At 38.6% G+C, this 72,089-nt stretch overlaps 1 pseudogene across 1 annotated transcript; it reads left to right on the top strand.

Annotated features, from left to right (window-relative positions):
* The first annotated feature begins 41,457 nt into the window (after positions 1-41,457).
* On the top strand, positions 41,458-58,622 carry LOC308532964 (large ribosomal subunit protein eL30-like; annotated as a pseudogene). Its single transcript has 2 exons — positions 41,458-41,539; positions 58,281-58,622. The product of its transcript is annotated as a large ribosomal subunit protein eL30-like (transcript).
* Positions 58,623-72,089: the final 13,467 nt, after the last annotated feature.

Below are 72,089 nucleotides of genomic sequence, written 5' to 3'. Positions count from 1 at the left end.
AGCTCATGGTACTTCCAGCCAATTTCTGTGGGTGCTATGGAGATCTCCCCTCATTCCTTTTCAGAGCCTTTATACCACCAACTATTCCTTTGCTCTGTTTTGCAAACTCTTTCTCTCCGGGAGTCCTTCCATTTGGCCTTAAACATGTTAAGTTTTCTTCCTTGGACCTCAGTACCTCCTTTAGTGACAATCCTCCATCTCTCCTTTCACTCACAAATTGTTTTAAACAGTTGTTAAATATTTGTTAGAAGTGTGTTGTCCATTTGCTATCATCCTGACTGTGTACATATATTCTTTGCCAGTGTTCCATAGTCATATTCATCATATGTCTTACTTAGAGAGGTTTTAGTATTTTTTTAGAATATTCTCTTTAATCTTCTTTCTGCTATTATCAGTCCCTCACCTCCATGGCTATGTTTGAAAACTGGTAATGTTTTCTACTCTTCACTTGGGTGACCCCCAGTATCAGTCTCCACTGCTGAATCCTCTTTTCTTTGTGAAACAGCCTTCTCTTTGCACAGATGACGTGACACTCTCCAGCTTTCTTCCCGTCTCTAGAGCCAGTCCTTCTCAGGAAACTTTATGCTTCCCCCCTTCTACTGGACTCTTCATTTTAGGAATCTCTGAAGGTTGTTCAAAGATACTCTTCTTTACTCACAATACGTTGTCTTATAAGGCCACTTTATTTATAACTGGGCTTTCCATTATGGCAGTGATTCTCAACCTTCCTAATGCCGCGACCCTTTAATACAGTTCCTCATATTGTGGTGACCCCCAACCATAAAATTATTTTTGTTGCTACGCCATAACTGTAATATTGCTACTGTTATGAATCGTAATGTAACTATATGATATGCAGGATGTATTTTCATTGTTACGAATTGAACATAATTAAAGCATAGTGATTAATCAAAAAACAATATGTAATTATATATGTGTTTTCTGATAGTCTTAGGCGACCCCTGTGAAAGGGTTGCTCGACCCCCAAAAGGGGTCACGACCCACACGTTGAGAACCGCTGCATTATGGCTTCTGTTCAGATGGTCTCAAGTTTACCTGAGAGGTGGACTATACTTTTTTTGCAATGATTTCAAATTTGAAAAATTGAAAAGAGAGTTATTTCATAATATTTTGACAAAATTTTATTAAAATATATTTTTTATAGATTTCAGAGAGGAAGAGAGATAGAAACATCAGTAATGAGAGAGAATCATCCATCGGCAGTCTCCCGCACATCCCCACACTAGGGGTTGAGACTCCAACTCCAGCATGTGCCCTGACCCAGAATTGAACTGTGACCTCCTGGTTCAAAGGTCAACATTCAACCACTGAGCACACCAGCTGGGCTTGATAAATTTTTAAGGGCTCAAAAACAGGATGCTGTTTTCAATAATAGACTGTGCTGCAATGGTGGTACACTCCAAAATGATACATTAATAAGGAATGAATGAAGAGGTGCATATTTTTAAAAATGAGCACAAAAAGCAGTGGAATCATGGAAAAGTGTTTGTTCTAAAAGAGATTCAAAGATTATAAATGTGGATGCTTACTAATTGCACAATAAAGCAATGGTATATGCACTAGCTTAGTCAACTCACTTAACTTTTTAAAATATTTATCATTTTCTTTCCATTTTATTTTCACTAAAAACACAAAGCAGCCCAACTGGCATGGCTCAGTGGTTGAGTGTTGACCTATGAACTGGGAGGTCACAGTTCCATTCTCAGTCAAGGCACATGTCAGAGTTGCAGGCTTGACCTCTCATGTGGGGGAGGCATGCAGGAGCTCCTGTGGCTGATCAATGATTCTCTTTCATCAGAGATGTTTCCATCTCTCTTTCCCCCTCTATTCCTCTATGAAATCAATAAAAATATATATTTAAAAAAACACAAAGCAGAATCACCAACAATAAAGACAAAAGTCATGGATATTTACTGAACAAGCTTTGGCCTAGTGTTATGAAATGAGTGTTAGTGGGAAAGGCAAAAGACACACTGTGATGTTAGCCGAAGACCAGGTTCAGTCAGATCAGTAAAAGTTAGAGAACTTATTTTCATCATATAGTGCGTTCTATAGTGCACAGTGTATTATATAAACTCAGCATTTTTGTGAAAAAGTGGCATTTAAATATTATACAAGTAGCTATAATTTCCATTTGTGTATAGGATTATTTTGTTTATGAGACTCTTCATATGTTTGAAAAAAAAGAGCCACTTAATCATAATAATTTTTTATCTATAAAGAATATTCTTCCATTTGCAGTTGCCTCCATTTGCAGCAGATTGGAACTGAGCTGCTGTTCCTCACTTCATAGCTTCTCTGCTGCTTATATCTAAAAGGATCTGACTGTTTCTTATTCCTGTGTCCTGGCTACATTTGGCCTGCAACCGAAACCTTCAACTAATGTCTTTCAAAAAACCTGTGACTAGTTTAATTGGCTAACTAAAAAGAAACTCCTGCTGTTTTCCTCCCTGTTTATACAACCAGCCCAACTCTGCTAGCCTGCTATTCGATTCACACTCGCTGCTTAAAGATAACTTCCAAAAACACTGCTCTTTTCATTGCCCCATTGCTCTGTTTAATCTTTCCAGTGTCACTTAGCGATCACTACTCTGAGAAAACTCCCTGGAACTTCTAGAATTGGTTAGGATTCCCCTCTCTCCTCTCTCTCTTTATTTCTCTCTCTCTAATTCACATATAATATATCAGTTTTAGGTATACAGCATAATGATTTGATATCTGTATACATTATGAAATGATTGCCACAATAAGTCTAGTTAACATCCTAACATGTATCACCTTACATAGTTGTAAACTTTTTTTTTCTTGTGATGAATACTTTTAAGATCCATTCTCTTAGCAACTTTTATTTTTAAAAATATATTTTATTGATTTCAAAGAGGAAGGGAGGAGAGATAGTAACATCAGTGATGAGAGAGAATTATTGATTGGCTGACTCCTGCACTCCCCCTACTGGGGATTGAGCCCATAACCTGAATATGTGCCTCTGAGCAGGAACAAAACCTTGACCTCCTGGTTCATAGGTCGATGCTCAACCACTGAACCACACTGTCCAGGCTCTCAGAAACTTATAAATATTCAACACAGTATAATAAACTATAGCCACTATACTGTACATTTAATTCTGTCTTTTATGCATGTTCTCTCTCTCTCTCTCTCTCTCTCTCTCTCTCTCTCTCTCATCTGTCTACACACACACACACACACACACACACACCTGTGTACACACTAATATACCACTGAGCCCCATCAGGCCTGAGCCAGTTAGTCACCACCTCTGGGTTGGGTTATGGGTTCCAATGGCACCCCTTCACTTTTCTGCTACCATAGTAAATCACATTAGCATTTGAAGGTTAACTGGCCATCACCCCACTACAAGTGCAAGTTCCATGAACTCAAAGCTCCGCTGAGTTCCTTACATTTGAATCATGATGTCCACTAATTTTCTCAATTTATATATTTATTTGTGTGCGTATTTTAATCTCAGGGAGGAAAAAGGTTCAAGTTAAAAATAAATAAAGGTAAGAGAGAAATAATTTTCTTTAAAAAAATAGCCAAAATTTAAATTGGTTGGTAGAAATGACCCTTTTATTTTTCCAGTACAGTTTTACTAATTAATATTAGAGCTAATAATACTCACAAATGCAATAAGCATAATGTAAATATTAGACTAAAACTCCACAGATCTAGAACCTGGACTACTGTGTAGTTTTAAAAATAATTAGTTGATTGTTGACCTAACTGCTTCCCTTTAATTTCTCTGGTCTTGAATTTTTCCAATTGAAAATTGAGTAGGGTTGGACTAAAGTAGTCATTATTACTGGTGCTGTACTTGTTACCTAAGGGTAGTTTTGAAGGGAGCCCCGTTAATAAGACTTCTAATATATTAGAAATATTATTTGAAATTAATATTTACTTCATATTATCACTTTTTAAATTTTTTATCTTTATCGTTGAAAGTATTATAGATGTCCCCATTAACACCTTCTAGCTGGCATGCATCCTCCGCCCCAGGCGTCACCCCACTATTGTCTGTTTCCATGGGTTTATAAGTTCTTTGGTTAATCTCTTCTCACCCAACTATAACTCTCCCTCTGATATTCAACAGTCTGTTCCATGCTTCTATGTCTCTGGATCTTTTGTTCATCAGTTTATTTTGTTCATTAGATTCCACATATGAGTGAGATCATGTGATACCTGTCTGTCTCTTACTGGCTTACTTCTCTTAGCATAATACTCTCCAGGTCCCTCCATGCTGTCTCAAAGGGTAAGAGATTCTTCTTTTTTTATTGCTGCATAGTATTCCATAGTGTAAATGTACCACAGCTTCTTTATCCACTCATCTACTGATGGGCATTTGGGCTGTTTCCAGATCTTAGCAATTGTAAATAACACTGCTATGAACATAGGGGTGCATATATTCTTTTGAATTGGTATTTTGGGTTTCTTAGGATATAATCCTAGAAGTGGAATCACTGGGTCAAATGGAAGTTCCATACTTAATTTTTTGAGGAAACTCCATCCTGTTTTCCATAGTGGCTACACCAGTCTGCATTCCCACCATCAGTGTACTAGGGTTCCCTTTTCTCCACATCCTCGCCAGTACTAATCATTTGTTGATAGTAGCCATTCTGACAGGTGTGAGATAATACTTCATTATCATTTTAATTTTCATCTCTCTGGTGATTGGTGACTTTGAACATATTTTTCATAATCTCTTGTCCATCTTTATGTCTTTGGAGTAGTGTCTATTTAGGTCCTTTGCCCATTTTTGAAATTGGATTGTTTGTCTTCCTTTTGTTAAGTTGTGTGAGTTCCTTATATATTTTGGATATTAACCCTTTTTCTGATTTATCATTGGCAATTCTGTTCTCCCATACCGTGTGCTCCCTTTTCATTTTGTTGATGGTTTCTTTTGTTGTGCAGAAGTTTTTTATTTTGATGTAGTCCCATTTGTTTATTTTATTCTTAGTTTCTTTGCCCTGGGAGTTGTATGAGCAAACATTGCTGTGAGAGATGTCAGCGATTTTGCTGTCTATGGTTTCTTCTAGGGTTTTTATGGTTTCCTGACTTACATTTAAGTCTTTTATCCATTTTGAGTTTGCTGTAACTCTGTCACCTTCTGTCTGGTGGTATTACCCTACTTCCCCCCTGAAAATGTCACCATTATATACTTACGTTTAAATTAATAGTTTAGATGTGTAGTATATTTCACAATGTGTGTGATATTTCTCCATTAATAGTTTGCCTTAACATGGTTAATCTTAATACTTATTGTGACAAATATTAATATTTAACAAGAACAACAACAAAGTGTATGCTATGTTCTAAGGAAAACTATATGAACTTACAGGATCCGAATGACACATAAATTCAAATTTCAGATACTGAGAAAGGGTATTCTTGTAACTACCCTTAATAAATGGTACATGGAAAAAAATCTGTTCTTGGTTAAATGTTTTACATATTATACAAACAAATATATTGAACAAGCTTTTATCAGTAAAACCTAATTTATTTTAAAACATCTGCCTTTATGCAGATTATTAAATAAAAATTACTTAAAAGTGATGTGGCAGTTTTAAAACATAGGTGCACATTCTTTGATACTTCTCTCATTGAGAAGTAGGATCCATGTTCTTTTCCCATGAATCTGGGTGGGATCCTGAGCAATACAGAGAAAGAGAAATAACACCATGTGATTTCTGAGGCTGGGCCAGAGCTCCCCAGAAGCTCTCTTTGAGGACACTTCCTCTCAGAACCTGGCCACTGTGCTGAGAGCCACAGAAAAGGACATCTGCAGGTGCTCCCATTAACACATCCATCTATCCCAGGTTTTAAGTCATCCATGCCAGCCATGTGATTGAACAAACCATTGTATAATTCTAGCCCTTTTGATCAATTCTAGGTATTAAATCTCCCCTAGTGAGGCCTCAGATGCAGGTGAGCAGAAAGAAATCAGATTTGCAATGTCCTATATACATTTTTTATTTTAAGAATCCATGAGTATAGCCCAGCCGACATGGTTCAGTGGTTGAACATCAACCTATGGACCAGGAGGTCTATGGACCAGGAGGTCATGGTTTGATTCCTGGTCAAGGCACATGTCCAGGTTGCAGGTTCGATCCCCAGTGTGGGGCATGCAGGAAGTAGCCAATAAATGATTCTCACTCATCAGTGATGTTTCTATCTCTCTCTCTCCCTCTCCTTTCCTCTCTGAAATCAATTTTACATGTATATATTTAAAGAATCCATTAGTATATTACTAAGTATAATACATAGTTTTTGTTTTCAATACTAAGTTGTATTAGGGTTCTCCAGAGAAACAGAACCAATCAGATATAGATATTTATTATAAGGAATTGGATCACGTAATTATGGAGGCTGCAAGACAGTTGTGTAATTCAGTCAGAGTCGGAAGGACTGAAAATCAGGGTAGCCAATGGTGTAGATTCCAGTCTAGATCTGACGGCCTGAGAATTAGGAGCACAGAGAGAAGGTGAAGATCAATGTCCCACCTTAAGCAGCCAGGACAGGCAGGGGTGAATTCTTTCTTCCTCCTACTTTTTTTCTACTTAGACTTTCAACAGATTGGGTGATGCTCACTCAAACTGGGTTCACTAACTCAAATATCACCCTGTGATCCAGTCACGCTAACACACAAAATCAACCATCATATAAATTTAGGATTGTTTCTTATGCATCTGTATGCTACCAAAACAGATACTAAAAGCAAGAACAATAGCAAACATTTCTCTTGTGCTCACTATTTAGTAGAGATTGTTCTAATTATGTTGGTTAAAATTTGTATTTAATCCTTACAATATATCCATGAAGTACATAAATTCTCATTCTCATTTTAAAGTTGAAAATACTAAAAACACAAGGCGATTTTGTAATTTAACCATTGTTACTAAGACAATACAATTAAAATATTTTTTGTTTTCCAAAACAAGACAAATTAAATGTTTCATAATCTTATCTTTTAATTTATATTGAGCTTATTATTTGAGAATTCTAGACGTAATATTTTCTTTGCACTGGTAAGCAAATTATAATACCACTAGAGGCCCAGTGCACGACATTCTTGCACTGAGGGCAGGGGCCCTCAACCCCAGCCTACACCCTCTTGCAGTCCTGGACCCCTCAGGGGATGTCCGACTGATGGCTTAGGCCTGCTCGCAGTCAGATATCCCCTAGGGGTCCTTAGTGCTGCTGCAGAGGCGGGAGAGGTTCCTGCCACTGCCGCTGTGCTTGCCAACCGTGAACCCAGCTTTTGGCTGAGCAGAACTCCCCCTGTGGGAGCATACTGACCACCAGGGGCAGTTCTTGCTTTGAGTGTCTGCCCCTGGTGGTCAGTGTGTCTTATAGTGACTGGTTGTTCTCCCGTTCGGTTGACTTGCACATTAGGGTTTTATTATATAGGATATGCTGTAGGCATTTTTTTTCTTCATAATCAAGCTACCCTTAGGTTTCTGTTTACTTTAAGGAACTGATAGTACATGACTGTTACATCATTGCTTAAATTGCTAAAATAATAATTTGTGTTTTTAACCTTTACTTTTTAGTACCTCAGAATAAGAGCTCTTTTGATATGTTAATATCATCCAATAAAGCTAGTTAAGTAGCAAGTTATTTGACTTCACATTTCAAATATGTTTCTGGCTAGGTAAATTGCAGACTTTCCCAAAACTAACATTTAAGAAAACTGCGTAAAACCTTTTCACATATTTAAACCTGATATTGGAGTAAAAAAAAAAAATCACAAGGTACAGGAAATGTAAGAAAAATTGAAAACAAAAGCAAGGGCTTTTTATGCCACTTTGGCAACAATTAAGTGGGGGTGAAAGGGTAGAGTTGGCCACTACATTAACCCATTCGTTTGATCATGTGCTGTGAGGAGGCAAGGTCTTAACATGTGAAGTTCAAGGAGTTGGAACTGAGAAACCTGAACATAGTTTGGAGAAATGTAAAGATCTATTAAACCATTAAATGTATAAACTGAGAAAAGATCATCTGTACAATTATACAAATAAGCAAAAAAGAAAACATGTCTGTCTCTCATAGGACCAGTTGGAATAAAGAAAGTCTGTTAGAATTCATCACTGTGCCCTGCACCTTGCAAACTTCCTGTTTGAACAGAACATTAGTTCTAAGTCCTCCAAACGAGGAAGGAATATAAAACTTGGTCCCGCACTAAAAACTATTTCTATGTGTTTGATTTTATCAAACATGAAATGCTCGGGCAACAGGATAGGATAACTACTGATGAAGCCCACTGAGGTAGAGCTTCAGAGTAGAAGTTAATGAGGGAGACCAACACCGGGAGAGTCAGAAGGTTTAGTAATCCTCAAACATTTGCAAAATAAAAAAACCTGTTAAAAAAGCAAAAGAAGTGTGTTTAAAGATTAAAGACATAACAATGAGTTAATATTACTGTAAGAAAAATAAGAAAATATAAAAAATATGTCATATGTTTTTTGCAAACTACCAAAATTTTTAGAAGCAAAGGATATAATCATTGAAATAAAATATACACAATAAACTAAGTAAATTATTAAGCAAATAAAGAAACTGCAGGATGAAATAAGGAAGGTCGTCAATGGGGGTTAAAGGAACATCTGTAATACTTTTAGCAATAAAAATAATTTTCTTAAAAAAACACCAAAGTATGTGCATAAAAGCACAATGAAGTAAAAATACAAACAAACAAACAAACAAAAAATACCACACACACTAAAGATAAAACACAGGACATTACCTGAAATGCACAGGTATAAAGTTCAAAGTTAGGATAAAGGAATTCAGAAGTACTATAAATAAAATAAGAAGCTTAAAAAATATGAACTCCTATAGAAATTCCAGAAGGAGATGCCATTGGAAATTGGTAATATTTAAAGAAATATTGGCTGCACAATTTCCAGAATTCCTTGTGGCATGAGTCTTTGTGTCTCTGTTGGGAATGGGGAGAGATGTATTCAGAAAAGAGAAACACAATCATAGCACAAGAAAGATGAACTTAAATTCTTTGTTTTTGCCTGCTGGGATAAAAAAATGGCAATAAAACGCACAAAGAAGCTGTGCACGATGGCCCTCAGGCAGATAGTGGCGGAAGTGCAGGAAGAGTGGGCTGCCAGCGTAGGAGGACTTCCAGGGCTCCTGCTGCACTCCCGCCGATGGAAGCAGTACAGCCACATGGAGGCTGGTTGCACTGAGCTTTCTGACTTCTTCAATGGCTGGATGGCAGCAGCAAAGGTCGCTATTACCCAGATCAAATAAAGACAAAAACTCCTTTGATGATAAAGTAGGAAAAAATGAAAAAAAGTGTCTCAAAACAGACCAATCCAGACATGTGATCATTATACAGGCTGGGACGAAAGTGGGTTTACAGTTGCTCATATGGAAAATAACATAATAATTAATAAATAATAATACAAGAATAAACTCTGTGTTCTGCATACTCACAACTGCAAACCTACTTTTGCCCCACCCTGTATATAATAAAGTAATGCAAATAAATGAGAAAAGTGGCTAACTATGCATAAAAAGAAAAATAATTGAGATCCCTATGTCACATGGTATGCTCAAATAAATTTCTGATGAAATCCTATTTAATAAAAGCCTAATATGCAAATTGACTGAACGGTGGAATGACCAGTCGAGGGAGGTGGGGCCGGCCAGCCAAGGCAGGTGCCAGTGGGCAGAGGGAGAAGACAGCCATTGAGAGGTGGTGGCAACTGGTGGTGGTGGAGAGGCAATTGGGGGCAGGGCTGGCTGCTCACTGGTTAGCACCATCCCTCATCAGCCCGCAGGTCACCTCCCACAGAGCCATTAGTCAGACATCCCCTGAGGGCTCCTGGTCTGCAAAAGGGCACAGGTCGGTCTGAGGGAACCCCCGAGTACATGAATTTTTGTGCACTGGGCCTCTAGTAAAGATATAAATGTGCAAAGGGAATAATAGGATTCAAACGTCTAAAATAATAATAGGATTCATAAGCTTTTACTGATTATTTAAAATGCACAAATCCATTGTGGATCAAAAAGAAAAATAAATTCTTAAAAAATTCTAAAATCAAATTATATGTTGCTTCACTAGATTTAAGCAAAATAGCAAAAGATATTTGTGTTTAAACAGTCATGATTAAATTATTTTATAGCCACCCCCTCTCCCCCAAAAAAGGAGAGAGAGTTATTGAAAGAGAGAGAGAGAAAGAGAGAGATTAACTTTATTACATCAGTGTAGGGAAATATCTTTTAGACAGGGTACAAATAGGACAAATAAATTAGAGGAATACTCTAGCAAATCAGTAAGAAAGGAGAGACGCAAGAATGGAAAACTGTCAAAGTATCTGAACAGAATTACTTTTACCAGAAATGGGGAAAATTCAAGGTAGAATATTTATATATCATTTTATATTCATCATATTGACTAAAGTTGACATCTGATGATAGTTTTATTTGGTGATAGAATGAGAAAATGAGACTTTGTAGCCACAAACAATTTTGAAATTAATTTGGCAATATAAAAAAGTTGATTATACACATATCCTTTGACCCAGTAAATAAACTTTTGTATATTTTCCTGTGAACAAGTAGGCAAAAAGAATGCTAATTATTGCAATCTATTTTAAATCAAGAACTAAAAATAACTCTTCCTTGGTACAAAAAGTAGATAAAAATGGATAAAAGTGTGACAAAAAATAAATAGTGCAAATGAATCTGATACATTAATTGGGTCAAAGGAATAAAAATGCATGCAGTAAGAAACTATATAATGTTTCAAAATATACATTTTAAATTCTTAATATTATAATGACATATAAATATCTAAATCCTAATATATAAATGTAAATGGAATATGTCAACCTTGGGATTCTTCTTACCTTTGTGAAAGGAAAAGTTGAGAGAGGTGACTTAGGAGATTTAGTTACATTTGTATCATTTTAGCTCTATTTTAATTAGATTCTTAGAAACAGATATGGTATTTTTATAAACTCGGTGGTGGGTACACGTGTGCCCATTTTCTTGTTCACTTTTATATGTGTGATATTCTTCATTTCTTTAAATAAAATAATATTTTAGGGGAATATGTTCAAACATTTGGTTAGAAGAAAAACTGCAAGAATAGTTTGCAATTGTAACTGTAATATAGTATGAATTACTAGTAGATAAGGCCTATATTATCATAAAATTAGTCATTTTCCTAGGCAAGGGTCAATAATGTTTCAACTTAAGACAACATAGGATATTACTGGAATCTTTAAATTGCTAAGTGCTAGGGAGGTGTTATATGAGGTAATTTCTACTTTGCATAGAGAAACAGACACACAAACATAACATACGCCAGCACAGCCGTGTGCTGTTTCATGAAGGGGATGCATTCTGAGAAGTACATCCTTAGACAATTGGTTATTGTGTGAACATCAGAGAGTTCCCTTCCACAGCATAGATGGCATAGCTTACTACATACCCCGGCTCTGTATGATAGCCTATTGCTCCTAGGCAACAAGCCTGTACAGAATGTTACTGTACAGAACAACACAAGATTAAATCAGGCACAAGAGAAACTGATGCAATCAGGAGGTACAGTAAACATTAGAGGAATGAGGTTGTCGTCTGCATAACACGGCACACTTTACAGCAAACGTTTTTCTTATAAATAGAAAGAATACCCTCTAAAACAATGATAAAAAGGATAGAGAGTAAGTACATAAACAAGTAACATATTTGCTTATTATTATTACTAGTGGCCTTGTGGATGGATTATGCACATTGAAAGGAAATTAATTAGAAGATTCATGCGGTAATTATGCTACTGCAAAAAATTACATGTCAAAATAGTATATATATAATATAGCATTATAAAATTAAAATACAAAATATTTTAATATTGCTATTCGCCCTTTCTCTATAATAGAAATATCAGAGGTGAAAGAATATTAGTAAAATGTATATGAAAATAAATATAAACTGATTAATAAATAAACAATAACAACATGATATAACAACAATAAAGACATGATATAAAAATAACAAAAACATGATATAAAAACATTGATAAAAACAATGACTGATAAATTGATTAAACTTATTCTAATATCTCCCTGTATGCCACATAAGAGTAAAATCACTTTCAGAATGCTTGACTAATTTCCCTTGTAATGAAGTATTTACAACTTTAACTTTAACAACACACACTCTTCAAACTTGAGAGAAAGCAACATATAACTAATCATGTCCGAAAATGGGTTCAGGTAGGAATATGCCTACTCTGTCTAGAGTTTGTCCTTGTGATTTATTAATAGTCATCGCTAATGCTGGCATCACAGGAAACTGTCTTTGAGTTAATTTAAATGGGAGGCCAGTGTCAGATGAGGACAAATCAATTCTTAGAATCAGAACAACCTCTCCTTCCTCAGATCCTGTTAACACTTCAGCTTTTATTATGTTAGGTTGCAATCTTTTGTGCCAATAGCTGGTCTTCAGACATATTCTGTTGACAACGCCACTTTCTTTCAGCTTCAGAGGTATTCTGTGCCAATAGTTGGTCTTCAGATACATTCTGGCATCTAGTGCAATTGGTATCAGGGAGAGCTTTATATGTATCATGCATATATGAGTCAATGTTTATTTTTAAATTAGAGGCTTGGTGCACGACATTCTGGTACTGGGGGGTGGGGGGTCCCTAAGCCCAGCCTGTGCTCTCTCGGGGTTGTCCTAAGGAGCAGGGAGTGGGCCTAAGCTGGCAGGAAGACATCCCCCAAGGGATCCTTAGTGCTGCCATGGAGGCGGGAGAGGCTCCTGCCACTGCCACTGCACTCACCAGCAGTGAGCCCACTGGTGAGCCTGGCTTCTGGCTGAGTGGCACTCCCCTTGTGGGAGCACACTGACCACCAAGGGACAGTTCCTGTGTTGAGTGTCTGTCCCCTGGTTGTCATTCCATGTCATAGTGACCAGTCGTTCCGCCATTCGGTTGATTTGCATATTAGCATTTTATTATATAGGATTGCCAGTGCATATCATATGTACCAGCTGGTCGGTTGGCCTGTTCATCAGACAGTTGGACAGTCACTTAGCCTTTTCTATACATAGATATAGATATAAGTATAGATATAGATGTAGATGTAGATGTAGATGTAGATGTAGATATAGATATAGATATAGATATAGATATAGATATAGATGTGGATATAGATGTAGATAGATTAATTATTGTTAACGTAAGAAAAAAATTCAAACCTGTAAAGAATTTTTGTGAGTTTATTTGAGCCATTCTGCCAACAATTGCTGGGAAGCAGAACCTCTACTAATTGAGATAATGCTCCAGAGAATGGCAGCTTTTCCTCTATTTTTATACACTGCAATCAGAGGAGGAACGTAGGTGTATTACATGAAATCAATTGGTGATAGACTACAGAAGTGGGATAAAGCAAAGTGGGGAAACCTCTGGGATTGGATAAAAAGTAAAATGATATGCACAGTACTTAGGTGGGTACAGGAACAATTAACATGATAACAATGAAGGAATTTGTGGTATCTGTCCTGCCAACCAGACACATTAGGTTGTGCCCCAATGGGTCTGGAAAAAGGGAAGTTACAAGTTACCCAGACATTTCAAGGATCTGTTATTATAGATTTAAAAAGACAGATAGGCTCAGTTAAGGTAAAGATTGACCTTGTTAGTGAAGATACCGTCCGAGGACATAACTACCCACCATAAATGCTTTTAGTTAAAATTTCATTTCAGACCATCCTTTGTGGTTACTTTAGGCCTCTGAGTTTGCAGGACTGCCATGCAGGCCTTCGCTGAGCTTGTCAGGTTAGCATGTGGCCCCTTTCATCCACAGTATTGTAATCAAGTATTTTGTACTATATATAACTATGTGCTATATTTTTATATGACTGGCAGTGCAGTAGGTTTGTTTACACCAGCATCACCACAAATATGTGATAATTTCATTGCCATTGTGCTATGCCATTTGCACAGCTATGATATCACTAGGCAACAGGAATTTTTCAGCTCCATTATAATCATATGGGACCACTGTCATGTATGAGATCCATCATTGTCTGAAAGTTTTAGGTAGCACATGACTGTATAAGGATTATTTTATAAGATGATACAATACAGGGTGTACCAAAATATGTATACACACTTTACAAGCTGACAGCTCAATTGATGATTCTTTTCAATCAGACTAAGCTTTGAGCAAAGGAAATTCATCTTAAAATGCTACTGGAAGTTTGAAAATGCAGTTGCTGTAAAAACCCTGCCTTTATAATTATTCAAAGTGTGTGTACATTTTGGGGACAAGATGTCCACCTCAAAAAAGGATACACACTATAACAGCTGATAACACACTTAATTTTCACTCCTTTTCAGGTTTAACTGATTTGAAATAATGGATGAAGCCAGACTAAGCTTTGGACAAAGAAAATTTATCTAGACGTTTTTATGGGAATACATAAAAGATAAAGTTCATGATACAAAACCAGCAACAGTTGACAAATTGAAACCACACAATTACCGAAAGAATTATTCTTGATTTTGTGATTCCATTGCTTCTTGTTATCAGCAGTGTCTGGACCAGACTGGTCAACAGTTTGAAAACATGCTTTAGCCAAAGAAAAAATTATTCATTTATTTAGATTTTTTTAAATTTTGAAAATGAACTGGATGTTAATAAATAGTGACTTTATAATCATTCAAAGTGTGCATACATTATTTGGGAGGGACACCAATATTTAGTAGAAAGTGTTACATTTGCAAAAAGTACCAAAGTAATTGTAACCTATCCTATCTAATAATAGACAAACATGGTAATTAACCATAACTTCTCTACTCTTCCCATTGGCTAATCAGGGCAATATGCAAATTAACTGCCAACAAAGATGGCGGTTAATTTGTGTACATAGGCACAATGATGGGAGGCCATAGGGGAAGGACGGTGATTGGAAACACAGGCGGCAGGCAAGAGCCGGGAGGCACTGCCCCGGCCTTGGATCAGAGAACCAGCCGCCTTTGCCCGCCCCCTGCCGGTGATCAGAGAAGCAAAGGGGGGCCGCCCCTGCCAGGGATGAGCAACCGGAGATCCCACAGCAGGAAAGGGTGGCCTGCAGCCAGCCCCTGTGTGCGCCTGCCCCTGGGTCGCTGCTGCGAACCTGGAGCAGGAAAGAGCGGCCTCTAGTCAGTCTCAGTGTGCGCCTGCACCTGGGTCACCGCGGTGATCATGGAGCAGGAAAAGGTGGCCTCTAGCCCGTCCTATGTGCGCCTGCCCCTGGGTCACCACCGCAATCCCACAGCAGGAAAGGGGTCCTGCAGCCAGCCCCCATGTGCACCTGCCTGCCCATGGGATCGCCGATGTGATCCCACAGCAGGATAGGGTGGCCTGCAGCCAGCCCCCCTGTGCGTCTGTCTCTGGGTCACCCTGGTGATCCCACAGCAGGAAAGGGCACCTCACCCTGGCCACAGCTCAAGGGAGAGTACAACATGCAGTGGAAGCCAGGAGCTTGAGAGATCAATGGAGAGGGGCACCTGCTCCAAGCCTCCGGGGTGTGGCTGGGGGCAGGCCCCCAGCAGACACACACACACACACACACACACACACACACACACACACACGGGACACCTGCACTGAGCTTCTGCTGCCAGACTGTGGCCATCAGTAGGACATCCACTGAGGGATCCCGGACTGAGGGGCAGGCTGGGCTGAGGGAACCCCACTTCCCAGTGTACAAATTTCTTGCATCGGGCCTCTAGTCTATATATAAAAAGCCAATGACCAGAACACTGTAATGACCCGAACATCCAGAGGCCAGAACACCATGGCCCCTCACCCAAGCTGGCCCCGCCCCCCAGGGAGCGGTTAGGGGCACTCCTAAGCAACAAGACAGGTTGCGAGTTTGGTGGGGGAAAGTATAAGAAATAGTGGGGAAGGTCTTAAGGGTCTGAGGGGTTGGGTGGTTGGCCCGGAGTAGGTTTATAGTCTGCTGGGGAAGGAAGAGGAAGATCCGATTGGAAACGGCTCAGCACAGTACCTTTCTCATTGTGAACCAGGACGGTACCAGCGTGGACTGAATGAGCGGTAGTTTCATGAGTACACTTGGGACCGGCATGTTCATGGCAGTGGCAGTACTCCCAAAACTTCACTGATTCCAAAGAGTAAACAGCTATCAACGTCAAAGAACAGAAAAATCCTCTCCAACTAGAGGCCCTGGATATTGCAAAGCGAGGGAAGGAAACACCACTTCAGGAGGAGCTAGAAAAACCGAAAGTATGTGACCAGAGGATTTTGGAATTGCAGAGAACACCTGGGCACCTACTGCTAGAACATGAGCCTGTTATTGTGCATGTACATAGTCAGACCTACAGTCCTCAGTCTTGCAGTATTTGGATGTGACTTCTGGCAGGAAATTATTTCAATTGAGGTTTGTTGTTCCCTTGCGGTGAGGAAGATGAGAATTAAAGATTTTGTTTGTTACCTTGGTTTGAAGTAGAGGAAAATGGGACAGTGACGAATAAGAAACTTTGGATATAGTGAAGGGCAGTTTGTCCAGACTGTTGAGAGCTAAGAATTAGAGTTTAATTGGGATAGAAATCCTGCTAATAGCACTTGATGCCTGAAATCTGAGCACTCTACTTTTAGGTTTTCCAGTTCAAGTTTTTGGAGACTGCCTGTTAAAAGATTCCTGGTTGGAAAGTGTTTGTATAGGAGCCCATAATTATTAAGTATTTGTTGTGTTTACCATGCTTAGCTCTCTGTAAGGAATATAAAATAATGTTAAACACCTCATGTTCTCAAGAAGCTTGACTTTTAAAATAAAAAATAAAGAAGAAATATAAATATTAAAAATAAAAAAAGAAGAAGCTTGAGTTTTAAGGGATGAAATCAGGCAGGCAGGTGAGTGGTTAGGGGTGGTCAGGCAGGCAGGCAGCGTGGTTAGGGGCAATCAGGCAGGCAGACAAGCGCTTAGGAGCCAGCGGTCCCGGATTGCGAGAGGGATATCCGACTGCCGGTTTAGGTCTGATCCCGCAGGGATCCCTGAGGATAGGGCCTAAACCAGCAGTTGGACATCCCCCAAAAGGTCCCAGATTGCGAGAGGGTGCAGGCCTGGCTGAGGGACTCTTCCGGCGCAAGAATTTCATGCACCAGGCCTCTAGTATACAAATAAGATGAAAGTGGCTGATTGTTTCAAGTGGCTTTAATGCATATCTATTTTTCCTCCAGAGCAGCCAGGGAATGTGACGAGGTCTGTGGACCCCGTTAGGTGACGCTTACACTCAGCTGGCTTCACTCAGTGATATCTAGAAGAGGTGAAGCATGAGTGAAGGAAGGCTGTACCAAGGGGCCAAAGTCCCCTCTCATCTCTAGCACCAAAGCTATTGGGAGTAAATACATCATCTCCTTCCCCATTCGGACTCTGCCTTTTGTTTTATCTGGTCAGAATGCAGGGCCACTTCCTGCTGCCACATTTCACCAGTAGATACACTGATCATGGCCTAAAGGCTGAAGTTCAGTTACCTCCCATCTCCCCTTTAGCCCCCAACCCCCACCCCACCACTGCCTTTATATTGTCTCCTGTGGAGCACAACTAGGTAAGGTTAGATTAGTTGACTTTTTATCAATGTTAGGTTAGTCAGGGAATATCTTCTCTTTACTCACAGGCAGGCTTGATTTGCTGGTGACAAGTTTGAGAATCAAGGAAGAAGTATGAGACTGCACTAGAGCTCAAGTCCATGCCAGGCAGTCCAGTTTAGCTTCTGCTGATGGGTCCTGCATTGCTGCTGATTGGGTGGGCCCAAATAATCACAAAGCCTACTTTGATTCCCATTCAGCGATGTGCAGGACTCCCTTCGGGACCCCTCGAGGGATAAGAGATGATTGACACAGAAATATATCTCTGGCTGTGATATATTTTAACAACATTAAAATACTGCCAATATTTTCTGCAGACCACATATGAGTAACCACCCAGCCCCTATGCAGGAAAATGTGCATACTACAGATTTTAATCTAGGCACCAAAAAGCTTCAAATGAAAATTCCCTGGAAAAAAAGAGTCTCTATAAAACCTTACATAGAAACAACAAATTTACACATACTGAATTATCTTTAATAATTGGCAAAACAGTTTTCTGATCTGTTTATGTTTTTAGTTTACTGTTTTTATTTCCCCCCAGGAATAGGAATTATTTTCAAATGGAAATGTTTATTATTCATATAGTTATTCTTTTAAAAAATAAAATTAGACTAACATGATCTGTAGCTAAAGTCCTTTGGAAAACAAGGCTTACATTATTAGGAGATATATTTTACACAAATGGTTTTATCATCTCAACCACTTAGAAAAATATTAAGTTTTTAAAAACTCATCAGTAGAACTGGGAAGTATTAGTTTTTCTATACATGCAAATTCACTGGAAAATTTATGAAATGGTAAGCAGCTTTGTGTTTCTTTCTCTATTTTCCATATGGCATGTAGCAAATTCAAAATACTGAATACTTAAAGAGATTTTTCTTATACATATAAAGTAAATATTTTCTGTCTGATCCTGGAGCAGGAAAAGAGTTGGCAGGTCAACTATGACAGGGCAGAGCAGGCTGGGTGGGCAGATTGTGTTGTCTGCCCCAGGGTGGGCACCCACAGGATACAGACACTGCAGCAGGTGCCAGCAGGAAGCCAAGCCATGAGGGTAAAACATAGTACAGGAGGCCTAGGTCACAGAGAGTCATACAATCCCATATGGAATTTGACATCAGAGGGCTGTAGAATGGTACATAGCATTTTTTTTCTAATAGGGAAGTAGAGAAATAGCAATAAGGAATCCAGAAATAAATAATATTTAGAGAATCAGACCAGTAATCAGGAAATCAACATCGGGGAAGTCTTCAGGCAGGCAGACAGGAAACTGATCTATACAGGGTGTCTGAGGCACCAGAGTGGAAGTTATAAACATTGATCCATTTAGTGCTCAATAATCTGAAAGAGCTTTCAATTTATGAAAAAGGAAACTGTGGACCAGACAGGTTAATTATAGCTGGTACCTGGTATTCGAACCTGGTCTGACTCCAATTCTTAACCCACTGAAAATGAAAATCATGTTAGATTTAATTAGCATATGAATCAATATATCACCCCTTGGGCTGGGCAGTTTGGGATGAATAAATATGAATTGTTTCAAATAACATGAGTTTTAAAATGTTCAGAGGTCTCACTGTTTTTCTGTTCTTATTAATTATTATTTTTATAACTACAGAAGTGATATTAAACATTTGTCATAAGGCCATTGGGGGAAATGAGGCATTACAAAGTATCTAGACAGTGTCTGAAGTTTATACAGTGCTTTTTTGGTATTTAGGAAAACTTTATCCTATGTGATTAAAGTTCCAGTTAAAGTTGTTGATAGGTGTTAATTAGCAAAAATAAGGTTTTTTGGTAAGGTGGAGACAGTGCTATAATTTAACCAAAACTTTCATATTCAACCTTCTTGTACATATGGAAAACTACACATAAAGTATGCAGAATTTATCAAATTTATGTAAACAGAGAACCATCTGTTTGTGCTGAATCAGCTTGACAAATTCGTTTCCCCAAAATATATTTCGGTAAACAATGCTCTTTTGGGAATGTGGGGATGATGGGGAGATTAGTGGAGGAAGGTTTGTCTGAGGCAGAACCTAGCAAAGAGAGAGAGGGGGTTCTGGAATAACTAGGATCCTAGTTAATGAGCTAAAACATAGCCACTAAAGACAGAAACAAAGTTGAATTTTCCAACAGAAAAAAAATAGATTTGAAATAGACAAGTAGCAAGAGGATTTTAATGGTTCCAGAGTGTTAGGTTAGAGTTGCTTAAATATCTCCTGCCTAAAATTGGGGATGTGGTGAAGATTAAAAATAATAATGGTAATAATAATGACAGTTAATTGCATAAAAATGATAGCCTGATAGATTTGGCTGATAAATTAGATTCTTTAAAAGCAGAAAGCATATCTGCTGTGGAAGCAAAACAGTCTTGTGAGGGATGTTGTGCAACAATAAATAAAACAATCAGTCTGCTAATTGTGTGTGTTCCTTTGGGTAGCAAATTTGGAAACAATTGGTCATTTTCTGTCAAGAAGCATTCTCAAATCCAGTCTCTAGATAATCCTCACAGAGTTGGACCAAGGACAAAAGATCATGTGGAATAAAATTAGAAGGCTCGAAGTAGAGTTTAGGCTATTGCTTCACTTTTTAATTCCTAAATCCAGTAACTGTGACATAATTTCTATTCTCAAAATTGCAAGGTCATTCTTCACACTCGGACATTCACTGAAGCAATAAATCAGTGACTAGTTCTACTTCAGGTTCTCTGTGTTCAGTGTGATTTGTGATGATTTACATTATTTAGAATGATAAAAGCGAGATTAAACCATTGCCAAAACCAATTATATTAAAGGGCGTAGAAGGACATAATGGCATTTTAATGAAAAGGGTAGCTCCTGCTTGGAGGCACTACCACTGCCCCATGACTCTCCGAGGTGTTCTAATGTTTTACCCTTTAGGGTCAGAGCAATTATTGAAATTCTCCGTGGAACCAATATTTTGCCATGTTTTATCACCTCAATACAGATGCATTTAAAGTGGTGCAATGGCATCATCATTGCCATAACGAAAGGTAAGCCTTCAGGTAAAACTTAACATTATCCACAAGATAAATTTTTATACATTTTCAGTTTGAAATGTTTCATGTGTACTTCTCAATGTCACTGTAAGTTTCTGAAAGGCAGCACATATTTAAACATTAAAAAATAACAGCTCCCTCCATTTCCACCAAGAGATATGATTCAAGCTAATTTGATTGATTGATAAGAACATAATTACCCTGAAATAGGATGATATGCTTTCCATGTCTTATGTACCTGTCATCACAGTATATGAAGTGATTCCTATTTCTTACCTCTAACCTTTATATTGCTTTAGATAAAGCCATATCTCAAAAACTTCAGTTCTAGAATTTAGCAATCTATAAATTGCTGCCTAAGGGAGAAAAGATAATAAAGGTAGGTAGTTAGAAGAAGCGTTTATATTATATGGAGTTTCTCAGAATTCATGTATAGAATCTCTAATTGATGGAAATCAAAAGACATTAAAAAATATTATCCTGGCTTGAAAGGCAATCTTGTGACCTTATATCAAGTATTACAACAACAGACACAACAGTCTTATAGGCTTAAAGAGAATCCCTTATAAACTCCAGCTCTCTCCATCCTCGGTCCCCATCATGAAGCTGGTTGTCTGAAGAGTGATAAAAAATCTGGGGGAAAATCTCACTCTAGGGGGAACCATTTCAAAATGCACTTGCTTCACAGGCAATGTACTAGTATAGGTGTCAGATTTTGAATTGCCTTAACCCTTCTGCTCTTCCCTTCAAAATAATCTCTAAATTTAGAGCAGGGTCTACCATAAATCCAAGTCCAACAGGAGAAGTAGTGTGCACCTGGCAGAACTTCTTTGAATAAATGTAACGGAGGATAGCTCAGTGAGGCGGGGAGAGGGTGCAGGTTGATTTGTCCTTGATGAATCTATCAGACCACGTTGGAGCATGAACCAGACACAGCACCTGAATAAAAATTAGAACTTTATCAGCACCCCAGAATCTCCTCATGCCCCTTCCACTCAGTATCCACCTCTACACAGCAAAAGTAACCAGTATTCTAACTTCTAACATATGGCTGTCCATCTTTACGACCCTACCTTTGTTCTAGGTTAAAAATGCCAGATCCATAACTGTTTAAAAGAGACCAGGCAACTTTCAAAGGAAAAGTTTAGAAATGTCTGCCATATTGCCTTTCCATTTTCCCACTCAGAATAGATAATTCAATTTTCATCTTTCAAAACTGAAGTCTGGAAAAATAATTTGAATACCTGACAGCAAATCAGAAGAAGAAAGTATGAGAAATTCTTAGTAATTTATCTTTGAAATTACCTCTACATGAGCAATCTATAGATTCAAAGGTGATTGATAGAACCAAGAAAGGCATGTAAATAGAATAATAAATAAAAATAGGGAGGAAAGGAAAGGGAAATATAAGGATGAAAGAGAAATAATTTTAGCCTCATATTTTAAGTTTCTTACTTTTTTATTTTTTTCATTCAACTTATATTAAACTGTTTTAAATAAGCATAAAGTTTAACACTCTTTTGGGAATAAAAAAAAATCCCACCAAAATATTTTTTTAAATTTTATTTTACAACTTCTTATTTGAATCTTCAGCCTTTATATTATTCTGAAAAATAATCTTCTCATAAGTTTAAAAACAAGGAATAAAGTCACTAGTAAGTATCATGATAAGCACAATATAAAATCTACAATGGGAATGCTTTGTGTCCTTATAAAACTTTAAAATTAATATTTTAGAAAGTATACCATGAAAAGACTTTGTAGTCTCATTATACAGGAACAACCAAAATGACAAAAGTCATCAGATTAGAATTACCTTATTTTCTCACCAACAAATCTAATAACCCACTCTTATGTGTTTCCATAAAATCTGCCTTCCCTCCTATCACAATATGTTGTGCAATGAATTGCATTTCTTTAGCCTCAAGAGTATTTTACTATTGAAATTATTTTTTTCTCATCTGTATATACACATTTTTATGCTACTGAATTGTTTTCCTTTAGTTCACAGGCATATATTAAAATATTTCTCAACTTCAAACCCAAACAACAAACCCTCTACAGCCTCCCTGGTCCCCACCTTGTCTATGACAGCTCCATTCATCTACTTACCTTTTTTCTCTATATTAAATTTATTTATTTTATTCACTTATTTCTTATTTTTTTTCTTTTTTCATATACCATTTAACAGGATTACTCTTAAAGCATCATGCTTTACCGAAAAGAATAGGTGTTTGATGTGATTTTCTTTTTTTAATTAAATTTTTTGGGGTGACATTGGTTAATAAAACTAAGTTTCAAGTGTTGAACTCCATAATACATCATCTGGATATTGGATTGTGTGTTCACCACCCAAAGACAAATACCCTTCAGTCACCATATATTTGAGCCAATTTCTCTTTATTACCTCCCCTACAACCCTTTTCCATTCTGGTAACCACAGTACTGTTGTCTATGTCTGTGAGTTTTTATTTGCTTATATATCTTGTTTGTTCATTTCTTGCTTTCAGTTTTACATCCCACATATGAGTTCAATACTATGGTGGTTTTTTACTTTTTCTGTATGACTTATTTCCCTTAGCATGATGTTCTCAAGATCCATCCATGTTGTCATTTATCTTTACAGCAGATTCCACGAAATGCACTATAGTTGCTGTTTCCTTGTCTTTATCTTCCATTCTGTTCTCAATCCATTCTGATTATCTTTGTTCTCCAAAACTACTCTGAAGGAATTAATCTATGACCTTCATCTTGCCACACCCAAGATAAATTCTCAGTTAGTTTCCTTCTTTCTTTCATAACAGCATTAGACCATTGACAACTCTTCCCCTTGAATCACTCTCTTCCCTTGACTCTTATTAGCAAGCAACTGCACACCACTGATTTTCTTCGGCACCAATGATTGTTCCTCTTCAATATCCTTTTCCTATTGTTCCATTTTCTTTTTCTCAGTTTTAGATTTTTAAAGCCTCCCTTGATTAAGTCCTCAGAACTCTCTGTCTTTACATTTATTTTCAAGGTGTTCTCATCCATCCCTTCGCTTAAACACCATCTCTGTTCTAATGCATTTCAAAGGTGTCTGTCAAATATATTTCAAATGTGTTTCTCTGACCTTAATCTTTTTTTTTTTTCCTGATTGCTAGGCTTATATATCCAACTATCTAATGAAAATTTCTACTATAGTTGTCCAAAACGGAAATCTTGTTTTCCCTCCTATGATTGTTCTCCCCTTAACCAACTATGTTCTTACCCTGAAGTAAGGTCAATTCGATTTATCCAGTTTCTTAGGTTAATACCTAAAAGTTATCCAAGACTCCACTCTTTCACCCAAAATAACAATATTTGTTATGTGCTGAATTGCTTTCCTCCCACCTTAGTATTTCATATGTTGAAATCCTAAAGCCCAGTAACTCAATATATAACTATATTTGGTGATATGGTCTATTCAGAAGTAATTAAGATAATGTCATTAGAGTAGGCTGGAGTCCAATATAGCTCATATATATTTTAAATTTGGATAGACAGGTACATAAGGAAGGCAATGAGAAGACACAGGGAGAGAATTACCAGCTACAAGCCAAGAAGAGGCCTGAAATAGAATCTTCTCTCACAGATCCCAGAAGGAACCAACCTTGCCAACATCGTGATCTCAGACTTTTAGCCTCCAGAAATGTAAGAAAATAAATTTCTGTAATTTGAGCCAGGTAGTCTTTTATATATTTTTTATGGCAGGGCTAGCACAGTAACTCAATACCCACCCCCCTAGCATGTCCAACCAGCTCTACCTTTAAAATATATCCCAACTCTAACCCTACTTAGCACTCACTAAACTTGCTCCCTGAGCCGCCGTTGCCCATGAGGGCAGTGAGAGCCTACTAGCTAGTACCTTTACTTCCACAGTGACTCCACAATTCAATGACTAAAATCATATTTTGAGAAGGCAAATCTTGTATTGCTTTCCTGCTCAAGCTATTTACTGGCCTCCTATCAAAATGAAAATGCAAATACCCTACCACAACCTACAATGTCTTAAAAGATCTTGCCTATGCAAAGTCGTGATTTCATCTCCTACTACCTTAGGCTTTGCTCTCATTTACTTTCTTGTTATTACTGGAATACATTGTTTTTCCCATCACAGGTCATTTGCAAATGGTCTTCTCTCCCTTTCTCACAAGGCCTTCCCTCTTAGTAATTCCTATTTGGATGTAATGAAACCAGCTTAGAGAGTCATTCCCTAACCAACTTAAAATGTGCACTATACATCTATTTACCTGTCATTATAATATATTTATTTATATTTTTTATGTATTTCTCCTCAGTAGAAGGTAAGCTCTTTGAGGAAAAAGGCTTTGTTTGGAGCATGGTTTTCCCAGCACCTAGAATAATGTTTGTCAATATTTGATGAATGAGTAAATGTGTGGAGTTGCTGTCTTGTACCCCAAAGATGCCTCACATAATACTGGTGTCCCTGAAACAACTACTAAAATTTATTACTAAAATATGTCCCCCCCCCCGCCACCTCGAACACCTACAATGCTGAGTTCAAGCAAAGAACAGAAACATAACCTTCTCAAAGACCCAACCATGCATTCTGTTTGGCTTTCATTTGTTCCTTACAGTCTTCACATCAAGAAAAAGTAGAGATCAAAAACTTACTACCCACTTATCTCCATTAGGTTTCTGAGTTATCAAGTTAATATTTTTTTAAATTTGCAACATATAAACTTTTTTTGACATATAAATGGAGCATTCTGAAATTTCTTCTGAAGTTTTTTATTTATGACATATTTGGAGAGGTCTCAGAGTACCAGTTGCCTGAGAACCTGCTATTTTCTTCACTTAAGACACTTTCTACCTCCCACTAGGCCAAGCTTTCCTGGGAGCCTTTTTGATTAAAAGCTTCTTATTATTCTGGTAAGATGAATATTTAAGGATACATCAAAGTATAGTTGATCATCTGAACATATTCTTTATAAAAATAGCTAATACAACACCTTTTATCTTAATGAGTAAGACAAGCATGCTGTTTTAAAATAATTCTCTCCACTGTTAAGTTTCTGACAGTGAAAAAAGGTCATCTTTTCTTTGATTCACAAAAGTTCAGATTTCCTTTTTACAGGTAAAATAAATGTAGATAATTATTAAGTAACTCTGAGGGCAGATCAACCATTTCTGTAAGGCCTTCTGAAGGAAAAATTTATACATATGCATATGTCCTATATAATAAAAGGTTAATATGCAAAGCGACTGAACAGCAGAACAACTGGTTGCTATGATGCACACTGAAGACTAGGCGGCAGATGCTCAATGCAGGAGCTGCCCCCTGGTGGTCAGTGCACTCCTACAGAGGGAGCGCTGCTCAGCCAGAAGCTGGACTCACGGCTGGTGAGCACAGTGGCAGTGGCGAAAGTCTCTCCAGCTATCATGGCAGTTGGACATCCCCTGAGGGCTCCTGGACTGTGAGAGGGCTGTGAATTTCATGCACTGGGCCTCTAGTGTGTGTATATATATATATATATATATATATATATATATATATATATATCACAACTGAGAATTTTTTGTGATTGATAGATCTCATGTTTAGGTTTTCAGAAGTTCAATTATTGAATTATTAGATTAAAAATTTACTGAACACCAAATATAAGACATTCCTAATGGTAGGCCCTGGGCATACTCAAGGTGAAGTAGATGTCTTTTGCTCTTGAAAAACTCAGAGGTTGCTCAGGAAGATAACCATGTAAAAATAATTATAATTAAATACAATGATAATTATGATAATAGTAACTTCATATTAATTTTGTGGATTATTTTTCCCATAGTGTGTAATGCCCTTAGGTTGTACGTAAGCTTTCAGAGTAAGCCCTCTGAGATAATCAGAAAGTGATATTTGTATCGTGAATATTTTAAATAATGAACAAGGATGCGCAGGAAGAGAATGAAGAAAAGGCTATTGCTACCAATAGAAATGTCTCTGTGTAAAGTCATGGAGCCAAAATAGAAATCTGAGCTACTGTCTTGAACATAAGAGAATGTCATATGAAGCAAAGATTTTTGGAGAAGGTAGACATGATTATATTTGGTTCAATAAAAGAAGTAAATCGATATCCAATAATCTCTAAAATTTATAGGTAACTCATGCAACTTAACAAAAGGAAGATAAACAATCCAATCAAAAAATGGGAAAAGATATAAATAGACACTTTTCAAAAGAGGACATTCAGAAAGCCAAGATACATATGAAAACATGCTCAAAGTCACTAATCATCTGATAAATGCAAATCAAAACAACAATGAGGTACCATCTCACACCTGTCAGAATGGCTATCATAAACAAATCAACAAATGACAAGTGCTGGTGAGGATGTGAAGAAAAAGGAACCCTCGTGTACTGCTGCTAGGAATGCAGATAGTGCAGTTCACTAGCCCCCCTGACATCGCCCAAGGGGTCCCGGATTGGAGAGGATGCATGCTGGGCTGAGGGGAACCCCCCCACTCGCATGAATTTCGTGCACCAGGCCTCTAGTTAATTTTATAATGAAGGCAAGGGTGAACAACAGAAATATTCTACTTATGAAAATATGATCAGACACTTTAATGAAGATGTATCTGGTGAGAGAGTATACATAAAAATGGACACAAATAGTAGTAAGAGTGCTTAGCAGGCTCTTGCAGTTGAAAGATATTAAGGGCCTGAACCAAAAAAGGATAATAAATGAAAAGAAATGGCTACTTTTGGGAGACATTTCATATATAGGGTGTCCCAAGAAATGTATACACAAATTTTGAATAATTATATGAAGGAGAAGAGGTCAAGATAAAAGAGTGAGCAATTGTAAATTATTTTGCTTGCAAGTATAGATGAATACAGTTAAACTTAACTGAAAAAGCGAGAAAAGTCGGTTGGGTAAATACCTTAGAGAAGTAAGATAATTAGTCCTTTTGGGGATATGTTGGGGACCTCTAGATGTCCCTCTGTTGTCATCACATATATTCCTATTTAAAGTGGCACATAATTATGGCAAAAGAGTAGAATGACCTCAAATAACATTATTATGCTCTAATAGTCCAGAATAATTCTGGTCATAAGGAGTTTTGAATTTAAACATTGCATAAGTGATAAGCATTATTATTCATATAAATCTTGAGGAAATCAAATATTTGGGTTAACATGTCATTTCTTAGTATAGCCTTTGGACTCTTGGACCATTTAAAACTTCTTTGGTTCAAGATTTTCATATCAGTGTAACAAAATGAGTCTGTATAGTTTGGTTTTTGAAAATGTGACTCTCAATTCAGACAAAATTGAGTTTTAATCTTAATAATACCACTGCCTAGCTAGATAACTTGTAGAAGTTACTTAATGGGAATAATAATTACAACTAGCCCATGTAAATATCAGTGTTAAATGACATACTTTAAGAAACTCTATTTAAAAAACAATGCCTGACACACAGTAAATTCTAAGTCAATGTTTATTTCACTATAATGATCCAGAGCAGGTAAAATCAGTATTATTTTCTATTTTCTCAAACTTTTTCTGTCTCATAAGAATTTTTGTTGTTGATGATGTTGTTTTGTTTTGTTTTTGGAGGTCATAATTAATTTTAAAGATACATATTAGGAAATTTCTATTTAGGTAAAAAAATATCTTCAAAGAAGAGAAAAAAGTAAATATTTCTGAGGGCGGGGGAGGACACAAAAAATTGTTATTTTTCTCATAGACAACATTCTTTTGGAATTGGCCTTTCCTACTCCCAATGGTTCTGATGAGCCTGCGAATCCAGGATCAGAGCTCACCTTCTGAATAAAGTCATGGCCTGATTCAGAATCACTTTTCTGGATACAAACAGGGATAAAGAGGTTTGTACCGAATTGTTACTGCATCATTCTAAAGAGATGTTCTGAATGTGCCTGCTGCTGAGAAGCTCAAGCTGCCCCAATTCTGTCATTCTTGAAAACTTGTATAATGATTATTTTTATTGTCTGAACCACACAATTATTAATATAAGTCATTTATTGTCCTCCTTTATACCTTTTATTATTTAAGTTCATTGGAGTTGGAGTTTGTTGATAATAACCAAATAACCTAAATGACACAAAAATTGATACCTGAAAGGAAACTGGACAATGATGATCATTGTGAAATATGGGCTAGCCTATCTAATAATAGACAAACATGGTAATTAACTGTACCTCCGACACGCTTCCCATGGGCTAATCAGGGTTATATGTAAATTAACTGCTAACCAAGATGGCGGCCGGTAGCCAGGCAGCTGAAGAGAACAGGAGGCTTGCTTGCTCCAGTAATGGAGGAAGCCAAGGTTCCCCGCCTGCCACTGCCTGCCTCTGAGCGGCACTCTAAGAAACAATGTTGCAATTATAGAAGCTAAACAAACCCCAGAAACCTGCTTTCAGCCAGCCGGGCCTCAGAGCTGGAGTTCCAACAGTGTTTCAATTATAGAAGCCAAACAAACCCAGATACCTGCTTTCAGCAGCTGAGGTCTCAGAGCTGGAGCTGAGACTCAGAGCTAAAGCCGGCTCTCAGCTCCAGTGACAGCCATAGAAGGTAAATAAATCCCAGAATAAAAAGGAAAAAAGGAAAAAAGGAGAGGTTGGGAGGTTCAGTCGCCCGCCAGCCTGAAAACGGCCCTCAGCCCCTCACCCAGACAGGCCAGGCACCCCAGTGGGACCCCCACCTTGAAGGGGGTGTGACCAGCTGCAAACAGCCATCATCTCCTCATCCAGGCTGGCCAGGCACCCAAGCGGGACCCCCACCCTGATCCGGGACGCCTTCAGGGCAAACCAGCCAGCCCCCACCCATGCACCAGGCCTCTATCCTATATAGTAAAAGGGTAATATGCAAACTGACCCTAACAGCAGAAGGACTGGAAATGACTGGAAATTATGACACACACTGACCACCAGGAGGCAGACTCTTAATGCAGGAGCTGCCCTCTGGTGGTCAGGGTACTCTCACATGGGAGGAGCTCTGCTCAGCCACAAGCCAGACTGATGGCTGCCAGCACAGCAGTGGTGGTGGGAGCCTCTCCTGCCTCCTCAGCAGCTCTAAGGATGTCCGACTGCAGTTTAGACCTGCTCCCCGCTGGCAAGTGGATGTCCCCTGAGGGCTGCCGGGCTGCCAGAGGGATGTCTGATTGCCATCTTAGGCCCAATCCCCCGGGGAGCGGGTCTAAGCCAACAGGTGGTCATCCCCTGAGGGGTCCCAGGCTGCGAAAGGGCACAGGCTGGGCTGAGGGACCCCCCTCCCCACCCGAGTGCACAAATTTTTGTGCACCAGGCCTCTAGTTTTGAAATAGTTATCAAACTCAGATTGGGTAAATTGAATCTAAGTCTCTATTCATATTCTTGATTATTGGAATTAGTCTATTCCTCTCAGTGCCAAGTGCATTAATCAGTTACTCCATGTGGCCTCATGGTAAGCACTTGGTAAAGTTTTAGAAGGATAAATAGCTGCTAATATAGATCAAGACAAAGAAGATGGGAAATGCTTCTTATCACAAAAATGAATATTACTTTCTAAGCATGAAATATTTAAATTAGAAAACTAAAACAAAACTAAAATTTCAGATTTTTGTCTCTTAGGACCTTTATGTGAGAACAGTGAACAGTTCACTGCTTGCTTCTGTTGTTAAAAATAATATGAAGAGACTGATTGTGGAAGTTGCTGGATTTTACTGACAGTTGGCTGCTAGGTAGGACTCTAAGGCTGATCCTACTGCTTAGGAAGACTAAGAGCATTAAGAACCCAATTTTCCAAATCCCTGTGAGAATCATATTTATTGTGCCTTATCTGTCTGAAGATAATGTGCTTTAGAAAAAAATTAACCCTGTTCCTCATACTATACTCCTTGTATTATTTTTACTAGGTAGCATAAATTCAAAGGTCATATAAATTTAAATTAAGAAAACATAGAATTGGTAAAGTGGAATCATTTGAACATTTTAGAAAGTATTTCATGCCCAGCATGCATGGCTCAGTGGTTGAGTGTTGACCCATGAACCAGGAGGTCAATGTTAGAATCCTGGTCAGGGCATATTCCAGGATTGCGGCCTTAATCCCCAGAATAGGGCATGCAGGAGGCAGCCGATCAAAGATTCTCTCTCATCATTAATGATTTATCTCTCTCTGTCCCTCTTCCTTCATCTCTGAAATCAATAAAAATATATTTTTTAAAAAGGAAGTGTTTTATGTGGAGGGATTTGCAGATGGTTTGAGGAACAGATTCTGGTTTATCGTTGAGCTTTGTGGGAGACAGCACACTTATCCTTGGTCTGAAGATGAACCCTCTATCTCAGGTGGACACTGATTCTCTCACTTGTGTGGCTGTAAAGTTGGGAATGTGTAGCCACTCTGGGGTACAAGGCCAACTTGGTCCATGTAAGGGAGGCCTGGGCAGCACCGGCAAGAACACATCAGTTGCATTAGTGAGTTATTTGCCTAGGTACCAGTTCCTCACTGCCAACCACTGAAGGCAGGGAAGTGCCTCAGATCAGTTAACTAAGGAATGGAAACCTGGTCCAAGTTACAGCTGCCACTGAAAATATGCAGACAACAGCAAAGAAGAGGGCTCTGTAATATTACAGCCTCATTAGCAGGAAGTCCTTAAGGACAAAAGGAAAACTCTTTGATTAGGCAAAAATTTCAATCGTTATATTTTCATTTATACTTTGCTTAAAAGGTGTGATGGCCTGGGGTCAGGATCTCCACTAATACATGAGTTGTGACTAATGGACTAGAAAATTAAATTATTGGAAAGCTTTAGGCTGGAGGATTGAAGAAGTTCAATCTTTTCTCTGAATTTCCACTACACATGAGTTTGGGCAATATTTTTGTTTTAATATGGAGTCCTCCATAAATCCATAACACTCCCTAAACATAATAGATTTGGAGAAAAGAGGCCTCATGACATTGGCCCGTGTAGGCTTTAACTAGACATTTTTTTAGATTGTCACTCTTAGCAAATCAGTGATTTTATTTGCAATTACAAGTGGGTCAGTTGTGTAAACAAGAACATTTTTGGAAGTAAATATATGTGGGGAAGAAGGGTTGGGTTTTTTTTTTTGTGTGTGTGTGGGGGGGGTGTATGTGTGAAATATCAAAACAAAACACAAATAAATAACAAGAATAAACTGTGTTTGTGTTATTAGTCCAGGCTCAATTCTCCTGAGATGCCTTCTTTCTGTCCAGTGTGATACTGAAAAGCTACCGACCACAGAATTCAAGCTCCTGTGTAGAGGATACACATATGACTCAGGCTAAGCCAGTTCTTCTCTCAGAACTTTAACTGGAGCAGACTTGCTCAGAAATGGACAGTCTCTAAAGAGAATGCAAACTTTCTTAACTGCCGAAGATACTAGTACATGACTCCTACATTTTTAAGGCCTATTTTTATGTGTTGTTGTTTTTTTAACTCTCCTTTTTATAACTTGTAGTAATTACCCTTCCCTTGCTCTAACTCAGTAAAGTTAATTCTAATCAGAATTTAGTAAGACTCTTATAAAAGCAGCTTAGACATTTTGTCATAAATATAAATAAAACCATGCATATTTGAAATACATAAATATTTCATTACAATGTGGCACTAAGGCAATATTAATTAATTTGAGTTATAAATAACACAAACTGTCCCTAAATATTGAAAAATACTAATTTAACAATGTGTGTCAGAGAAGGCACACACATCCAGTTTCATTTGTCCCTTCATAACGATGAGACAGTAAGGGTGTTCACAGTATAGCTATATCTTCTGTCTCTGATGTTCACCGTAGAAGAAATTCAGGTTGATCATTGACTTACTCCCCTATGTTTACTCAAGAACTGGTAAAAATATCTAATTTTATTCAATATAATTTAAGTGATATGATGGTAAGAAGTTTTTTTAAATGAAATATGGAGAAATTTACTCAACATCTCCATTATCAGTTCTAACACAATAGAACACAGTCCTATTTTCCCATCTATCCCTGTATAAATAAAACTTATTTACCTAGAAGCTTGAAGTTCCTGATGTGCAAAATGAACTTGGGTGACAGAGTGAGTCATTTTATACTCCAAGCTATATATCTATAAATCAACCCTAGTTCTGCAAAAATCATAATCCCTGGCTTAACCTGGCATGTAAGTCAGTGCGTGAAACCATTTCCTGACAGCCATTTACTAGACACTATAAGAAAGGACTGACCATCAGTGATATAACCTGGACAGCCAACCTATTTGGCTGTTACCATAGTGATGTGGGAAAAATGTATTGTGAAGAAATATGAATTGTTTACTTGTAGAGAGCATTCAGCCCTTCCTATTCACCCTGGCAATTTTCTTATTTTAATTGGAAACATTTAAATATTTTAAAGCCAAATAGATAAAGAATTACATTTTAAAAGTTTTCAAGCCACATTTTAAAAAGCAAATATTCTTGGAACTGCCACATTTAAAAATATTAGTTATTGAAATTATTTCTGGGAAGTCAGAAAGTGAATATATTATAATGTATAAAATGATTTGTTTGACAGAGTACAAGATTGATAATCATATCACAAGATCCTAACATTAATTAAATATTCACATTTTATAGTGTCCTTAAAGAAAAAGCATTAAGTAGGTAAAATTTTAATGGTTATAGAATTAGACTGTCTATTTTCTTAACCAAAAGCTTGACCTATGAAATTAGTAAGAAAATGTCATTTATCTGTATAGGAATAGTAGTGATTAATGAATATAAACTATTAGAAAGATTTGTACATAAGAAAATGTCTTAGTATTATAATGACATTTCTCCATAAGTTTTGTGGCTTCATTAGCTTTTTAAAGGCATATAAAAATCAAAGCACTTTCGGAATCTGTTTCTTAACATATGACATTGCTAAGGATCTCACAACTTCATTATACCAACATTTATGGTGTTTCCAGCCAACTTTATATGGTATTGTCTTAGTACACGTCTTAATAAATGCACCTATTACACAAAGTTTACTCTTTACCATCTTCACATCCTTGAAACCCTTTACTGGTGCTCAAGATGTAAGATTTTTCTATAAGTTATTCTTTCATGTTCTATCTTTATACTCCTAATGCTTCCTTCTATTCATGCTCCCAAATATTTCCACTGTGAATTCTGAAACTCCCATTCATAACTAAAATCTACTACACTCTCATCTTCTCCTTTTTGTGTTATTATGGATATAGATTTCCTTGTAGAAGATTCCAGAAGAATCTATCATTCCCTTACACTGCACTGCCATATGGGTAGCAACTGAAATTTGACCATTGCTGGTTCCTCAGTGCCTTTTCCAAGCCATTATTACTAATTTCTCATGTAAAAAGTAGTCCAGTGCATTTGAGGCTTACGACAGTTGGTTATGCCCCCAGCTACTCTTCCTCATGCTTTCACTGATGGTTCCTGTCATTTTCCTCTCTTTCAGTGATAACTTAGTTACCTAAGTTCCTTGTCTTACTTGCCATTCAAGTTCTTACTGGGTGATTGTCATTATAAAAGCCCCACATAATACACTGCATTCCCAGTAACTTGAACTGACATTTCTAATGACCAACATATTTGGCATCACTTGAGACATCCATGCCCTTGGATACATCCTGAACTTGGTCATTACACAAGTTACTTTAACTGTCATATATATAATACTAGAGGCCCAGTTTACGAAATTCATGCACTGAGGGAGGAGTCCCTCAGCCCAGCCTGCTCCCTCTCATAGTTTGGGAGCCCTCAGGGGATGTCCTACTGCCTGCTTAAGCCACAGTCTGGCCTCCCTCTGCGGGAGGCAGATAAGGGGAAGGCACCACACCCATCATCCCGCTTCTGCTGCCACTGTCGGCAGCCGCAGCCACCAAGGTGTTTTCATCGACAACAAAAACTTACTACTTTAAGTGATTAGCTAAATGATTTCTAGAACCATTTGCTGTCTAAATATTACACTTTTATAGTTAATAGTTATTCAACTGCTGTTGTGATGAACCATTATAAAATTCTATTTAAACTGCTGCTTAATTAATAAAATGTATTGTTTTCCTGTGCCCTTTATCCCTTACTTCCTCTAGTTCTTCTGGATAGTGTTCTGACTCTATGTCTTGCTCCTAAATTTTGAGCCTCTCCATGTATAATGGCGTTTAACCTGCAACTTTTAAAGATCTGCACATTTTTTCTAATGTTGAAAGCTTTCCTTCAACTTTCCTCCCCAGCCCCCAGCTACTGGCCTATTTCTCCTCTGTGGCTTGGTGGGCTTCATGGGAAAGAAAATTACTCCACATTCTCACATACTGGATTGGGTCTCTATGGAAAATTAAGGCTGCTGAATTTATTTTCTTTCTTACAAAGTAGAATATTTTACCAAGCTATCTTCGCTTTTCTTTGACATCTCTAACAATTATTTTTCCACCTGCCTTGTGAAATTGTATTTCTCTAGTTCTTATTTTTTTTAAAAAATTAGCATTTCCAGAGTCCTGTCTTTGGTTTCCCAACCTTTCTACAATTCTCCACATTTCTCAGGGCTTTAACTAGCATCCATATGCAAGATAAAACAAAATCATTATCTTTTGCTCTGACTTGTCACTTGAGCTTCAGACTTGTACAGTTACTCAAATTCATAGACACATTTATTTGATACATTCCTGACAAGTTTATTGAATGAAATGAGCTCTGTAGGGAACAATCAGAAAGTAATGCTATTTTCCCCCTTTCATTATCAAACACAGTCTCTAACCTCATTGTTTTCTACTCTTTCAAGCATAGCCTGTCAATACTTCAGGTCCTTTTTAGTGCAAGAGAAAGCTTCTATTTTAGTTATTTAAACCTCATATCCTATCAAAAAGTCATATTGATCTGTTTGGGAGCTCTTTTCTTTCCACAGCTCAGGCCTTTTTTTGGACAAGAATGGCATTTCCCTCTTTATTTCTCTAACTCAATGGTTCTCAGACTTCAGCAGAAATCAGAATGAACTGGGGAACTTGTTTATACAGATTGCTCTGACTCCTCCTGGGAGTTTCTTATTCAGTCGGCCCAGTGAGGTCCCAAAATGTGATGTCTAACCAGTTCCCTGGTGATGCAGCATGTTGGGGAGGAGTAGAGAAGTGGTTTTCTAAGTAGGGTCCTGTTAGTCCACCCTTACCATGTATCAGACAATACACAAGATTCTGGGTAGTCCTTGCTTTTGAGGGCACTAAATTGTGTAAACCAATCTAAATGAAGTAAAATATTTTAGGTGTCATGATAGAAATCTAAGGTACATCTAGATATAAAGATAGTAGTGGGCAACTCTGTTAGAGATTTTTATCCAACTGGGATTATCAAAGACACCTCAAGCTCAGAAGACTAAAATGGACCCATTTTTCTTCTTATCAGACCTGATGGGCCTCCTGAGTATACTGGGGAGGGCTGCTGCTTGGTAACCACTTCTTATTTGTCTGAGTAAAATTACATAAAATGATATCCCAGAAATGCACCCTTGTTCTTGAATTTTCACTCAGGTAATTTTTAGAAATTATATCCACTCAATAATGCACTTCCTACTCTTTATATTTTGAAAAATCAATACTTTTACATCAACTGTATCTTTTATGGATGTAGTACATTTCTTCAAGCATCTTAAACATGGGCACCTATGTTATATGAAGACAGACATTTTACTATAATGGTACTAAAAATGGATTGTGAGCTCGGATTGATTTTTCTCACATTAGTTGCTTTAAGTGGCTTTTATAAAGCAGACATATAATAGCATGGTTGTCCCCTGCCAAAATATCAAAGAGAAAAATATTTTAAAAGAAATGATATGAAGCATTTGGAAAGAAAGCCCATATCCATCCTCCTCTAAGTGGCCTTTGGGACATTTCTGCTTAAAAATGTTAATGCGTTTTATGAGTTTTGATTTATAGATATTTTTAACAGTATGCCTTTAAGGTGTCAGCTCTTGGTAAACTAATTGTGTTCCCTTCCCCTTTCTAAAAGCCTGATACTGCTGGGTATACCTTAAGGGAACTGAACAAAATGAGTAGGAATCAGGTTTGTTAACAAGGTTTGATCTGAAATAGAAAGGAGAGCAGTATAATAACGTTTGGAATTTGAATAACATGTTAGCTAATAGTAATAGAAAGAAACATCAGTTCAAGCAGAAGAGGAGGCAGCTAGAATCATACTACATAGTCCACATTGCAGAACAGCTGCAGGACTACAGGGAGCAACAAGGACAACACATCACTTCGCAGACGATCTGACGGTGACTATTGTCTCACCCATGCAGGCGTTCCACATCTTAACAGTTACTTTCGCTTCAAGAGCAGGGAAACACAATGTGAAAACTGGAATGTAAACCCAAAGGTAAAAAACGCCCAAGTCATGAAACAGAAAAACACATCCTTTCCTTTTGTCTATGGAACTTCTACAAAATAAATCTTGTACTTGAGTAAGAAAAGAGCATTTCAGTAAATATTAACAACAGTGATTGTAGCCCTGCTAGGCGGCTCAATTGGTTAGAGCAGTGGTTGGCAAATCGCGGCTCGCGAGCCACATGCGATTCTTTGGCCCCTTGAGTGTGGCTCTTCCACAAAATACCACACGTACACGTACAGTGTGATTGAAACTTTGTGGCCCATGCGCAGAAGTCAGTTTTCCGATAGGAGACAGACGAAACAAGTATACAAGACGAGTGTGGATGGGAGAGTTGGAAGGGGTCAACCTCAGCGAACGTACCTCAATCAGACTGAGAACGTTTTTAGCAAAGGCCAGCTTAGGAGTACCCTAATTAAGTTAATAACAAAGTACCTACCTATATAGTTTAAGTTGAAAAAATTTGGCTCTCAAAAGAAATTTCAATAGTTGTACTGTTGATATTTGGCTCTGTTGACTAATGAGTTTGCCGACCACTGGATTAGAGCATTGCCTCATGAACCAAAAATGGTTGCAGGTTTGATCCCTGGTTGGGGGTTGTATGGGAAGCAACTGATCAAAGTTTTTCTCTTCTTTCACTGTTCTCTCTCTTCCTCTCTCTCTCTAAAAATATCAATAAAAACATATCCTCAGATGAGTATTTAAAAAAAACTGACCATAGAAGCCATATTCTCAGACTTATAATGTAATAAATCTAGTAGCCAATAACAAAGTAGCTGAACATTAAACAGAAATGTAAAGTGGATAGAATTTCTAAATGAAAAGGAGATATTTTAAGAGACAACATATCTTATTAAAGCTTCCTATAAAAACGAACTGTATTTGTTTAAATACTATTGTTTTTCAGAAATACAAGAAAATATATAGGTTATATTTATTTTATAAAGTTATAAAAATAAACAAAAAATTGAGTTGAAATTAATAACAATAAAAACTTAAATTAGTTAACATAAAGATACATTTAAAATCCTAAATAGAGCTAACTTCTCTTTCTGTAAAAAGACCAATCTCATTAAGAAAAGAGAAAGACAATGCATTAATACATAACTTAGGATTAAGAAACTGGAACTATAGACAAGAAAATGACATCCATTATTACATGACAGTTCTATGCAAAAGCATAACATCTTTCATGATTTTCCAGCAAAACATATATTTTTACTGGCCTAAGAAGAGATAAAAGATTCCACATTCCAAAACTTTAGAGGAAGAGATTTTCAAAGGTGTATGATCTTAAAAGACACTATGCCCAGTAGCTTTCCTTAGTTGGAAATTTTAACACATGTTCATGAGACAAACTCTTCATGCTTTAGAAAATGTCCTAAAAACTTCCCAGCTTAATGTATAATGCTGGCATTATCCTATCATCAAAACCTCATAAAAATAATTGCACAGCCGTGTGTGCATTCATGCATGCATGTGAAGCACACAAGCATGCACACACATAGACACATGCACACACACAAATAATAGATAAAAATGCACTATTGAATGTATATACTTGGATAAATAAATAGATGCAATGAAGTAAAAGCATAAAATTATAAAATAGTTATCTATTTAAATATATGCATTTTATTTCAACCAGAATTACAAAGAATCTTTTTTATAGCAAATGATTCTGAAGTGCATAAGGAAGAATGAGTATGGAATTGCTAAACAAGTATTAAAAACGAAAAGTAAAGTCTAGCCAGCATGGCTCAGTGGTTGAGCATCAACCTATGAACCAGGAGGTCATGGTCAGATTCCTGGTCAGGACACATGCTTGGATTGTGGGCTCAATTCCCAGGGTGGGGCTTATAGGAGGAAGCCTATCAATGATTCTCTCTCATCATTGATGTCTATCTCTCTCCCCCACTTCCTTCCTCTTTGAAATCTATAAAAATACATATTTTTTTTAAAAGAAGAATAGTTAAAAGACATCTGTCTTTTGGCTACGAAGCAGTTGTGTGGAAATAATAGAATAATAATAATAATAATAATAATATGCCCCAAGTGGGGGACCTAAGTGTTCCAAAATGGTAATAGGGTAGCTAATATTCTATTTAGAAGAACAACAATATAATGTTCAGTCTCTAACAAATAACAAAAAAAAATTTGATGAATTAAATTTGTACATGTAAATTTAAAATATCTATTAACATTAGAAGAATATATGAGAATGTTTATATTATCTAGAAGTGGATAAAACATATTGAAGTCATTGACCTAAGTTCAAATCATGCTTAAACATTTCCACACACAGAATAAATTACATAATATGAAAAAATATTATTTGGCAAAGGACAACATAAACAAATATCACAGACTAACTATTACTTAGACTTCACCCTATTATCAATCTCAATCTGACTCACATTTATATTAAATTTAAAGTGAATTCCAGCTCCTATAAGGCCCTACCTAGTTGTGTCCATAGCTACCCTTTAGAATTCCTAATACATCAAACATTGCTACTAATTGGTTAATAATTGAGAGACAAAAGTGCTGTTTTAAAAAAAAAACTTTATTTTTGAAAATATTACATATGTCCTCCTTTTTCCCGCATTGACACCCTCCTGCCTGCCCCCACCCTCCACTCCACCTCAGGTCTTCAGCTCCTGTTGTCTGAGTCCATGGGTTATGTAAATATGCATACAAGGTCTTTGGTTGATTACCTCTCACCCACCCACCCTCCCCTGCCTTCCCTCTGAGATTCCGCACTCTGTTCCATGCTTCCTTGTCTTTGGATCCACTCCATTCATCATTTATTTTGTTAATTAGATTCCACATATGAGTGAGATCATGTGATACTTTTCTTTCTCTGACTGACTTATTTCACTTAGCATGACACTCTCCAGGTCCCTCCATGCTGTCTCAAAGGGTAAGAGATCCTTCTTTTTTTCCTGCTGCATAGTATCCTATGGTATAAATGTACCACACCTTTTTTTTTATCCACTCATCTACTAATGGGCACTTGGGCTGATTCCAGATGTTAGCTATTGTAAATTGTGATTTTAGCTATGAATTTAGGGGTGTATACATTCTTTATGATTGGTGTTTCAAGATTCTTAGGATATATTCCTAGAAGTGAGGTCACTATTGAGTTCCATATTTAATTTTTTGAGGAAACTCAATATTGTTTTCCATAATGGTTGCACCAATCTGCATTCCCACCAGCAGTGTGCTAAGATTCTCTTTTGCTTTTTATTTTTTAGAAAGTCCCTTTATCAAAGGAATAAACTGTAAAGCCATAAGACTAAGATTATAGATATAAGAAATAGAGTACTATTAAGTATTTTTGACCAACAGAGGGCGCCGGAAATTTAAATGTAATAGCAGTTCTGATTTCACATCCACCGATCTTTCACTGCAATTTTCACTAGACAAATGTAATTGTAAATCATAGGGCAAGGAGTATAATGGAGTCAAATACTTGTGCACAGAGTAGGGTTAAAAAGGATGGAAAGTGAAGCTCTAGGGCCAAGTACAAACTATTCAACCCAGAGAGGGTCTAAGTAGGAAAGAGGAGACCATGTTAAGCACAGATGAACAAAGTGAGAAGGCTGGCCTGTCCAGAGAACAGTTCAATTGGATGTAAAATAAGATCATAGAGAGTCATGAAGGTGGGATAGAAATTCTCAACTAGGGAAGATGTTAAAATTTAAGTAATTCACAGGCTATTAAATGGTTAACACACATTTAAGTAGTGAAAGTGATGACATGGCAAAGCGTAACTTATTCAGTAATCAGTTATATTCTTAATAAACAAAATAGTTTTTACAAGAGGCAATAAAATAAAACAAAAAAATTAAAAACATGGCAAAATATGATAATTTCATTGAAAAGTTGTATAATTTAAATAGAACAATAGTGCAATGGTTGGGAAGATTGATGGGAAGATACAATTCAGATGGAAATGCTGAGTGTGTGCCATCTTATTTTGAGGATTTGTTAGTGTGCCATTTCCTCATTTACATAAACAAGCTGCACTGAGTATAAAATGTCTCAACCAGAAACCTGCCTTCCAATGGGAAACAATAACCACCTTCTCACTACTCTCCTTCTTTCCAACACAATTAAGGCCATCAGAACCGCATCTTCGTCACAGGGAGAACACGCACAAACCTCCTAGCAGGTACTGCATAGTCATGCCTGACTTTCTGAAGATAGAAAGCAAGTAGCTTTTGTTTGCATAACTGAGCATATCTGCTTGAGTTGTATTCCCACAGATGTTATCCTGAGAATAGAAACACAATTGTTCATTCACTAGCAGCCTTCCAGAAGCACTGTGATCTGGGGCAGAAAAGAGCCAGAGATAGAAAAGAGGTATTCGCAATTCTGGAAGAAAACACTGGTGTGGAAAATACGTAAAATGGCTGTTTTGTCTCAGGACTGCCTGCATTATTATCCAACTTTGCTGGGTGTTCTGATTCCTGTGCCTCAGAGGACTGCAAGTAGGTATATATACAGACATGTATGTAGATAATACTGTCAAAGACCAGCTTTTGCTAACAGTGTTTGTGGTAAACTCGCTACACTTTTTAGGCTGGCACTATATGTGCTTAAGAGCAGCTACTAAATTGTAAAATTCTTGAGACCAGTGACTGCTTCTTATTCACTTGTATTCCTATCTTGAGTCTTGTGTATAAGCAATATCATAAATAATTTTGATATTAAAGATCCTTTATGTCCAATCTGTATTTGCAACTCGAAGCTGCTTAAGGGTAGGGATTTATCATAAAATCACAATATCTAATGTTTTACTAAAGATAGCTAACATGTATTTTCAGTGAAGTATATAAATCAGAATACACTGCATATATGCTATCTCTATCCCCCCAGCTTCTGACTATGACTGATAATGAAACTTGATCTTGAAAGTTTTCTATTGAATCAAAAGTCAGTATCATAATCTCTTTCAGGGCAATCCTCCAGGTAAGCGCTCCCAATAAATCAGAGTTGGTAAGCGACATGCAATCTATTTGTTATCCTAGGTTCAAAGGTATGTATCATGTAGTAAACACACACACACACACACACACACACACACACACACACACACTTCCATTTATATACTCTTTACTCTCATTAACTACCCTCTAACAGCTAAACTTCATAATATACCATAACTAACTAAACAATATAGTATAACTGAACTAAACTACTCAGTGACTATACTCAAGCTAGCTAAATAATGTAAAACAGGAATGAGAGCTAATTTTATTAATCTACTTGCGTGAGTCAGGAGATGTCTAGATATGTGGTTAATTGATCACTATTTCTGCGTGTGTTGTGAGGTGCTTTCAGATGAGCTACATGTCTGCATCAGCGAAGTCAGTAAAGCAGATAGCCCTCCCCACTGTGGGCGGCATCATTGAATCTGCTGAGGACCTTAGTGGAACAAGAAAGCTGAGGAAGGATGAATTTGCCCCTTTTTCTGCCTCATTGCTTGAACTGGGACATCTTACCTCATGTTCTCCTGCTCTTGTACTGAGATTTACATCAGTAGTTGCCCTGGTTATCAAGTCTCAGGACTTAAACTGAGTTATATCACTGGTTTTCCTGGGCTTCCTGTTTGCAGACAGCAGATCATGGGACTTTTCACCTCTGCCATCGCATGAGCAATTCCTCATAATAAATCTCCTTTTATATCCTACTGACTCTGTTTCTCTGGAGAATTCTGACTAATAAACAAGGCAAAAGGAATTCACATATATTCCATTGTCACCATACTGTGCTTTTGGAAACGAATACTGCATTTTGGGTTCTGATTCCGTTGTAACTGTTCATTTATTATATGGAGCTCTTGTGCTTTACTTACTTACCTAATTTCTGTTTGCTAAAACATTCCTGCTTGGCGAGACACACTTATCCTTGCAACAAATATTTACAGCATAGGTTAGGCCTTACGTAGGCAATGGAGTTGTCCAAAAGGTAAGGCAGCTCTGGAGAAGCAAGATTTAAATTTCAAATTGCAGCTAGACATCTTGAGTCCTGTCACCATCCTTTCAAGTATGTATCTCTGTTTATATTGTGGTGAATACCAATAAGCAATGGTAACTCTGTTATAGTTCTACTTAGTATTATTCTATGTTAATTTGGAAATTGCTCAATGAAATGAACAAATGGAATGAATGATTCATGAATGAACATGTTGAGTTTCAAGACAATATGCTTAACATTATAACTGATCTGTCATTGACTTACTTTCCTCCAAATTATAGTATAAAAATGGGTGTGATGACTTGGACACCACATTGGCACTAATTTCAATAGCGTCCAATTGAAGCAAGTGTCTCCAGAAGTGAAAAAATTAGGTCAGGCAGGTACTCATGATTCTCATTGACTTATCATGTTTGGAGATCATTATAGCCAAGAGTATGAAATAAGTGCAGGATGGATTCTGGACTTAGAAAAAGAAGATTAGTGACAGCTTTTCACAGTGACAGGGCTCCAGCTGAGCAGCCCGAGGTTCTGTTGGCTCCAGAGTCAATGGGTAATGAGTGTCCTAAACCAGAACTGAAGGAAGTCACACCTGGGTAGTATAGTAAGTAAAATGGTGAATTTCGATGTCCAAAGTGCCTTCTTGGGCTCCGTGGCAGGTAAAAGGCAATGGGTGAGTTCCAGCCTCCATTTCTTTGTAGGGTCTCTTTTCCCATTGCTATCTCTGACCTGTGTGATGGTCAGTTAGTCTAAATCAAGAGGTGCAAGGTCTAAGTTCCAATGAAAACAAACAAACAAACAAACAGGGAATAATAAGGCTTTTCAGAATTTGTAACTAGAGAAATCCAAAGTGAGATACTTTATCTATATTCTAAATGTATTTTCAAAATATTCTGGTTTTTAGCACCTTTCCTAGTTTCCCAATTTTTCTATAGCAATATTAAAGCAATATCCCTCCTATAACTATGCATATTTAAACATAATATTTTGTTTTGCTTTGTGATTTCATTTCAATACATTGTTCAATGTCTGCCAGGTCTATTTTTCTTCAAGTTATTTTCATATCTGAGCATAATATTTTATTTCCCATTTCAATACCCCTAAAAGATGTATTTCATTGATCCTTATTTCGAGTCATTCCAGACTTTACCAAGATTTAAAAATAGTTAATCCAATATTAATGTATATTCATAACTTTTGGGCCACACTGTGAGATCTGTTGACTTCAATGTATGAACTTTGAAGGAAGCTGCAATCAATGAATGTTTCATTTTCTGTCCTGCGTGGTTCACTCTTTGTTCTCAATAGAGCTTTATGTGTATTATGAGAATCACAATAATTAACTATATAGCTATTTTATATTTTATCAAACACTACTTCTCTCCTCGGGATATAGATCATCTAGGAAGAAAGATAAAGTTCATATGCAAATAACTATGACAGGAGGTAAAATATGAGAAGTACCTCATAAGGTGCACAAACAGCATGTTATTCAAGTTCAGAACAAAAAGAGACCCAATTGAAATGGAAGAACTTTATCTAATAGGTTACATTTTCTTTAGCTCTCACAGCACAAAGAATATTTTTAAAATACATGTATTTGGAAACTTTTTCATTCTTGAGCGTTAAGAGATTGCATTGTCATATTTTTGGCTGCTATTACCAAAAAGCTCATTAATGTATTTTTTTTTTAACTAAGAAGGAATAATAAGTGCCCAAGGTCATCCTCAGCAAAATAGTACAAATACTGATTTTCCTGAAAAATTATGCCTTGCCAAACACCTAAAGTTTCTAAAATATATGTCACTGACATGTGTGGATTTTTAATCCACTACTTCTTGGGGTCTAGGCCACCTAAACATAACGCCATATCTCGTTTAAAGAAAAAAATATGGATTTGTGAGATAGTACCTCACTGTCATTTTAATTTGCATCTCTCTGATGATTAGTGACTTTGAGCATTTTCCATGACCCTTGGCCATCTGTATGTCCTCTTTGGAGAAATGTCTATTTATATTGTAAGAAACTGGAAACACCAATCAGAAAGAATACATGCACCCCTATGTTCATAGAAGCACAATTTACAATAGCACTGGACGCAGCCCAAGTGCCTATCAGTAGATGAGTGGATAAAAAAGATGGGGTATATTTACACAATGGAATACTATATAGCTGTAAAAAGGAAGGATCTTTTACCATTTGAGACAGCATGGAGGGACCTGGAGAGTATTATACCAGTCAGAGAAAGACAAGTATCACATGATCTCACTCATATGTGTAATATAATGAATAAAATAAACCCAGAGACATTGAAAAAGGGAACAGACTGACAAATCTCAGAGGGAAGGCAGAAGTGGGAAGATGTGTGGGAAGAGATTAACTGGGGAATTTATATGTATGCGAGAGGCCCAGTGCACTAAATTTGTGCACTGCGGGGAGGGTCTCTCAGCCCACCCTGCCCGCTCTCACAGTCCGGGAGTCCTCAGGGGATGTCCTACTGACTGCTTAAGCCACAGTCTGGCCTCCCTCTGCAGGAGGCAACCTGGTTGATCAGGGGAAGGTGCTGCCCCCATCACCCCGCTACAGCTGCCACTGTCAGCCACTGCAGTTGCCAAGGTATTTTCATCAACATGGACTCCAGTCCCTTCACCACAAAAAAATGACAACATTTTAGGCATTTTCAAGATGTTTCTTTTATAGGATATGACCTTTCTTTCTTTCTTTCTTTCTTTCTTTCTTTCTTTCTTTCTTCCTTATCCTCACCTGAGGATATTTTTCCATTGATTTTTAGAGAGCGTGGAAGAGAGAGGGAAAGACAGAGAGAAACATCAATGTGAGAGGGACACTGCGATTGGCTGCCTCCTGCATGAGCCCTGACCTGGGCCCTGACCAGAGAGAAGCCTGCAACCTAGGTACATGCCCTTGATCAAAATCAAACCTGGCCCCCCTGTGGTCCACAGGTCGAGGCTCTATCCACTGAGCAAAACCAGCTAGGGCAGGATATGACATTTCTTAGTCCCTCCAGCAGCAGACCTTCGTTTTTTCCTCCAGGAGTGAAGTGAAAAAACGCTAGATCACATTCTTGGAATCTTATTACCCAAGTTACTAAGAATATTACCAGTGGCATACAGGGGGCTTAGCCAATGAGCGGTCAGAAAAGGTGTTTCCTCTGCAGTTCATGTGCAAAGGCAGTACTGCTGGCAAGGCCCTGCCCTCAGCCGTGAGCAGGCCCTCTCCCTCTCCCTCTCCCTCTCCCTCTCCCTCTCCCTCTCCTTCCGGTCCACACTCTCTAAAAAGCAGTGAAAAAATATCCTCTGGGAGTATTAAAAATCAAAACAAAACACAGAATGACAGGCCTCCTCCTTGGAAATGCTGAATATGTAGGCCTGAAAGAGAGAATTCTTGACTCTGTGAAGATCCCTACGTGAATTTTATTAACACTATTTGGAAAATTAGCCTAAGCCACACCAATGATTCAAGTTTGTGCTTGTCTGTGTTTCAGGGAAGAATCAAATGATATTTTGTTTTATTGTGTCAAAACAAAATTTTGCATGTGTTAAATACATAATTCTTATTCAAATACATAAGAGCAGATGCAAAAGTTCTCTGGCAGGATGATAATGCCATTCAAAGGAGATTGCCAAACATGAAAGCCTGAAGTAAAACTGCTAAAGTAGATACAATCTGGCTAATGGCCTATAGGACAATAAAACCATCACTTTTTGAATTGGTGTGTCTTCTAGACAGAAATTAGTTACATCTTTAAAAGCCTAAAAAGTTTTTTCATCTTCTCACTTTGCTGATCATTATATGTAACTTTCCAGGTCTGTAAAATGTCAAAATATGTGGAACTTATTTAATTGTAAATAGTGTGTCAGAATTATGTGTTTCATAGGAAAGGAAATGATCATTCTGTGGGCCTCTAATGCCCCAATTACACTGAAAAGACTTGCTGTCAACCTTTTACTCTGGGCCTGTGCTCAGCCACAGAGGCAGGGGCGGACCGCCCTTTCCTCTCTGGGCCTGCGATTGGCTGGGGAGGCTGTGGACAGGCCGCCTTTTCCTCTCAGGGCCTGTGATCAGCCGGGGAGGCTGCAGGCGGGCTTGCCCTCTTCTCTCCCAGCCTGCGCTCGGCCACAGTGGCTTGGGCGGCCCCCATGTCCCTGTCCATGTCTGCTCCAGCTCCAGGGAGCCTGCCCTAGCTGCTGCGCAGCAGCTCGGCTGGCCCCCTGTCTCTGTCTCTGTCTCCACTCAGGGCCTCACCTACATGGGCAACCTGTCTGGTCATGACCCCTTACGGTGTCCCAGCCTAATTTGTATATTACCTCTTTATTTTTATACTAGAAGCCCGGTGCACGAAATTGATGCACTGGGAGGGGGGGGGAGTGTCCCTCAGCCCAGCCTGCACCCTTTCCAATCTGGAAACCCTTGAGGGATGTCCGACTGCTGGCAGGGATGAGGCCTAAAACAGCAGTCGGATATCCCTCTCACAATCTGGGACTGTTGGCTCCAAACCACTGCCCTGCCTGCCTGCCTGATTGCCCCTAACTGCTTCTGCCTGCCAGCCTTATCACCCCCTAACTACTCCCCTGCCAGCCTGATAGATGCCTAACTGCTCCCCAACTGTCCTCTTCTGCAGGCCTGGTCCCCCCCAACTGCCCTCCCTCCCCTTCAGTCCTGGTAGCCCCAACTGCCCTCCCCTGCTGGCCTGGTTGCCCCCAACTGTCTTCCCCTACTGGCCTGGTCACCCACAACTGCCCCCCCCCACACTGGCCATCTTGTGGCAGCCATCTTTTGACCACATAGAGGCGGCCATCTTGTGTGAGGGCATGATGGTCAATTTGCATATTACCTCTTTATTATAGGATATATACTAGAGGCCCAGTGCACAAAAATTTGTGCACTCAGTGGGTCCCTCAGCCCGACCTGTGCCCTCTCATAGTCTGGGACCCCTCGGGGGATGTCCACCTGCTGGCTTAGGCTGCTCCCTGGGGGATTGGGCTTAAGCTGGCAGTCAGACATTCCTCTGGCAGCCCGGGAGCCCTCGGGGGATGTCCACTTGCCAGCAGGGAGCAGGCCTAAGCTGCAGTCGGACATCCTTAGTGCTGCTGAGAAGGCGGGAGAGGTTCCCACCACCACCACTGTGCTGGCAGCCATCAGCCTGGCTTGTGGCTGAGCAGAGCTCCCCCTGTGGGAGTGCACTGACCACCAGGGGCCATCTTCTGCATTGAGCGTCTGCCCCTGGTGGTCAGTGTGTGTCATAGTGACCAGTCATTCTGCTGTTAGGGTAAATTTGCATATTACCCTTTTATTATGTAGGAGATATATATATATATATATATATATATATATATATATATATATATATATATATATCTCCCAGGGACACAGACAATAGTGTAGTGAAGAGCAAGGAAGAGAAGGTCAATGAGAGAAAAAATGGGGAACATCTGTAAAACTTTCAAGAATAAAGATAAGTTTTTAAAATTTTCAAGATATGTTTTAAAAGCTTTACTTCACTCCTAATAAGAGCCACTGAGACCATTGGCCTTTACCTTTCACAGTAGAATTTCAGTACCAATCTTTAATCTCTTGATACATTTTTGCAGAGTAAATAAAAGTTTTATCATGATTTGTAATGCAAATCAACTACTAAATTCCAGAACTTAGAATCACTGTAAATGCATCCTTTGGATTCAGATAAGTTAAACCATTGATCAAAGTCCCTGCAACACAGTAACTTGTTGGTAACTGCTCCCATGCAATTTTAGGTACATCATCCTAATCACAGTACTTTCTCTCCCTCCCTGACAATATAATGTATTTTTTTCTCTCATTTCCTGGCCTTTCTTTTCTCCTAGAACTCACAGAAAAATATTTTTGTATTTCTTTCTTCTTCCTCCCCATTCTTCTCCTGTGCTTTTTCCCCACCACTACAAATCAACACTTTATCTTCTGCCTTCTCTTCATCTAGTGGTCCGCTTCCCAGCTGACAGTCTATATGCATGGCTGCCCTCAGCCTGAAAATATCAGGTAGAGAGGTGAGCTAGTTTTAACCATCAGCAGGTTTCCTTTTATCTCAGCTTTCTTGTTTTAGAGACATGGTTTGTACATGTTGTTCAGATAAAATACTATTTCTTTTATATATACTCGACTTTGTGAATTAGCTACCTAATTTGTCAGATTCCTACTCTCCTTATCCTGTGGGGATGGCCTTTTCCAATATGCACCATTCTCACAAAAATCAGATAAATTTTCATTCAGTCTTTATATCTGCCCTGGTACATGGCATATAACTGATTCCAATTTGAGACTAGCAAATTGAAGCCCAGAGAAGTTGGAACTTCCTAAAGGTGTCTAAAAAGAAACAAGGCTAACACTGGAGCCCTGATCCAACTCTGTGGTCCAGCACTCCTTCCATCACTAATCATTAGTTTATCTGAAACACAAAACAAAAATAATTTTTAATAGTTTATCATATATTTTTCTTGTTTTTTGATGTAGGCCTCTAGTGCTATGAACTCACCTCTCAGGATTGCTTTTGCTGTGTCTCATAGGTTTTGGGTTGTTGTGTATTCATTTCCATTTGTTTCCAGGAAGTTTTAAATTTCTGCCTTGATTTCATTGGTAACCCATTCATTATTTAATAGCACGCTATTTAGTCTCCATGTGTTTGAATATTTTGAGTGTTATTATTGTAGCTAATTTCTCTTAAAATCTGGAAACATTTCAAGTGACCATCAGTAGATGAGTAGATAAAATAAGTTGTGGTACATTTGTACCATGGAATACTATGCAGCAGTAAAAAAGAAAGATTTTTTACCCTTTGACACAACATGGAGGGGCCTGGAGAGTTTTATGCTAAGTGAAATCAGCCAGTCAGAGAAAGACAAATATCACATGATCTAACATATATCATCCTATCTAATAAAGAGGGAATATGCTAATTGACCCTCACACCATTACAAAGATGGCAGTGCCCACAGCCAATAAGAAGGGAATATGCTAATTGACAGCCCCACCCTCAAATATGGTGGTGCCCACAGCCACAAGATGGCCAGCAGGGAAGGGCCGTTGTGGGCGATCAGGCCAGCAGAGAAGGGCAGTGAGGGGCGACCAGGCTGGCAGGGGGGCCAGTTGGGGGTGACCAGTCCTGCAGGGGAGGGCAGTTGGGGGGGACCAGTCCTGCAGGGAAGGGCAACTGGGGGGGCCAGGCCAGCAAGGGAGGGCAGTTGGGGACAACTGGGCTGGCAGGGGAATGCAGTTGGGGGTGATCAGGCCAGCAGGGGGTGCAGTTGGGGGCAACCAGGCCAGCAGGGGTGGGGCAGTGAGGGGCGACCAGGCCAGCAGAGAAGGGCAGTGAGGGGCGACCAGGCTGGCGGAGGGTAGGGGGGGAGGCAGTTAGTGGTGACCAGGCAGACAGGTAGGTGAGTAGTTAGGAGCCAGTGGTCCTGGATTGTAAAGGGTGCAGGCTGGGCTGAGGGGGACCCCTTCCATGCACGAATTTCATGCACCAGGCCTCCAGTCTATACTAATAATAGCCTAGGTAGCATCAAGCCCTCATGTTGTCACAAGATGGCAGTCATAAGATGGCTGCGCACACAGCAGAGGTGGGGCCCAGCAGCCACTCCATTCAGTGAAGCCTGGGGGTCCCACAGCTCTGCACAGCACAGAGGAGGTCGGTCCAGGCGTTTCTGTCACCTCACGCAGAGGAGGCAGGTCATGGCAGGGGAGGGCTGTTGTGGGCAATCAGGCCAGCAGGAGAGGGCAGTTTGGGTTGATCAGGCCAGCAGGGGAGGGCAGTTGGGGGCGATCAGGCTGGCAGGGGAGCAGTTCGGCATCATCAGGTCTGCAGGGGAACAGTTAGGCATCATCAGGCTCACAGGCATAAGCAGTTAGGGGCAATTAGGCAGGCAGGCAAGCTAGCGGTTAGACCCAGCAGTCCCGGATTGTGAGAGGGATATCCGAGGGGTCCCAGATTGGAGAGGGTGCAGGCAAGGCTGAGGGACACCCTCCCACCCCATGCACCAATTTCATGCACCAGGCCTTTAGTTAAATATAATAAACAATGAACTGATGAACAAAATATGAAAACATGGAATAGACTGATGAATCTCAGAGGGAAAGGTCACGGGGGAGAGATATTGTCCAAAGAAATTACATGCATATACACACAACTGATGGGTGAAGACAATAGTGTGGTGAAGGCCTGTGGGATGAAGGGATTCAATGGGGGGGGAGGGGAAGGGGTCACATGTAATACTTTTAACAATAAAGATAAATGTTTAAAAAATAATTTGCATTGTCTCTATACTTATAGCTTCCACTGAGGCAAATGCAATTTCTTGTAAAAAAAATAAAATTAAAAATGTATTTTCATAAAGACAATTACAACTAAAAGAAGTAAAAAGTTGAAGAAAATATGGGATTAGATGCATAGAGAGTTCAACAAACGCTTTAGAGCCTGTGGCAGTAAAGAGTTTGAACTACTGGAGAAGTTCTGTCTTCTTTCTTAAAGGACCTTGACCTTTATCCAAAGGGTAACATACCCTTCTGAAGTCCTTTAAGTGAATATTTTGCTTCATATTCAGTGCAGACTATATATTATTTTAACCAGAGTGCCAAATTCACTGTGAAAGATTCAGCTGGGGAATTCGTCAGTTATTAAGATGTCTGGGCCTACCTCTTGAAGTTTTTACTTAATAGATTAGAGAATCTGTATTTTTAAGTGCTTTCCATGTGATACTGATGTGCGGCCTACCAGGAAACAATTAATTCATACTATGTATTGTCAATGAATCAGGAAAACTATGGCTTTTGAAAGAGGTGAATTTATTGAATTTCTATATGACAAGTATTTCTTGTTTTCCTGTAGGCTAATTTCATCACTTTCTTAAAAACTGTTCTTTTTATTTTTCAGAAAAACATACTATAAGGAGTAGGACGTGTTAAAAATGTGCATTGAGTTTATCTATTCACTTATCCAATCCATAGTAAATATTCATGTAGAGCCGATTACAGGAGTGAGGAGTGGGAAGGAATTAAAATCGAATGAAAGTTAATCAAAGAGAAGAACTTCCTTCAGGCTGGCCATGCATGCCTGGGGTTTGCCTGTCATTTATAATGCTGCAGCCTCTGGTTCATAGTCAAGCTGTAATTCTGCCAGTTAATGTATCCAATTAAACCCCACTAATGAGCTAATCAACAGTGTAAAATCTGTGTAAAATCACTGAGGGTGTATGATGAATGGAAAATGCACTGAACTCTCCCAATATAAAAAGCGCTTTATTACACTTGTTAAAGTGGCACTGTCTTATCCCTCTCTAAAGGGTAATTTATCACCAGGGTCCATAACAGTGCCATGCCCTGATAAGGCAGAGGTGGCAATAAACCCATCAGAAAATGATTACTCAGGCATGTGCAGCAATTACAACGTCTCCCTGTATCAGACTCATAGGCTGGAGTGCAAATGTGCTTTTCTGTTGATTCAGGATTCAAACAAAGAACCAGCAGTAAACCTGAAAGTGACCCAGAATACTGTTGTGAGCTGATGGTATTTTTATATGTGTGCATATTCACTTATGCTGTTCCAAAGCAAGCTTCTCTGCTAGCACAATTTTCTATGGTAAGGGAGGATGGTGGTTATTTCTAGGAAATCCGTACTGCAAGGCTGAGGCAGCATGAAGTTGGCTGCCCTGCAGGAACTATGAATTTCCTCTCAAATCAGTCATCTCTTATGAAAAGATTAATATCAACAAATTCGTAGTCCTTTGTTCTAGCTAGTATACTGAGATAGCATTCTAGAAAGGTTCCTTCTCATTGGGAAGCCAAGGCTTTCCTTGAAGGGCAGGATCTATTCTAGAGTCTTCCTCTTCAGGATATGGATCCCAGAGCAAAGCCCAGTATTTGCTCTCTCTACTTCTGTCCTTTTATGTCACAGTCCCTGGGTGTTTGATATGTTTAAAATCGGTTGGAAATCGTGGATAGAGTTCTAGGGAAGGAAAAAAGAGACAATCCTTCTTCATAGCTGGATAGTTCTCTACCCTACTTGCTACTTCAGTTGTGGTCTTTGAAACAGGAAAACCCCCTACTTCTTTGTGAATGTTCCACGTCCAGCATGGTTTAAGGTTTTGGCTCTGGAAGAGGGGCTGCACGCAAATGAAAGAGACGAGACAAGAAATAATAATTTGGGCTGGGGTCCAACCCCAGCAGGTCCAGGGGTCCCCAAAGGTGTGGACGGAGTCGGCCAAGAAGGAATTAAACAGAGACAGCGTTCAGTTGATCAACAGCCTAGCCAGGATCTCTAGCCAAGTTCTGGTCAGGATCTCCAGCGAAGTTCTGGTTAGGATCTCCAGCCAGGTTCTGTGTCAATGTTCTCTTGCTAGGTTCTCCAGCCAGGTTCTCCAGCCAGGTTCCGTAGCCATGTTCCCTCGCTAGGTTCTGTCCAGGTTCTCCAGCCAGGTTCGGTCACCAGGTCCTAGTCAGGTTCTCTTTCCATGTTCTATCCAGGTTCTGTAGCCAGGTTCTGTCTCTAGGTTCTTCAGCCAGGTTCTCTCGCTAGGTTCTGTGTCTAGGTTCTGTCTCTAAGTTCTGTATCCTGTTGTCTTGTTATATCTGTATTTATACCAGTTGATTCCAATCCTATCAATCTCTATTCCAAAGGTTAGGGCGTTTCTTATCTCCATTCCAGGGAGTAAAGATTATGTAGCTTAAGTGTGATTGTTCGTAGTTAAAGTGATTAACTACCCGCCTGGAACTTAGTTAAGGGGTTTTATTCCCTCCCTAACTTCAGGGGAAAATCCCTACCTGGGGAAACAACCTTTCTTGGAGAGGTGACCTTGGTTAAAACACAGCGCCAAGAAGGTGAGCAAACATATTAAGAACAGTATGCCATATACGTCAGGTCCCTTGAAACATATGCTGTGCAGATGTTTCTTCCCTGCAGCGACTGTGTCAAGCAGCAAGGATGGACCGGCTCCCGGCAAATTTGGAAATATTGGAGGCCAGGCGGACAAGCCCAATGCAAGAGAAAGGACTTCCACTGGTGCCCAGGCCTCGCCAGCCTTTTATTCAATTTTGGATACACATCTAGCTCTTAGGCTGGCAATTGCGGTAACAGACAGAATATCTTAAAGGTTAGTAAATATTAGAAGGATTTACTCTGAGACTATTTGATCAGGTAATAGCTTGAGCCCCCATTGTCTAGACTAGACCATCGGTGCATAACTCTGGCCCTTGCCATGGGCTCAGGGTTCACCAGTGTTCCAGGATCCTTGTTTATACTTCTCTGATAGTGAAGACAATGGGTGGCTTCCTGCACTTTTTCACCAGAAAATATCTCTGCATTTCATTACTTCTGCCATCTTACCTTCAAGTGACACATGACCCGCCCTCCTTTTTTCCAATGCTAATTCGCTCCTGTGTTGCATTCCTAGCTTTGCTCCATCCTTTCTTTGTTTTCTTGTCCCTTTCCCCTGAAATGCAATCTTTAGTCACAAATATGTTTTAACATCTGATATTTAAGATTCATCTTGTCCATGTTAGCCTTCCCTCTAGTTACACTTTTTCTTCTTCCTTTCACATAAAAGCACCCCTTCCTTAACTATCTCCTCCTTGTGCATACACAGTGACTAAACCCAATCATCTGGTTCTCTTTACTCTGCTAATCAAACTGAAATCCCTTCCTCAAGGTTTCTTACTGTCCTTCAGATATCAAATATCAAACCCAGTGGTTTTGTGACAGTGATCATCATAGTTAATCTTTCTGAGAAAATCTGGCATCCTTGACATGTGCTTCCCTAAAATTCTCACTCCCTTTGCTTTGTATGCCACTGCATTCCTGTTTACCTTCATGTCTCTGATGACCTGAAATTACCTTCTGTGGGCTTTAGTCAGCTGTTCTTTACATCTTTATATTCTATAGTTACATATACACATATTTAGAAATAGTCCTGCCATATTTATATATACAAATTGAGCAACCTTCATCTTGCCTAATAATTTGACTATGTTTTCTATATTCTAAACTATTAAACTGCAGTTCTAACTTGTTTGTGAATTCCAGGTCTAGATTTCCAAAATCCACTGTTGTTTTTGATATCTCACACTTAATATTTGCAAAATTTAGCTGAGCATATTTTACTGCTTAATCAACCAGCACTCTTTACACAGAAATTCCACTTTAACTAACTTAGGCTAAAGAAGGATATATTGGAGAAATACTAGGATATGATTAGACTAACCATCGTCAGCCTGTATACTTGTCTTCCCTCATTTTTTTCTAGCTGCTGGTTTTATTCAGTCCAATTAAAACACACTCATGCCCTAGCTGGTTTGACTCTGTGGATGGAGCACTGGCCTGCGGACTGAAGGGCCCTGGGTTCGATGCTAGTCCAGGGCATTTACCTTGGTTGCAGGCCTCCCCCTGCTTGGGGCCCTGGTCGGGCTTGTGAAGGAGGCAACCAATTGATGTGCTTCCCTCACGCTGATATTCCTCTCTGTCTTTCCCTTCCTCTTCCATTCTCTCCAAAAAAGGAATTGAAAAATATCCTCCAGTGAGGATTAAAAAAAAAATACACACACAAAACAAACAAACAACAACAAAAACCACACACACTTGCTCCACAAGATAGGGGAGATGGTTGTCAACAGCTCCTGACTCCCATACTTGAAGCTTCCAGTTCTGAGACTGTGACTGCATCTTCTTCCCTACCTCCAATTGCACAATCATGAGAAATTCATCCGATCAGCTCACTGTGGGTCCGTTGACTGACACCTGCCCATTTACGTTCACATGGGCAGAGTGAGGCTAACCTCAGAGGTGGTGAGATTGTGCTGAACCAGGCATCCACTCTAATGGTCACCCACCTGCTTTCTGTCCAAACAATGGCATCCACCAAATCACACAACCTGAATACCATCGCATCATCTCTGCCACTTTTCTTCCCTCTAAATCCACTCTGCAAACCCTATTCTCACCATTGCCTCATTAGTATTTCCATTTCGCTCCTTCTCCAATGCTGCTGTTCTAGTTCAGACTCAGCACAAAATCTCTCTGAGAGCATTGTTACATTTGGTTTCTCACGTGAATCTCTAGCATTTGAATGTATTCTGCATGTAGTCAAGGACAACGAGTATCACTCTCAGTCTACATGCAGGCTAATTTCTCTCTCCCCTCCATTCACAGTCACATTTCTTTGCTATCCTTTAAGACAGGGGTGGATAACCTTTTTTCTGTCAAGTGCCATTCAGATATTTATAACATCATTCACTTAATATAATTCACTTAATATAAATTTATGTTGCTATGAAAAAGCTCTTAGATTTATTGAATTTTGAGTCCCCCTTGCTGTTGCCTTGGCAGGGCCAGAACAAATGACTTTGCTGGCCTTGTACATCCCATGGGCCAGACGTTCCCCGCCCTGCTGTAGGATATTAGAATTTAACACAACTTTATAATAAAATTTCTTTAAAATGTTATCAATTGTGTCTTCAATTTTTTATACTCTCTTCTCTCTGGGAATTAGTGAAGGATGTTATCCCCACCAATCCATTAAGCCATTCTTTCCTAAACCAAAGTTACCCATGTTGTTAAATTAACTATCAGTTATCTATCTGCCTCCTTTTCACTCAAATCTTAGTGGTTTTTGGTACAGATGATCAATTCCTGGTCTTGAATTACTTCCTTCATAACTTTTTAGTTTCCATATGCTCCTGATTTACTTCCCACCCCACAGATGTCTTTGTTTTGTTGTTCATTGGTAGCTCTACTTCCTCTTCCCAAACTCCAAATTTTGGCATACTCCATGGTTCAGTCCTCAGGTTTCATTTTATTTTCTTACATAAACTTTATCTCTGGTGAACTGTACGGCTTCACCTGCCCTCTGTGCATATAAACTCATCTCCAAATAATTCACATAACTTGCTCCTATGGTGTATTTATAATTTCTTTGACACTATTTTATTTCTGTAATACTTTCTGTGATCTCATGTAGTCGACATTGAGCAAGTCTTTCCCCATTCTCTGCCTCTAATATCACCGTTATCCCTAAGACCCAATGCAGTGCTACCTCTCTTATGAAACCTTTCCTTATTATCCTGCCCAAATTACCTGGAATAAATTGTTATGGTTTTCTCTCTGTGTTGTTTGTACTTTTTGTTAATACTTATTTAATCCTGGATTCTCTTATAATTTGCTATTTAATATTAAACTATCTCTCCTAGACTGCAGTGCCACGAAAGAATGCTGTGGTCTTCCCCAGCACACCGTGAAGGTACTCTTGTAGCTAAACTGTCCATAAAAGCATATCTCAACTCCATCAGACACCCTAGACTTTGAATCCCTACCTACCCCAGCCTATAAGACTTTCTCTACTCTAGAAGTTTTTCCAATCTTTCCAAACTGTGGTTTGCTTCCCAGAACGGGTTTTATTCATTTCTTATTTTCAATCACTTACAAGGTAGCAGACTAAGAATTTAAAATATTATTGATTCACTCTATTTTGTTTATTTTTAATTTTCCTTATTGACTGATTCAAAAGTTTAGCATTTCATGTATTTAATTTTAAGTTTTTATAAAAAATATAGTTGACATACAATATGTTAGTTTCATGTGTAAAACATAATGACTTGAAATATATATACCTTACAAAGTGATCACATAATAAGTGTAGCAACCATCTGTCACTGCACAAAGTTATGATAATATTGACTCTATTTGCTAGGCTCTACATTACCTCTCCACTGTTTATTTTGTACCTCTAAATCCCTTTTACCTCTGTGCCCATTCCTACTCCCTTCTATCTGACAACCACCGTTTTTCTTTGTAGCTATGGGTGTGTTTCTGTTTTGTTTACTCATTTATTCTGTTTTGTAGATCACATATATAAGGGAAATCATACAGCATTTGCCTTTCTCTGTCTAACTTATTTCACTTAGCACAATGCCCTATAGGTTCATCTATGTTGTCGCAAATGGCAGGCTTTCATTCTTTAATAACTGTTGGAACGGATGTAGAGGGAGGGGAACCCTCCTGCACTATTGGTGAGATTGCAAATGGTACAACCCCTGTGGAAAGCACTATGAAGTTTTACTCAAAAAACTAAAACTAGAACTACCATACAAACCAGCAATTTCACTTTTAGGTATTTATCCAAAAAAGTTAACATTAATTTTAAAGATATATGCACTCCTGCCTTTCTAGCTCCCTGGCCATTTGGGAGGCTGTTAGTTGGAGGCCTTGCCACACCTAAGGCAGGAAGATAGTGGCTGCAAAGAAGACAAAAGAGTTGCTGGAGTGGATCAAGTCTAGGCTCCAACTTGTTCTGAAAAGTGGAAAGTACGTACTGGGGCACAAGCAGCCTCTGAAAATGATCAGACAAGGCAAAGCAAAACTGGTCATCCTTGCCAACAACTGCCCAGCCTTGAGGAAATCTGAAACAGAGTACTATGCCATGTTGGCCAGTCATCACAGTGACAATAATACTGAATTGGGCATAAGTGTGAAAAATACTACAGGGTATGGACACTGCTGTCATTGATCCAGGTGATTCTGCTATTGTTAGAAGCAGACCAGCAGAGACTGGTGAAAAGTAAATCATGCAACATTTTACTTTAATAAAACTGACCAGAGCTTGTTTTTAAAAAAGTAAAGGATATATGCACCCGTCTTTGCAATATTATTTACAATAGCCAATATTGGAAGCAACATAGGTGTCCATCAAAAGATGAGTGGATAAATGGGTCTATATATTCAATGGACTATTACTCAGACATAATTTTATTTTTATTGAATGCTCTATAGCCATATCCAAATGAGAACAAAGAACTACAGAAGTGAACTTGCCTAAATCTACAGGTTAATGAGGAAAAAAGTTAAAAAATATTTGAACCCATTTAATTCCAAAATTATAGACTTTAAGACTCTTACCCCTTCTCCTCATCAGTCACCTCCTTCCCTTTCTCCACTCTTTCTTGCTTTGGCAGAGTGCTCCACACACAGTGGGAACTCAGTAAATATTTGCTGAATTGTCTATAAGTTTTGTGGAAATTGGTGATTTTGCCAAGAAAATGCTGGGAGGCAGGGAAGGTTAATTGAATATGAGTCTCAAAATGTCTGTGTTATTTCTCTCCTTAGTCCTGGCTGGCAAACTGCACTTTTCTCCTTCTCCATTGCCTCTTATAACCAGCCACAGGGGGCCTGCGCTGCTCAAGGCAAAGTCTACTAACATGGTCTCTCATGTAGGGGAGGCTCTGACAGAAACTTATAGCAGTTAGTTGCTTGGAAAGAGATCACAGAGTTGTGGGAAAGAAAAAATAACCCCACAAAACTGGCTTAAAGCACAGCAATACGAATGCAGTACTTGATAGTAAAAATGCAAATTCTATTACCTTCCTGTATTGCACTATTTACAGCATGTGTGAAATATGTATGGATTTTCTAACAGACGTAAGTTCAATGACACAATACTGAAAATCAAATAAGAAAAAACCCAGTGGTAGCTTTATCTTCCCATTACAGAGCTTGATTATACCTTTGTCTGTAAATAGAACAATATTTTAAAATATATTTTTATTGATTTCAGAGAGAAAGAGAGTGGGAGACAGAGATAGAAACATCAATGATGAGAGAGAATCACTGATCGGATGCCTCTCCATCCCCCCACATGCTCCCCACAGGGGATCAAGCCCACAACCAGGAATCAAACCATGATGTCCTGGTTCGTAGGTTGACACTCAACCACTGAACCATGCTGGATAGGCACCAGAACAATATTTTAATTTTATAATTTATTTAATATTGTTTGGTATTCTTCTGTTAAAGAAGAGTGTCCTGCCCTAGCCGGTTTGGCTCAGTGAATGGAGCGTCAGCCTGCGGACTGAAAGGTTTGATTCTGGTGAAGGGCACATGCCCAGGTTATGGGCTCAATTCTCAGCAAGACAGCCAATCAATGATTCTCTCTCATCATTGATGTTTCTATCTCTCTTTCCCTCTCCCCTTCCTCTCTGAAATCAATAAATATATATTTTTAAAAAAGAAGAGTGTCCTGCCCTCTTTTATAAGTATCTTTCATAGACTCATCAAGTTATTCAGATTAATGTGTTATAGTATACTATTGTCACTGTACTATTTATTTTGATGCTCACATTATCCCAAATTTGGCTAGTAAGAACCTATTTAAGTTTAGTCCTTTTTGTTGATATATTTATTACTGACAAGTTTCTAAACAATAAATAAACAAAATAAGCAACAGTAATAAAAATGTGAAAAGGGAAAATATCAGAAAACAGAGGTGCTTCAGTGTATTATCTAAAATGATTAATTTCAACAATAACTCAAAATATATGTAAACAAATACAAAAGTGTAACTCATACTTAAATAAAAGACATTGTCTATAAGAGGGCCCAAATGTTGGATTTAACAGAAAAAAATACTTCAAAATGGCTGTTCTAACTATGATTGAAAAACTAAACGACACAATGTTTATAAAAATTAAAATATGATTACAGTGACTCAATAAATAAAAAATCAGAATAAACACATGGAAATATATAAAAAAGAACCAAATAGAAATTTCAGAATTGAAAAAATACAATAAATGAAATGGAAAATTTCCTATATGGGCTCAATAGTATATTTGAGATAACAGGAAAACAAATCAATAGATTTGAAGATTGATCAATGGGAATTAGTCCATCTCAAGACAGGAAGAGAAAAAAAGTTTTGAGAAAAATAAACAGAAGCTCAGAAACCTGTGAGAAAATCTTAAGCATATTCACACTGATATAATGTGACTGCCAGATAGATTGCAAAAACATAAAGGTGTAGAAATAAATGTTTTAAAAAGTAAAGGTCAAAAATTCCCACATATGATGTAATAATAAATATCAATTTATAGATCCAACAAACTCAACAAATACCATGTAGGAAAAACACAAATATATCTAGACTTAGATACCTCAAAGTCAAATTGCTGAAAGACAATCTTCAAAATAGCAAGAGAAAAACATGTACAGAGAAACAATACAATTAAGAAAGGATTAAGCATTAGAAACAATGACACCAGAAAGCAATGAGATTACATAATACTTGCAGCATATTTCACAGATGCTTGAGCCTGAAATCGCATGGCTTCCACAAAGGTTGTTACACCTGTGTATTTCTTCCCTTGTACCTTTATTTGTATTTATCTACTTACATCTATCTATCTATTAAACAAATATATTATTCATCATGTTAATTTCATTTTCATCCTCATGTATTTACTTTTTAGTTTTAATAATTTTCATTCATGTCTCTGTGAATAGTCAGTGAATTTTAGATATCCCTCTTTATAGTTAAAGGGAAAGGAAAGAGTTAAATATTTAGTGTACTCTTTTTAGTATACAAATAATAATGGCATCATTTGTCAATCTCCTCAGCAGAAAAATGAATTTTAAGCATTATTTTTTAAAGCATAGAGTACATCGGAATTAATTTTGGTGAGCAATATTTCTAGAGTTTTATGATATTGAGATAGTCTGTTTCATATATAGAAAACTTCATAAGACAGATTCCAGCCCACCCACCCACCCCTCACCGCATAAAGCAGGTGGCATGATACTTCACAATGTCTCAATATCAAACAAAGCACCCTTGACATATTTTACTTCTTGAATACTAGCTTCAACATTAGTTTTAACCTAACTAACATATCTATCCTATCTAATAATAGACAAACATGGTAATTGACCATACCTTTGCTACGCCTCCCATTAGCTAATCAGTGCGATATGAAAATTAACCCAACCAAGATGGCAGCCAGTAGCCATGCAGCTGAAGCGAGCAGGAGGATTGCTTGCTCCAGTGATGGAGGAAGGCAAGGTTCCCCGCCTGTCATGGACCGGCTCTGAGTTCTGAAAACAACAAAGTTTCAATTATAGAAGGTAAATAAATCCCAGAATTAAAAGGAAAAAGGAAAAAAGGAGAGGCTGGGCGCTTCAGTTGCCAGCCAGCCTGAAAACAGCCCTCAGCCCCTCACCCAGACTGGCCAGGCACCCCAGTGGGGACCCCCACCCTGAAGGGGGTGTGACCAGCTGCATACAGCCATCAGCCCCTCACTCAGGCTGGCCAGGCACCCCAGAGGGACCTCCACCCTAATCCAGGACACCCTTCAGGGCAAACCAGCTGGCCCCCACCTGTGCACCAGGCCTCTATCCTATATAGTAAAAGGGTAATATGCAAACTGACCCTAACAGCAGAAGGACTGGGAATGACTGGTCACTATGACACACACTGACCACCAGGGGGCAGACGCTCAATGCAGGAGCTGCCCTCTGGTGGTCAGTGCGCTCCCACAGGGGGAGCTCTGCTCAGCCACAAGCCAGGCTGATGACTGCCAGTACAGTGGTGGTGGTGGGAGCCTCTCCTGCCTCCTCAGCAGCACTAAGGATGTCCTACTGCAGCTTAGGTCTGCTCCCTGCTGGCAAGTGGACATCCCCTGAGGGCTGCTGGGCTGCCAGAGGGATGTCTGATTGCCAGCTTAGGCCCAATCCCCCGGGAGCAGGTCTAAGCCAGCAGGTGGTCATCCCCTGAGGGGTCCCAAACTGCAAGGGGGCACAGGCCGGGCTGAGGGACAACCCCCCCAGTGCACAAATTTTGGTGCACCAGGCCTCTAGTATATATAAAAGCCTAAGTGACCATTGCAACCAAATGGACAACCGAACAGGGTGCGTGGGGCCACCAGGCCAGCAGGGGGTTTAGTGAGGGATGACCAAATGACTGAGCAGCAGGCTGCAAAGATGGTGTCACCCACAGCTAATAAGGAGGAAATATGCTAATTGACTGCCATGCCCTCAAAGACGGTGGCACCCATAGCCACAAGATGGCCACCAGGGAAATGCAGTTAGGCGCAACCAAGCTGGCACGAGGGGGCAGTTAGGGGTGACCAAGTCCGCAGGGGAGGGTAGTTAGGGGTGACCGGGCCTGCAGGGGAAGGCATTTGAGGACGACCAGGTCGGCAGGGGAGTGGTTAGGGGGTGATCAGTCTGGCAGGCAGAAGTGGTTAGGGGCATTCAAGCAGGCGGGCAGACGAGCGGTTGGGAGCCAGCAGTCATGGATTGTAAGAGGGATGTCTGACTGCCAGTTTAGGCCTGATCTCTGTGGGCCTAAACCGGTAGTCAGACATCCCCCAAGAGGTTTCAGATTGGAGAAGCTGCAGGCTGGGCTGAGGGACACCCCCCCCCCCAGTGCACTAATTTCATGCACCGGACCTCTAGTCCTATATAATAAAAGGGTAATATGCAAATTGACCCTAATGGTGGAAATACCAGTCACTATGATAACACTGACCATCAGGGGGCAGCTCCTTCATTGTGCGCCTGCCTCCTGGTGGTCAGTGTGCTCCCACAGGGGGAGCTCTGCTCTGCCACAAGTGGGGCTGATGGTTGCTAGTGCAACGGCGGTGGTGGGAGCCCCTTCCACCTCCATGGCAGCACTAAGGATGTCCAACTGACAGTTTAGGCCTGCTCCCTGAGGTTTCCCGGGCTAACAGAGGGATGTCTGACTGCCAGCTTAAGCCAAATACCCTGGGGAGCAGGCCTAAGCTGGCAGGTGAACATCCCCTGAGGGGTCCCAGACTGCGAGAGGGTGCAGGCAGGGCTGAAAGAACCCCCCCCCCCCAACCCCCATACAGTGCACAAATTTTCGTGCACAGGGACTGCAGATGTAATTTTTTGTCAGCTCATCAATGCTTTGGAAAGATCTGGATAATTTTTGACAATATATAGGGAAATCACTCAATGATTTTAGAGAGTGGGTATCATGGGTCAAGGTTTCATTAGGATTGCTAGTGGGATGCTATTCCTATCATCCTCAGGTATCCTTTAAGCCATCTCAGTCCATAGGCATTTCCTCTTGTTCCCTCCCATCCATCTCTTAAACCGCATAACTTCAGTTTAAGGCAGACTGAGGAATGAGTCTCAGCTCAGACTAGAGTCAGTAAAACTCTATTGTATTTGTTACCCAGAACTCACCTCTACTTGCTCAGGGCAATAAGAAAGTCTTTCCAGGTTGCCACAACTTGACTAATAAAAGCCAGATATGAGGAAGCCTGGGTTTACTTTTGTAATCTTTAATTTTTAATAACAGTAGATTTAAACAGTAAGTATCTTTTGAAAGTATGGAATCAAATAAGCTAACATTATGCTGATGATTTTGAAAGGTGGATTTTAGCCTACATGGTGATTTAATTGTTAGTGATAAGCAAATGCTGGCTTGTAGCAATAGGGTTAGTCGGTATTTCTCTAAATTCAATATGAACTATTGATTAATGGCTGCTACAATATGAGGCCTTGCTAAAAGAGCAGGGTTTCCAGATATCAGTAATTTTGAACAAGGCAACCATTTGAAGAAGAAAATCTGTTAAGAGAACAAATTTATTTAACTCAAACTGAACCGGACTACTAGGAACTTTGAAAAGTATAAACTTGATTAATTGTGGCTCTTGATTTAGTTTTGAAAAGATAGGCTGCTATGCTGATAAAATGTTCTCTATATTACTGTTTCCAAAACAATTCAGCTTTGCAATAATTTCATTGGTGATATTCTTCTGAACAAGATACATAGGATCTCATATATACCCAGATCTTGAGTCATACAAGTAATAAAGAATATATAAAATAGCAGAGGCTATCTCTTTCCCAGCCCTAGACTCTCTCGTGCACCTTTTACTATCTCTATGGCTTTATGTATTTGCCCATTGACATCTCTTATAATGTTCAGGTAGATGTTAAGTTATCAAATAGGTAAAAATGTTTTCAGTACCTCAAGCTTCTTGAAATATATTTCATTGTTTCCTTCACATCCCACATTCACTCATATTCATTCTCTATTCCTCTGGCCTTCAAAATTTCTAAAAGCTTTTATTCTTTTCCAATTTTTTACATTAAGGTAAAAAATAAATTGCAGTATTACCCTTCACAGTATTTGCATTTTCACAATGAATTGCATTTTAACCAATATGAATGGAGTCCATCATAATTGGAAGTGAAAATTTTAGGTTAGTGCTTCCCAATGCAGAGGTGAGAGTTACACAAAATTCCCAGGGCAGTTGAATGTGTATGAGGTGCAGAGAAAACAGATTGAACATTTAGAAGCACACTCTGGATGATTGTAAAACATTCTTCCATATCTCCCTTTTTGACTGAGAAATACACCTAAGTTCCTGCCTCCTTCCACCGTCCCTAAAACCAAGCTAAACCAATACCATTTCCCTTCCACTTGCTGCCTGTCCCTCTGCTCTTCACCTCCTATTCCCAGATTACCAGATGGACCCCAGTAACTAGAGCAGCCGTGGGCAAACTACGGCCCGCGGGCCGGATCCGGCCCGTTTGAAATGAATAAAACTAAAAAAAAAAGACCGTACCCTTTTATGTAATGATGTTTACTTTGAATTTATATTAGTTCACACAAACACTCCATCCATGCTTTTGTTCCAGCCCTCCGGTCCAGTTTAAGAACCCATTGTGGCCCTCGAGTCAAAAAGTTTGCCCACCCCTGAACTAGAGTAACTAGCATAGGATGTAAAGTTGAGTCAAATAACAAGTATCATAAGATAAGGGACATCTGTCACTACCTGATACAATATTATTTTAGGGCAATTCTTCAGAATGGACTCAAATGGTTGATTTTTTTCCTTTCGGATATAGTCTACCACAGTGTTTCTCAACCTTCAGTGTACATTAGAATCATCTTGAGAGCTTGTAGAAACATCAATGTCTGGCCTCCACCCAAAGATCTTCATTTAATTGACTTAGGAAAGGGTCTGGACATTGATTATTTTTAAGTTCCCAGAATGATTCTAATATGCAGCTGAAGTCTGGAATGTTTAGATGGCCAAAAGGCCACAGGACAAGGAATATGCTAGTTCAGTTTAAAGGGCAGTGTCATTAATTTAGGCATATTCTCCTTAAATCTCTTTACTAACAATATCCTGCTTTTATTCCAAAAATAAAATATATGAGGGTGATTTGACATTTTACAAATAAAATAAAATAAAAAATTAGTGGCTAATTTAAGTCCTAAAAGCAGTCAATGCCAGATATTGAAATCCAAAGCAGTGCTATCTACTGCTAGACCAGGACATTTTCCTAACAGGATATGTTTTCCTAAAGAGACTTCTGTTGAGTACTGATTATATGTCACCTAAAAAGGATATATTGGTCAAATAAACTTGTAAAACCCTTTAGAAGATTTATTAATTTTCAATATTTCTGTGAAAAGTATTCATTTATAATGCTCTTTGAGGTCCTGTAGGGTTTCTCCACCGCCCCCTGCTTTTGAGAGGCGAAAGGGGCAGCAGCCACTGCTCACAACCACTGACAGCGCCAGCCCCATTCATACCTGCTGCTGGCACCATCCCTAATCGCTCTGCGCGGTCCACATGAGCGGTGCTGGTGCAGTTAGTGCTTGGGAGCTGCAATGGCAGGACAGGGGACCAGGGACCACTGTGGGAGAGGCTGGGTGGGGGCATGGAGGATGGGCTGAGACCCTCCTTGTGCCCACCACAGTCTCGCAGCCCACAGTTCCTTTCAAGGTGCACGAATTTGTGCACTGGGCACCTAGTCTTATTTATGATATACAGGAAATTTCATGTTTTAAATATGAGTTTTTCTTAGTAGGATTGTACTCATCGAAACAATTAGCAATTCAGCTGAAAAGATGACAAAAATTAATTTTGTGAGAAAAAATAAAAGCAGGCAGTAAATAGACAAATAATATTTAAAAGCTATTGGTAATTCTTGTCATATTTTCTCTTATTTTTAAGACCTTAAAGTAAACTCACTGAAATGAAGCAAAAAGATACAGTGTCATGTTTCTTTCCTTGGGACATTTTAAACAGTAGGAGGGACACAATGATTGTCAGGTAGCTTTTGCAGCTGAATACAAAAGAAGTAAAGACTTCTAATTTAACTTAAATTTGAATTCTAGAGGCTCATTCCAAAATTTCTGAAACCACCTGCTGTCTTTTGCTATGCACCTAACATTCTTATCTTCCTCAGTTTCTGCTGATTTTCTTTTCAGGACTGGCACATTCATTGGTACTGAATTCAGAACCTCTTCATTAGGAGGTTGATATATGTGAATTCTGATTCCTTTTTTGTTTTTATAGCATGAAATCTTTAAAAAGATATCTTAGTACCTGGGGGCTTATAACATTATCTTCATTATTGAGGCAAATCAACCACCTATATAGTGATTTATTTTGCCTTAATTTTTTAATTTAATTTATTTTATTATTAAATTTATTAGGGTAACACTATTTAACAAAACTATATAAGTTTCAGGTGCACAGTTCTGCAACACATCATCTGTACAATGCATTGTGTGTTCAGTGCCCTAAGTCAAGTCTCCATCCAACATTATTTATCCCCTCCATACCCTCCTTCACCTCCCCACCCGAGTTCCCCTCACAATCTCCACACAGTTGTCTTTGCCTTCATTTTCTTCAACTATTACCCTGAAAATATTAATCAGATATTTGATCAACTAAACAAAAGAAAAAGTACTAATGCCAAGATGTGGTCTTCCATTCACTTAAGACCTTTCTGGTATAAACTTACCTGACTCTAAAGACAAGAAGCCTTTTCTTTTAAGAGTTTACTAGTAGATTAAGATTCTAGAATTGAATATTCCACGATCTATACAATGGTTACCTTTATTTTAAAACAAAATCATAATCGATAAGACCAAAGTTTATGTTCTGAAAACTGTTCCTACAGCTCACAAGATTTTGGAAAGGCTGTCTTCAATCCTATATAATAAAGAGGTAATATGCAAATTAACCCTTACACAGTAATGCTGTCACAGGATGGCGGTGACAGCAGGGGGGGGGGGCTGGCTGCTCCACGCGCCTGCTGCTGGCTGCAGTTCCCACTGTCCTGTGTGTGTGTGTGTGGGGGGGGGGCGGGCTGGACAGGAGACCCAGTGGCCATGCCGCTTGCCTGCTGATGGGGTTTCTGCAGCTGCACCAGGGCACCTGCTGCAGGAGTTCCCTCAGCCCCATGGGGGGGCGGGTCCCCACTGCTTCTCTGCACAGCTTCCACTGGGGTGACCAGGCTGGGAGGGTAGGGCAGTTGGGGGTGATCGGGCTGGCAGGGGAGGGCAGTTGGGGGCAATTGGGCCTCCAGGGGAACAGTTAGGTGTCAATTAGGCCAACATGGGAGCAGTTTTGGGGTAATTAGGCTGGAAGGCAGAAGCAGTTAGGGGCAAACAGGCAGGCAGGCAGGCGAGCAATTAGGAGCCAGCAGTCCCGGATTGTGAGAGGGATGTCCGACTGCCGGTTTAGGCCTGATACCACCTAAACCGGCAGTCGGACATCCCCCGAGGGGCCCCTGATTGGAGTGGGTGCAGGCTGGGCTGAGGGACACACCCCTGGTGCACGAATTTCATGCACTGGGCATCTAGTGTTATTATATAGTCCATTAAGAAAACAAATATTTTAACATTGATTAAAATGTTTAACATACTTATTAACTACATATTTTTATTTCTATCTAAATACTTTCCAAATAATAACATAGTTTCTGCCTTTCAGGCATATTAGAATTAAAAGTGCTAAAAAAAAAACACAAAAATTCTTTAGGTCAACTGACAAATGTGAGCAGCTGGGAAATGTAAATTTTTGATATATACAATTTTTGGTTGATTTTTATTTATATTGAAAAATATTTTTCTATATGGATGTAAATAAATATTGTTTTTATAATATTGTTTGTAATGAGAACTATATAAAATTAATTAATTAATTTATACAAAAGGGATTATTTGGTCACATATGAGAAGTAAATTATTTCCTTTAAGGTTATATGCATTTTTCTTATTTATTTATTCCTAAATTCATCCATACATTAAATTTTCATTGACCACATAGTGTCTGTAAAACACTTACACTTTATTACAACAGTGGCTAAGAGAAGCTGAGATAAAATGTAGAAAATTCTAACATTGTGAGTGCTCATGAACCATAGAACATTCTAAAAATTGCAGTGACCAATGACTGAAAAAATTAAGTCACAATATCCAAGCCAAACATACCATTATTACTAGCTCTGTGACACTTACTCCAGTTTTCCCTTTTTCTTGGACCATGAATCATTCTTTATCTTTTCCTCTAAAATACAAATCTGCTTCAACTGACTGATTTTTCATTTATGACCCCAAAGTCTGGCCACACTGACATTGCCCTCATTGTAGTTCTGGCCTACCTGTATAAAAATCATTTAATTAGCTTTATGTTTGTCTGTTTGAATATTTATAATAAGAAGACTATCACTCTATTTGTTCTGAAATATTTGGGAACTACTCTAACTTAAAATGTACTTCAACTGCTATAACTTATGTTTCAGAATGCGATTTACCCTCTTATTTCTTTGGGCTTTTTAAAAAATATATTTTATGTTTCCTTTTTCTGTCCATTTCTTTTCTCCTTTGAATATGTTTTGTTTCAGAAATAGTTTGCTGGCAAAATACAATGTTAGAAAAAATAATAATCATTTACTTTTATGGTGTTTTTTTTGGACAGATTTAGGAAAAGAATAAAAATTCCATAATAAAAACAGAGGAGAGGCTAATTCTATCTATCCTGATTATTACTATAATATAACAGTATCAATATGAAACCTTATTTAACAATCACATAACTTAATTTTCAGATTTAATTTTAATGAGTTATTTCAACTGAAATATATCAAATAGTGTTGAAAACAAAACATGGTTAGAATCCTTTCTCTTAGAAAGATGTAATTCTATTTTAAAAGAACCATTAATTAATCAATTTTATATTGGGGATATTTGCATAATAACACTTAGGACATTAGCTAGTATATGACTAACTCAGTCTAACAAATCTGAAGGCAAAATTTTGTTATTAAAATTATCGGGGTGATATTGGTTAAGAGCATCATATAGGTTTCAAGTGTACAATTCTATGATACATGATCTATATATTGCATTGTGTGCCTATCACCCAAAGTCAAATCATCTTCTGTCACCATATATTTGGCCCACTTTACCTTTTACTTCCCTCCTCACCCCCTTCTCTCTGATAACCACCATACTGTTCTCTGTATCTATGACTTTCAGTTACATATCTTACATATGAGTGAAAGTAAGTGCTTCTTAGCTTATTCTGACTGACTTGTTTCACTTAGCATAATATTCTCAAGGTCCATCCATTTTGTTGAAAATGGCCTTATTTCATCTTTTCTTATGGCTGAGTAGTATTTCACAGTATATATGCATCCCATCTTTTTGTCTCTATCCTCTATTGAAGGACACTTTACCTGTTTCCATGTCTAGACCACTGCAATGCTGCAATGAGCATAAGGGTGCATATATGATTGTAAATACATGTTTTAAAGTTTTTATGGGGTTAAATATACAAAAGAGAGATTGATGGGTTATATGGTAATTCTATTCTTATTTTTTTGAGGAACTGCCATACTGTTTTCCACAGGGGCTGTACCAATTTACATTCCCACCAGCAGTGAATGGAGGTTTTTTTTCTCCACACCCTCTCCGACACTTGTTATTACTTGTCTTGTTGATAATAGTCATTCTAACAGGAGTGAGGTGATATCTCATTGTAGTTTTGATTTGCATTACCCTAATAGCTAGTGAAGTTCAGCATCTTTACATATATTTGTTGGCCATTTGTATGTCTTCTTGGGAGAAGTGTTTGTCCAGGTCCTCTGCCCGTTTTTAAATTGGATTATTTGTTTGCTGTTGAGTTGTATGAGTTCTTTATATATTTTGGATATGAATCCCTTATAGGAGTTGTTCTTTGCAAACATCATCTCCCATTTGGTTGGTTGTGGGGTTATTTTTGTTTGTTTGGTTGGTTTGTTGTCTGTTTTTATTGCTGTGCAGAAGCTTTTTAGTTTGATATAGTCCCATTCATTTATTTTTGCCTTTACTTCCCTTGCCTTTGGGGTCAAATGAATAAAATGTTCTCTACAACCAAGACCCATAAGTTTAGTGCCTATGTTTTCTTCTATGTAATTTATTGTTTCAGATCTTATATTTAGGTCTGATTCATTTTAAATTAATTTTTGTATATGGAGACAGACTGTAATCTAGTGTCTTACTTTCCATGTGGTTACCCAATTTTACCATTTATAGAAGATGCTTTCTTTTCTACATTGCCTGTTTTTAGCTCTTTTGTCAAAAATCATTTGCCCATATACATGTGTTTTTTTTTTATATCTGGGCTCTCAATTCTGTTTCTTTTTTTTTTGAAGATAGTATTTCATATATATATAATTGTTTTCAGAGAAGAAGAAAGAGGGAGAGAGAGAGATAGAAACATCAATGATGAGAGAGAATCATTGATCGGCTGCCTCCTGTATGCCCCTACTGGAAACTGAACCACAACACAGGCATGTGCCCTTGATCAGAATAAAGCCCTGCAGTCCGAATTAAACCAGCTAGGGCTAAATTCTCTTTCATTAGTCTGTGTGTCTGTTTTTCTGTCAATACCATGTTGTTTTGATTATCATAGCTCTGTAGTATAATCTGAAATCAGGTAGTGTGATACCTCCGGCTTTTTTCTCCGAATTGCTTTGACTATGCGGGGTCTTTTGTGATTCCATTCAAATCTAATGATTTTCTTGTTACAGTTCTTTAAAAAAAATGACATTGGGATTTTGTTGGGGATTGCATTAAATTAGTATATTGCTTTGGGCAATATGGCTAGCTTAACTATATTGATTCTTCCAATCAATAAACATGGAATATCCCTCCACCTTATTGTGTCTTTTTCAATTTCTTTTAATAGTGCTTTGTAGTTTTAACCTTCACATCCTTTGTTAAATTTATTCCTATGTATTTTATTTTATTTTTTTAATTTCAAAAGAAATTTTCTTTTCATTTCTTTTTTTGAAGTACCATTGTTAGTAGTATAGAGGAAAACAGTGGATTTTTGTACATTGCTTTTGTATCCTGCAACTTTACTGTATTTGTTTACTGTTTCCAGTAGATATTTTGGTGGAGTCTCTAAGGTTTTCTATACACGGAACCAAGC

Source organism: Myotis nattereri, assembly GCF_964212035.1.
Source record: "Myotis nattereri genome assembly, chromosome: 1".
Taxonomy (NCBI): Eukaryota; Metazoa; Chordata; class Mammalia; order Chiroptera; family Vespertilionidae; genus Myotis; species Myotis nattereri.
The sequence above is the reverse complement of the archived record's forward strand: the minus strand, read 5'-3'. Positions and strand labels throughout refer to the sequence as shown.